Source organism: Ciconia boyciana, chromosome 2 (assembly GCF_034638445.1).
Source record: "Ciconia boyciana chromosome 2, ASM3463844v1, whole genome shotgun sequence".
In the NCBI taxonomy this organism is placed as follows: Eukaryota; Metazoa; Chordata; class Aves; order Ciconiiformes; family Ciconiidae; genus Ciconia; species Ciconia boyciana.
The window spans coordinates 70,380,289-70,452,377 of record NC_132935.1 but is presented as its reverse complement, the minus strand read 5'-3'; the positions used below and the strand labels follow the sequence as shown (position 1 = coordinate 70,452,377).

At 41.2% G+C, this 72,089-nt stretch overlaps 1 protein-coding gene across 1 annotated transcript; it reads right to left on the bottom strand.

Moving 5' to 3' along the window:
• Positions 1–50,293: 50,293 nt before the first annotated feature.
• IRX2 (iroquois homeobox 2) lies at positions 50,294–56,454 on the bottom strand. Its single transcript, XM_072852941.1, has 5 exons — positions 55,694–56,454; positions 53,486–53,891; positions 52,294–53,037; positions 51,531–51,598; positions 50,294–50,841 (listed from the first exon to the last, which is right to left on the bottom strand). The coding sequence occupies exons 1-4, from the start codon at positions 55,934–55,936 to the stop codon at positions 51,555–51,557; spliced, it is 1,437 nt and encodes a 478-aa protein (XP_072709042.1). The 5' UTR covers positions 55,937–56,454; the 3' UTR covers positions 50,294–50,841; positions 51,531–51,554.
• Between the last annotated feature and the right edge of the window lie 15,635 nt (positions 56,455–72,089).

The following is a 72,089-nucleotide window of genomic DNA, read 5'->3' as shown; positions in this document are numbered from 1 at the left end:
CCAATCAAAGAAGCCAAAGGTTGTTGCTGGATGGGACCTGCAGCACAGGAACACTGTGGGCAGGACCTCATTTTGCACCTGACAGACTGCATCTGCACCTTCAAAAAGTTAAGTTCTTCTAGGTAATTCTCTTCTGTTCTTGTAAAACTCCACTTGAGACACTGGATGCTTTCTCCTGCGCTCACTCCAAAGGAAAGGAGGCAAAGAACGAAGCACTGTGGTATTGAAGCACTTCTCAACAGCAGCTGTCTCATACCTGGAAAGCACAAATCTCACAATAGTGTAGAGAAAACAGTTATGATTACAGAATTTCTTTGGTTTTGTTTTACTGAAGATCATGACTTAAAACTTTCCTAGATCTTTGTAGGTGTCTTCTGTTACAAACACTTGATGATTCATACCAACATTAACCCAATGTTTACTATATATAATATATATCATATGTTTTTATTTATACATTTATAAAAATTATGCATTGTGTATAAACACGTATACATATATTTTATATAGATTTATATATTGAAATTAATATTCAGCAATAAAACATAGATTCAGTAGTTCCCAGATTTACCTTATGTTCAGTTTGTGATGTCTTTTGGCATTGAGAATTTGTCTATTTGATACAAAAGGATTAAAAACTTTACTGGAACAGAATCCTGTCTGATAAGTTTAAGAGGCTTCTAAGGCTGTGGTTTTGAAACCACTGAAATGAATACCATGAAGCAAGTCAGCCCAATTTAAAATAAAATGAAGAGCCTTGTCTATTTCATTCGCATTAGGTATCTTTGTTGGTTCCAGTTATAAAGAGTCTATGGGAAGAATTATTTTTTAACAAGAACCAGTGTTCACCATTCAGTTTTATCCGGATTTAAACTTTGGAAATATCCCTGTGGTTAAAGAAGAAAGTCAGAACCTCACATCCTTCAAGCAGAGCCCTCAAGATAAGATTTAGGCCTTTGGCAGTCAGGATTGTTAAGGTTAGTAAATTATATAAGTAGTTGAGCTTACTGCTTATTACTGATATAGAAGTTGTTCTCTAGTTAAGCAGAGCTATTATGGCTTCTTTTTTTGTTGTGCAAATATTTTAATCATGTATGCAAGTCTGACAGTTAGTTGTTTGTGCAGGACACCATCTCATACAAATACGTTTCAAATCTTTTTTTCCCCTTTTTGATTCCAGAAGCTTTGAATTCAGAACTGCCAAAGGGATTCTCTTTTTTCTGGAAAGGAGAATTCACAGCTCTTTATAATCATCCAGGCCCTCTTGACCTATGAGCCTACTCTGAAGAAAGTGGAACTTTGGTAAGTAATGTGTATGTGTATTTTTTTTACCGACCACTTACGTATCTCCCTATTGTTTTATGCGGGTTACCCATCACAGACCTGAGCAGATAGGATACTTTTGAAGCAAGCAGTCTAGCAGTAGGTCAATTCACTATTTCCAAAGAAACAGGGTATTCCTGTCCTTGTTAAAATATTTTGCCTTCACATTTATTACTGGACAAGAGCAAAGCCCAAGATTAAGTAATTTGTTCTGAAATGTCAATGCAAAACTGCAGAAATAAAATTTTTCATCAATAGACAACTAAAATTTTAGTAATGTTCACAGCTGTTATTTAGGGTTTTCTCTGAGGACATCACTAAGTGACTCAGGCTGAGGAGCTTCTAGCATGTGTTTCCCCCATTACTTTTTAGCCTTGGAGAACTGGCTATTGCCTTTGGTAATAGTCTGTTATTTCTACTGCTCCTTAAACCTTGGGAAGCAGGTGCAGCTCTTTGGATCTGATTGTTCATATTTCCTTGAAGTTTCCTGGAAGGAACTGAAGTTAGATGGGTGGCTTTCCTTCTTTTTGTGAGGTACAAGTTCCACAGGCTACACATATAAAAGGCATAGTAAATACTGCTCCTAATTAAAACAAACAAAGTATAAGAATGATCCTATTAATATATTAAGGAGCTACAGTGTCTACAGGAAATCATCTGGATTCAAAAGACACAGACAGAGAGACAAGATGACTTCAAGCAAGTGATTCAAGACTATATTTTCAAATAAAGATGAGAAAATTCAGTCTCATTAATCTGTGTTTAGAGATTAATAACCCTGTATTTGTTAAACCACATTTAAAGAGCTCACTAATCTAATCAGACTCAGTAGTTCTAATTAGCAGCTTCTCTCATTGCCATCCAGAATGGAAATAAATACAGATGCTGAACTTAAGCACCTCTTAAAATACTGGCATTGTTTTTTCCAATTCTGCAGAAAAGTGCTTTGACCTTTGCCTTTTTAGGTACTTCTTTATCTTCAGCAATATATAATTATCCACAACATTGTAGTATCTGAGCATAGATGCAAATGTTCTCCTACAGTAGAAATAGCTCAGGGGAGAGACAGTGAACTAAATATTTGTTGTGTGTAACTCTGTCGCATGTTCCACTCTGTCTCATTTCCACACTGTAGGTGACCATTCTGTGTCTGCAGAAAGAGTGGATCTGAACTCTGCAGCAGATCTGAACTATGCAGATCCACTGTCCACTATGCCAAAGAGAAGAAGCCAGAAAAATTTGGACAGGATGTTGATTAATGTTTACACTGATGCATGTAATTTCTGTGGCTCAGCCCATCTCACTTGTGCCATTGGCATGAGATGTCCAAGTGGCAACAAATGCATATGGACTTGGAAGCCATCCTCACACCTAAACTGTCAGACATTTAGATTAATCCTGCCTTCACTACGTTGGAGTATAAACAGCAGACAAGAAATCTATAACAAAGGCAGCTACAGTCTGCACCAGTAACTGGCCAGTATATACTCTGCTCTTCTGCAGATCCTGAGAGCTGGGCTAATGACAGTGTATGATTGATAATTACATCTGTTCTTTCTCTTCTGTCTGCCTGTTCAGCTGAAAGTGTCTTGGCTCTCTGGAAAGACAGGGAAGGCTTACTTTTTACATGCAGCCACACATGTTTTCAAAGGTATCATTTCTCCTACTGGAAGGGTATAACTTTCTGATGAAGTCATTGACATACAACTTGAAATATGATACCACATGGAATCTGTTCTTTAGATTTCACACACTTGTCACAAGAATGACTTGTGACTTTCTGTTAACTTCTGTTTTCAGACTTGTCAGTCTTAAAGTACCTTTTCTTATATATAACACAGTGGTTTCACTACTCTTAACTGATTTAAAATGTCTCTATATCGCATCATTTGAATTATCTATTAGAAACAAAACATGGTGTTGTTTGGTCAAGTATGTTCAGATCCTTCTGTTTTACAGTGTAACACTGCAGGCTGATAGGCATTTATCACTTCAGAAGAATGTCTTGTAAATCAGACTGAACACTGAGACTAGCCACCTAATTTATCATCAAGTACAATCAAAGATTACAGTTCATCAAATACCAAAAGCAAAGCTGTTTTTCTATAGGTTTTTTCATAGCTCTCTTAAATTAAAAGAGGCTTCCTTCACTTTGATAATATGTAAATAATAAATAAAAGTGTCTGCTCATACTTTTCTTAGTAGCTTCTGTAACAACCCTGTGGTGATGAAAACAACTATCATCTGCTAACTTGTATAACTGGCATGGTTTTAAGAACTCTGAAGCCCTGCTTCAAGGCATAACTAGATGTCAACAGAGAGGCATATTTCCCACCTACACAAGTAGGCTCGTAAGTTGTGATTGGAGGAATATTTGGAGTATATTTGACAAGAATTTCACAGCCTATTTCTATGAATAGATCAGGAAAAAACGTCTAAAATGTTTAGATACCTAAAGCAGGACTTAGGCAAGAGACTGTTACATCTTCACGTGTGGATTAATTTGTCGCCAGCTGAAGACTTCTTTTCAGGTGCCATTAAGACCGGTATTTATTGTAATGGATGACCTTAAAGGTTATTAGTTACCTGGTTACTCCGTACATGTATAAAAGTATGATACCACTATTATGAGGTTGGCCACTGTGAGGGCCCTTGAATAGGCTCAGCTGCCCTTGATACACCTGGTCTTGTTGGTTATTTGGAGCATGTGTTCTTGAAGCATTATATTCCCAGCAAAACACAGCAGCCACTGTTGCTGTCTCTGCAAACAGAAAGACATGAACTAGTGGTACTGCTGCTTTGTTTTCCACAGAGTTACGGTCACCTACAACATACAAAGCAGGCTTCACCACTCCTCTTCAGAGGAATTCAAACCTGTATCTTCCAGATTCCAGAGAAGCATACTAATACTTAAAGCTTACAGGCAGTCAGGCTGGAGAAGGGAAAATGGGACATGTTCTTTCTCCCTTGCCGTATGGAAGATACAGGATTGAGAGGAAAACCCTAGGCTACACAAAGACAGCACAAGAAGGAATACGAATCAGCAACTAAGACATCGACAGGCAAGAGACAGGTTTAATGTCTTACTGATGACCGTAAATTTTAAGCTACTAAAACCCACCTTCCTTTAGAAGAGACTTCTGAGCTCAAAACTCTAAAGGACAAAGGTTCTTTCCTCCATACTGATGTGGGTATTTCATACAGGTTCTGCACACTCACTGCAGCCTTTTCTTGTTGCCAAGCCTAGAAATCCAAATGTTCCATTTGACGTGTGGTTGTTTCAGCTCTTAAATTATCCTACATGCCATACAAAATACCCAAGAGCTAAAGAACTCCCTTCACTTAGGTATCCTAATTCTGCAGACTAACAGCCTAAAATATAGGTATCTAATCCTTATCACTTAACACTTTAATGAATTAGACCATAAATGACTTGCCCAAGATCACACAGGAAGCCTATGCCAGTAACTGAAACCCTGTCTCCTCATGCTTGGTCTAGTGCTTTACCTGACACTGAGTTTACTTACTAAAAACAACACCAGATAGATAGTTCACTTATACCACGTCTATGCAAAAACAGTGGTGTATCACATTAGATTTATATACACAAGGAAGACTGCAACCATCCTTGTACTGTATCACTAATATATGTGACCATGAAGGATGACCTCTTGAAGGGAAAAGAATATGCACTAAATTCCCCATGAACCCTGCTGAGAATCACAATTATTGTGTAGTTTTTGATGAGAATTCCTGACTACAGAAACTGTAATGAAATCACCAAGCTAGTTTCATGAGACAATTAATGTATTCTTCCTGCTCTCCACACCTGCCAGATTTCTCTATCCTGGATCTTCAAATTTACTACTGTTAGCCAGCAAAGGTCATTTTTTCTGAAGCTTGAGTTCTTGACTAATGATGTAAGAATAAGTGGCTGGCAAGACTGACACAATGACAACATTCCAGTAGCCAGAATAAACACAAATGAACGAAAGAGTCTCCACCTGAAACGCTCCATGTCGCCTGAGGGTAGCAGTGTGAGAAAATTCTGCTTTTTGTTTTAGCCAATTCCAAAAACCCATGGCTTCCTCGGATGATTCAACAAAAAACTACTAAAGAAGGCAAGGAGGAATATGAGATAAATGTTGTGAATCATGCCTAAAATTTCATCCTTTTCAACACATGGCACAGGCATATTTGAGGGAAACCTAAACTAAATGAATGGGGTTTGCCTGTACTGCTCTAAAAGCACGGTGAACTTGTCTCTATCTTCTCACTTAGTTTCTAAGAAATCTAGGTTTGGGTTCTGCCTTTGTCAGCAGGATTTCCCAAAAGAATGTTCTAAATAACAAGTTCAAAGCTCTTACACAGTGGCTGGGTGCAATGCACTTTTCTTTGCACTGCTTTTGGAGCTTTTGTACTTCTTGTTCACTTTTTATGTCACAATTAAATAGTGACTGAAACAGAAAAAGGCTCCCTCATTCAGGATTTGAACACTGAGTTCCATTTGCTGTTCCATCAAATACATAAAGCTAAAGCTGTTGTAACTCCCTCCTTACAGGGATGTTCTGAACACCACGCCTGATGCACGATGTCTCTTTCCCTCCTCTCATTCCCTGAACACTGTTCCATACATTCACGTGTTCATTCACGCAAAATGGAAGAATTGCAGGGGGAAAGCGATGAGGTCAGTGAATTTTCTGTGGCCTGACTGTTAGGGAACTTCCTGGCCACATACAGGTTTGAGTGTCACGTAAAAGGGAGCTTTGGGGACTTTTCTCAAAATGCCAGCTATCATTTAGCCTAATCAGAAATTCCTGACTCCTGCACAGCACTGGGATTCCAGGCCTCCCTTGAAGGCCCTAATGCTCAGCTACTGCAAAACTCCTTCTTGAGGTGCCTTGGTGAATCTAGCTCTGGATAAGTACTCTATCATGCATCAGTAATTGAAATTCACAAATATTGCTCATCACCAAATAAATGATGAACATTTTGACTAGCAAATGACTATTACATTTTAGCATAACACTATTTTGTCCTTTGGAGTATGAAAGCACCTGCTTCTCTTTTAATATCCATGTACTGAAAGCCTCAGATGGGCATATCTCTTACTAAAGAATTAAGTGTTATTGCACAGTGTGTCAGAGCAGCAAAGGATAAAGGAAAATTCTTAAGTAATTGCTCCAGTTGTTTTCCTTACCACTTGCCTAACTTCTTGCCTTTCCTACCACTTGCCTCTTCTACCAAAATAAGCGATAAAACCTTGTTCATTAATCTTCAGACCAAGTGTTTGGCACAGAAAAGTTGTACTAGAAATATTTGAGCTTAGAAGCCTTGTCCTTAGTCTTAGCTGGGAGTTGCTCTGTGTGTTATTACTCACATATACATGCCCAAGAACAGCATTTAATTTTAGCATGTAATAAGAAAATAAACCTCCTGTTTACCTTTGTTCACCACTAATTAGATATAATACTTTCCTCAACATTTTGCAAATCATAATTACATAAAATTAAGGAAATTGAGAGAATGTTCATAAGGAAGTCAAACACACAATTCAGTGAGAGTCTTTCCTCCATCAGGTAAATAAATTCCATCCATCTACACAGCCAAACCAAATTCTCTCAAAATCAATGGAAAGGCTCCCATTGGCCTCAGTAGCTTCTGGATCAGACTCAGCCTATTCCCATTAAAGTCAGCTCAGGATCTGAGCTAGGTCATGATGTAACTGAATTAATTAGCATTAAATTATGAGAAACTACTCTCCATTACTACAAATTACTTGTAAAATAGCCAAGCTTTACAAGTATTAATGATTTCAACAGCGTTTGTCGGGAGTTTCTTTCCATTAAGATTACTAATTACAACTTTAGGACCAAGTTCAGGCTTTCAGATTCCCATTGCCATTTTACAGTAACAGGCATACAAAAGCATAGGTGCCACCTCATTACGCTAGTTACCACCAGCTTGAGTTGGGCAGAATCAAATCCATCATCGTGACTCTTCTCCTGGACTATGCGCTTTATTGTGTTGGACCATTACATGGATCCTATTCCTTAGGAATTTTGCACAGCCTGAAAGTCCTCTGCTGTGAACTTTTAGGCTGTTTGGATTTGGTGCTCTGACTTAATGTATATAAGAGAACTTCAAACTGGGAATTTCATGTTAGGTCTGTACTTCTGGCTCAAGCCCAGCTGTCTACGTTTGGAAATGTATTTGATTTTGGAACACACTTTTCTGGAATGGAATGTCAAGAAAATACATAATCAAGAGGGCATCATAGATAACGAGCTACAAAAACCTGTTTGTCACCCTCCTCCCACAATGGCAAAGAGCCTTCTACAGCTGCTAATTAGAAAATTAGAACACCACAAATGGATTATATTTTACTGGCAGCATAGCGTCTTCCCCCCAGTGTTTTAAAGTACTTTTTGAATTGTTTGCTGTCAGCAAAACAAGTGCGCTACCTGCGATCCTATAGACAACAAAGCCCGGCAGCAGGATTTCAGTCAGGTGATGTCACCCAGGTAAAATTGTACTGACAAGCTTTTAATTAAAGTTTTCCCACACATCTTTCTGCTGGTCCCCAGGAGCTATTATTCATTATGTGCCGACTGTCAGCCAATTGTGAGTCGGGAGGGAAGTGTTTTATTTTCAAAGCCCTTGCTGACAGCTAGAGAACACTTTGTTATACAATCTGTTTACTTTTTTCACACACACAATCTTGCTAAAGGGGAAATGGTCATGCAGTAGTGTTTACAGTTTATGGCAATAATTAAATGCATCTGGCAGAGCAGTAGCTGAAAGGAGGTCGGTGTGGGTGTGGGTGAAAAGCCATAAAATTCCTCCTATAAACAGTTACTCTCACCTTGCAGAGCCCCTAGCGTTTTAAGACAAAGTTTCTTTGGGAAAGGGCATGTCCAAACAGGTGCATAGATTCTGAAATGGGAATATTTGGATCTAGCCATGTGGTACTTGATGCTAAGAAACACTGTCCAGGAATCAGGGTAACACTCTCTTCTCATCTGCGACTAGAACAGTTTGAAGTGGTTATAAAGCAGCTGCTTGTCCTTTGCATTGTTAAATCCCAAAGTACTTACCTCTATAAGAAGAAATATACAATGAGAAACAACTTGCCACCAGATGAAAGCAGAAGGTGGTGAGGTGTCCTGTTTCAGCAAAGGGCCAGTATTTGACACTTAATACTTACAGAGAAACAGCCCTCTCAAAATTTTTAATGGCTTGCAATAAAATCCTTTTTATCAGTTGACCGGTGATGATAAATATTTATTTAGAGTTATGAACAACTTTTAAATAATGGTAAAAAGTTGTAAGTAATAATCACTGCCTCACCTTAAGTATTTAATACTTCTGTTTATTAAGAATAATCAAAAGTCAACAAGTATTCTTAAAATGTTGTTAGATGAATTAAAACTAGTGCAATATTCACATACAGAGGTAAAAAAGCAATTGCATGCCACTTGCTGCCAGGCCATTGGTAATTCTGTGGAAATCACTTCCACTACAAAGCAAAGAGACTAGAAAATAAATTAATTGATGAATATTTAGATACCATCTTTTACTGATATTATTATAAATTACTATGGAAATTATGGAAGGGATACACAGTTCCATTGTTAATGAATGAAAATCTTTCACTGCTTTTAATTGCCTTTAAATAGCTACATTCTTAGGAAATAATTTTCTTAGATGGAAAAAAGTTAAGGAAATCAAGGAAGGGGTTCTTTAAAACGGGCTGTTTCTGCAGTTACTGAGCATTAAACAGTGGGCCTTAGTTGTATATGGACAGGGATGGGAGGAAGTTGCTATAGACAATGCAGTACACCTGCCTTAAAAAGCCTTTTCTGTTTGGATATCACAAAAAGTCTTTAGACCACCAGCATATGAACACATTAGTGCAGGTTTCATTAATGGAAAGGAGAACATTAAAAATTCTAATTATAAATTTCACTCATAGATGTCACTTTGTAGTTTGTGCTTTCTCACTATTACTATCTTTTTTTTCTTCTCTAATGAAAGATTTATTTTATTATTTTTTAATCTTACTGGATGATAGGAGCAAGATGGTATTTTTATATTTTTTTGTCTCAGTCACAGACAGAAAATAGATCCTAAGATACTACACAGTTATATTCATATTAACATATTTGTGATCATACCGTTTTCATCTTCCCAAGCTTAACAAAACCAACATACTATGAATAATGTAAGCAGTTTATGTTAATCTTGACTTTAAGATCAATGTTATAAAGGAGTATTATTACTTTAGCATCAGCATTATAAACACTAACAGCAAGATTTATCAGAGATTTCAGAAATCAAAGTATAGAGATTAGGTAACTTGCCTGAGATTTATGGAGTAGAAAAAGTGAGGAAGCTCTTGCTTCAAAGTTCAAAGCTGCCCATGCATTTTAGTCAATGACTATTGCATCCAAAATGCACGGGGCAATAAGCACATCCTAGGCTCGTTGCTAATAAGGGGAAAAGGACTCATCAGCCAGTCATGACCATGTCACTCTCTTCTCTCCCACATGCTTTCTACCCCAGAGAGTTTGGGGGAGCTGCAAGGCAAAAGACCCAAATATCTTCAGACAGAGCAGGTACTTGAATCCAGCAGGGATCATTCCTTCAGGCACAGTGCTGTGCTAATGTGATTGTACATCTTCCTGCTGGAGCTAGTCCACATCTAGCTGATCTGAAGTGATAGGAACCAACTGCCTGCAACTGGCTTCCCAGCTCCCTCCCTCGGAATGTTCTTTCCTTTGTGATCCTGGGGTTAGGACTCTCATCTGACACATGCAAGGGACAAGGAGTACCACTAGTTCAACTTCCATCAACTTTCACATGCAAAGAGAAACTGTCGGTCAAAAAAAACCTCTAAAAGTTGAGGTGGAGAGATGCTCACAAACTGATACATTTTGAAGTTACCAGGAAGTTGTAGAGAATACATTTTATGAAAAATAGGATTTTTCAAACAAATCTTATAAGGATTCTTTAGAAAAATTCAGGTCTGTCTGCTAAGGTTTAACTGTATTGTGTGTACACATGTGGCTGGACTTTTATCAGGCACTGGACAGTAGGTAAGGCAAAACAACACAAGACAACACCACCTGATACCCAGCACACATGTACTGGTGAACCAGTATTGAAGCATGTACCACAGCCTCTTCATTGCTACTGATATGTGCCTCAGTTAAAGCAGCGAGGATTGCTGGTGCTACAAAAATGCAATCATTCTGAATAGCGTATGAGAGAGAGAGATAATGAAGTACTAGCAACATAACATGTTAATGGAGAAAACATTATATTGTGTATAAACAAGTTCAAATGGGTGCTTGCCATCTAACTAACCTATTTTTAGCAGTGTGTTGAAAGGATCTATTTTTTGCCCAACGCAATTTGATATTATCATCAAGGGTCTGAAAGGAAGCTAAAATAGGAGGGCAGCACAAAAAGAGATGGACTTAAGTAAACAATAAAGACTGGTCAGTTATACAACCCATTGCGTTTCAGGTTAAGGAATGTAATAACCATTTGCTCTTGAAACAAAATGATTGGGGTTTAATAATAACCAGAGAAGCATGAACTGCCCTTCTTCTTCCAGGATATGTGATCATTTAAATATCCTTTTATGCCCTGACCTCCCAGTTGCCCACCATCACCCATTACTTCCCATATTTGCTGCTTCTTCCAGATCTTGGCCCCTATTTTCTAAACTGTGCTTAAGTTGGGGTAAGAAAGTAAAAAAAACCCAGACATATTTTATGGAGTATTTTTCACATATTACAAGTACTTACAAAAGGGTAACTCCTAGACTCCTGCCCAAAATGGTCTGTTTAGAGTACAAAACAGATCTGCATCTGAAAAAAAACCCAAAGAACCACCAAACAACTTTGACAGTTTTGCCTACCTTCCCCAGTCTCACCTCTCACCTTTCATTTCCAGATAAGATCTGAATAGCCACCAGAGAAACCAATCATGCTTCTTTTTCCAATGTGATATCCCCTCTGGCTATGTAACATATCTCTGGCCTAATAAAGGGAGAACTACTTCTGTCTTGAGTATACCCAATTCAGACTTGAAATTTTTTAATCTTTAGCTGCTCAAAAATAGTGGGTTTTATCAGTTTATGATATGATTACTGCTATATCAAATAAAGTTACTTAGCATGACAGAGATCATAGCCTGAAAATGGACTACAGCTTGGCTTTCTGCCATCCACTAGACCCCTATTTGTTGTCTAAGAAAGTAAATAGTAATACCTATTTTCTGCTCCTTGTGTCTTCCTTGACAAAAAAATTGCCTTTCAACACACTTCCCATTCAGTTCTTGCCATTGATCTGGACTGGCACGCCGTCTTCCTCCTGCAACATGTTTTAGCTGATTTGGAGTTACTGAGAAGCACTTTTTTAATTCTAAAATGAGATTTACTAAAAGGTCCCTCTGGAAACTGACTGTACCCTGCAGAGTTCTTGCCCCAGGCAGCTGAGAAAGCACATGAAGATACCATGAAGGCTTCTGTTTGAACAATTCTTCTTTCCTTACCTTCAGCCAGGTTATTTCCCCTAGTAAACTGCAGGTTAGACTGGCAGATATCTTGTCTGTGTTTCTCTCCCTTTTCTTTTTTTGTCTCTGTTTATATTTTCAGTGAACTGATCCATCTCCAGACAAGCCCATTATACTTCACACTAGTCAGTGCAGGAAATTTCTCTAGTTGTGGTCTCTCTCTCTCATTTCTCTATCAGGTGCTGCAAAATGAATTTGTCTTAATTTCCAAGTCGTTGCAGTGGTGTAACAGCCTGTTTTAGGGTGTTGTGTGTGTTGGGGTTTTTTTAAAGCAGGAAGAAGAAAAGATATAGCAGGTATCTTTCAGTAACACAGACCGTTCTTGTCCCTCTTCTTTCACTACTTTTACAATACTGTGAATGAAGTACGCATTAGGGATAGGAGGCAAACTGTGTGAGGAAACCCACGCAGAATTACATTGACAGCCTGAAGATGCGCACTGTGACCCACTGTTCATGACTGCACGCATTTGCTGGAGCTGAGTTCACTCATAGTTCGTGTCTCTACAATGCAATGCAAATGGGAGTTAGCTCCGGAGATAGTATTTCTCTGCTCGCACTCATCGGTGTGGGTCTCCCTCTCATCAGCTCCCCACAAAGCCGGCTCTGTGCTGATCTAATTGAGTCTTCAGTCTTCTGTACCTCCTCCTCTTCACGTTAACAGTGTGAAGAGCAAGCAAAATGAGCACAAATATTCAGGCTCACTCTACAAGCAGCTGACACATGCAAGTTTATGGCAAGCCAGCCTTCATGTGGCTCAACCTCTTCCTTAGAACACAGAATCAGAGCAAACCTCACACCTGAGCTACTGCACCCATTTGTCTAATATCAGTGAGTGATAGTGTCTTTCAGGGCATGGGCTTCCAAGCAGCCAGTGTCTGGAAGGAAATGAACAGATGAAAACACTAGGACGGCAACACCTTGTCAGACCAAAGATCCCTGTAATCCTTTCTCTGACAATACCCATCAGAAGATGCCTCTGGAACAGTTAGGAAACAGGACTAACTGGTGCTGATGTTTCTGCTGGATAATCTGTGACCCCTCAGTGGCAACTCAAACTTCCGAGCCAGAAATAGTGTTTTCATATTTATAATTTTTTCTTCCACTAGTTTGTCCAATCACTTTTTATCTCAGGTAAATTTCTAACATTCAAAACATCTTTTTGGCAGGGGATTCCACAACTAACCACACTTTATAAGAAAAACTGCCTTCCTTGTTTGGGACCTGCCAATGACTTGTTTCGTTTGATAGCTTTAAATTTATTGCAGCAGAAGAAACAGTGCTAACTATTCTTCTCACCTTCCCATCATGATTATATGGACCTGTGTCACAACTCTCCTATGATATCTCCTTTAAAAAAATCCCAGTCACATGAGATATTTACTTGCATGGGAAGCATTCCATACCTCTGATCATCCCTGCTGTCCTTTGACTTTCCCAGATCCTGTGCTCCTTTCAAAGTTGGGATACCAGTCCTATATCCAATATTCATGATGCAGATAGATAGGGGATTTATGCAGCACAACAGTAACATCTTCTATTTTGAGTTCTATTTGTCATCACACTTCATAATATTTTATTTTCTTTTTTAACTAGTGTTGAGCATAGTTTTCATGGAACTACGAAGTTAGGAGTTTCTGTTGATACATATCACTTCAAATTTACCTACCCCAAATTTCATTTTCCGTTTGTTCTGTTGCTTACTCATCATTATGATGTCCTTGTGCAGTACTTTGCAGGTGTCTTATTTTTATAACCTTGATTAACTTAGTAACACCTGTGAATTTTTTCACCTCACTGCTCACTTTCTTCTTAAATCATTCATTAGTATGGTGAGCAGCACATATATGACACAGACCCATGTAAGACTCCACTGGTGATCTCCTTCCACTGTGAAAATTTATTTCTACATTATTTTTCTGTTACCAATTTTTTATCCATGTGAGATTTTCTTTTATCTCACAGCAAGTCAGTTCAACGGCTTTTGGAGAAGAAACTCCAAATAGAAATGTTTTTGGAAAACCAAGTGGCTACATCAACTCATCTTCCTTGTCTACATACTTCTTGACTTCTTCAAAGAAGTCATAGCTCATTAATTGATTAGAATTCTTTTCACAACAACTTGATTATTCTTTCCTAATATATTATAGTCCTTATTATATTTATCCCTAATATATGATGTTTACCCATGTTTTATCCAATTCCATCCTTTACTGTAGTTTCTACCAATTTTCTGGGCACATACATACCTTACAGATTTATATAGTCCCTGAATGATCTCCTAAAAAACTGCATCTTGAGTCTGTGTTACAGGGGAAATTATATGCTACAGTTAATATTTCAGTTATCTCATCCAAGGGAACCTAGAGAATCTGAGAAACAGGTGAACATGAGCTGGTTTTGAGAATTTTTAGAGTTCAGTTTATTGATTTTTTGTGCCAGTTTTTGTGCCTCAGCTCCTTCTACTTATATCTTTATTTTGAGACAGAACCTGTGAGTTGCACCCAAAAATAGGAATTATTCTGTTTGAGCCTCCCAAAACTTTTGTTGTGAAAAAAACTTAAAAAAAATATTCCTTTTTTTTACCACACAATTATCATCTCTGAGCTCCCTTCAGATCTCCTGGCTGGCTTCTTACTCCTGATATATTCGAAAAATGGTTAGTACGTTTTATGCCTTTTGTAAATTGTTTCTCAGACTCTTTCTTGGCTTTTTTATATGTTCAAATCAATAGTTATCCTAATGTTCTTTTTTGTTTTCTTCCTTTGGACAAGATATCAAGCCTTGGCTCTGCTGCGCTAAGGAGGCACAGCAGCCTGTGCAAACACAGAGATATGTAAATTCTTGGATATTCATAGGGGATGCAAACTAAGAGATGAGAACTGGGTAACTTGACATGTCTTTTGAGAGCAGTGGCTTAAATGTGAAAAACACCAGTGAACATGTGTGTCATGAAATCTCACTGCACTTCATATGTCTGAAAAGTGGAAGCATATATGAGAAATACTGTCGTATATAAGAAATAATATAGTATGAACAGAGAAGAGCATTATTCAAACCTCCAAATCTAAGCCAACTGACATTTGTTGGCTCTACTTACACAGCCTCTATCTCACCAAATGTATAAGTTAAACTGTGCTGACAGGTATACAATCATACACCAACAGATTTCAGCCACTGACTGAAAATAAGCTGCACCTTGTGGTCATAGGTTTCTTGCTTTCCAGCCAACATTCATGCTTAAAACAAGTAGAGACTCCACAGTTTGCCCATAATACTTCAAAGCACCATTCCGCAGAGTCAAAAGGTAAATCCAGTTCCTTCTAAAACACCAGGTTCCTGGGATCGTTCACGGTGTCAGGCAGGAACCATGAACCTCAGTGGACACGAGTGACTTATTTTTAAAAACTATCCTAAGAACATTCTAAAAATAGATGTAGAAGTTGGTTATTTTAGAGATGGTTGTATCTTGGGAACTCCTTAGCTAAAGTAACTTGAGTCAGTCTAGCAAAGCAATTTTATAGAGCAAACTCATGAGGTATTTGAACTTTACTAAAAAAACCAAAACAACAACAACAAAACAACAGAAAAAAAAAAAAAACAACAGAAATTGAAATACAAAAAATATTTTTGTAGTCCCTAGATACACACACCAACAAACAAGGGAACATAGAATCTCCTCCAGCACAATTAGCAAAGGGAAAAATAATTTTTGTATTCCATACAAAGTGTGGTTTGCTTCCACCATCTGTCCAGACGAGCTATTGAGCAAAATCTGAAGTGAAAGAGAGTGTTTCGCATTAAAACATTCTTTTAGTTCTTGAGACTTGTCACTCTACAAGGAACACATTTTAAGTTCCCAGGAAAATTTTTTCTTCCAACTAACACTCAGATTTACTACACATAATTAAGTCCATATTCAAATGTGTAAAAATAATCAAAATAAATGCTCATATGGTCTTTAATTCTGAAAGAATCAGTGTGGTTAACTGTTCTGCTCCATGCAGAATAACACACTGAAATAACAAGTGCACCAGTCAGTGAAATGCTTTACAGAGAACAAAATATAGGTACTTTTTTTCATCGGAGAACTGCCATAATCATATGACAGTTATACTATAAGTTACGGGTAAGGAGACAGGACAGTGCATTAGATTAATACTTTGCCTTTTTAATCTATTAATCTTCCACCTTTGGGACATGATTTTAAATCCACTGCAGAGCAAAGTGACTGAAAATCATTCCATCCTGACAGCTTTAAAAGATCACAAGTGAAACGTGTTAAGAAGGTCTCAACCCAGTTGATACTGAACAGGAGCAGTGATCTCAGAAGATACCCAGCATTGGTCCTCTTTCAGCATTCTCACCAAAACAGATAGCTTTATTACAGCAAGGGGTATTTCATACTAGACTGATGATAAAATGATTGAAATACATGCTAAAGCAGCCCAGGATGAGTGCACTACAGGTTCACTGTCAAAGAATATTGTCAGCTAGTCATGTATAAAAAGTTAGGAAAACATTTTCCCTACTGATGCTGGTATGAAAAGGGCAGAAGGATACGGTGTAAAAGCAATGCATTTGATTTTTTTTTAACTTTTTACAATGGATAAGAGAATGACAAAATCATGTGAAAGGCAGAAAGAAGCTAGGTAAACTGTTCTGCAGCATTGACGCGCTACTTTAAATTATAACTGCAAATTCTCTAGCTGGTCTTTTCTAACTACAGTAAGTTTGTTTTAAAAGTGTTTTTTCAAAGATGCAAAATATTCCAGCAACTGCTGTGGTTTCTTTTCTCTCACTAATAAATGTGAGTAAAGACAAATAACAGCTTTAGTACTTTTCCTGCTGGCAAATTCCTAATTAAATAGTTTATTAGTAGATTATCTAACCTTCATTTAATGAGGCCCTCCAGATGTTGTGTCTTAAGTGAAGCAAAAAGGAAAACAGCTGAATGTTAAGCACAACATAATTGGTTATGGTCAGCTTGGAAAAGACTGCATTCTCATGTTACCATTACTGTAATAACATATGATTTTCTCTAGAAATTGTCAATGAGTGATGACCTACAGAAAATCGTTTAATTATCTCCAGTTATAATTTTAAATACACTCGGCTGTCTTTGCTTCACTTCTATTTAACATTAGTCTTCTCCCCACTACTTGTGTGCAGCTGTCTTTAACACTTAGAGATTCCAGCTTGCACTTTTCTGCTCTCTTTATGACACTTCTATTTTTATGATGAAGTTTCTTTTATTTGTTCCTCCTAAAGAACTGTGTCCAGTACAGATTCATATTTCCTTTCCTTAATAGTTTGACAGAAAAATCATCTCAAATCATTCTATTCAGGATTTTTCATGGCATAATAACTGATAAGAAATAAAGTATTTAAGATTTAAGTAGAACAAACAAAATTTTCATACAGGATAGGAAACAGCCTATTAGTATAACTGACTACCAAAAAGTCTAAATTTAAGCCACTGCCTACATAAGCATGATGAGAAACATTTAAAACACAATATAATAATTTTTTTCAGTAATCATATTGAATCTCATTGGAAAAGTATCAAGTTTTCTTCTGGAGAAACATGGAGACGATTAATTTACCTTTTCAGTGCTTATTAGCATTTTAAAATTAGTCATGTGACACTTCTTTGAAGAGTTCAACAATAGAATGTAGATATAAGAAGATAAAGACATTTTCTATGAACGTCCAAAAGATTTTCAAAGGAACTGTGTAGTCGTGGGATAAAAGGGATTATAACATGGATAAATACTGTACTACTGTGCTGGAAACAGAGGGCAGGAAGAGATGGTCAATTTGTATGACGGAAGAAGGTTTTTCAATGGAGTGATCTGGCCTAGGGTTCATGCTGTTCATGTCCCTGGAATAAGGATAACCAGATGACAAATTTTCTGATTACACTATTAAGGATAGTAAAACAAGGGCCAACTCTTAATAACATCAAAAGGATCTCATGTGATTCAGGGTCTGGGCAATAAAACAACAGATGAAATTTAAGTTTGATAAGCCTGGACTGATGCCTATGGTAAAATAAGTCCTACCTTTGCATGTAAAGGGATGGTCCCTGGGCTGTCAATGAAGTATGAGATCTTGGAGTTATGATGGAAAATTCCATTAAAATATCAACTTGATGCACTCTGCCAGTCAAAAAGGCAAATCAATCATTAGGAATTAGAAGGAAAAAAGTACATTATTATGCCACTCAGCAAACAGATGGCTGACCCACATCTTGAATGGCACAAGCTCTGATCCTCCCGTCTCGAGGAGATCATTGAATTGGGAAAGGTTCAGAGGAGGGCAAGAACAACCAAGAGTATGGATCACTAAGGAAACACTTCAGTTTCTTCAATCTGGAAAATAAACAACTATAGGGAGCTATGATAAAATCATCTATAGGATGGAAAGGGTGGGCAGGAGCGGCCAGTTCACTGTCACTTGCAGTATAATAACTAAGGGGTATTAAATGTTGCTAGAAAGAGGAAGGTTCAAACCAAAGAAAAGAAGGTGATCTTTCCTAAAGCAATGTAATTAGGGTGAGATGCCTTGCCATGAAATTATGTAAATGCTGAAAGCTTATATATGTTCAGCAGGAGCCTGGGCAAGCCCATGTTAGAGAAATACATTGAAGCTATTAAATACACAGGAATCACAGCTGCATGAGGAACTCTCAGATCACTGGATGGTGGTGAAGCGCTCTTTCCTTTTCTTTTAGAAAAGATTCCTTTCTTTTACAATAACACAAAATAATAAAACAAACTCCTTTGGGAGTATTTTTCCTCTTTCTTTTCTATAAGTCTGTATTTTTTTTTCCTCTTTTTCCTTCAAATTTCATGAAGATACAAATAAGACTGTGTATTTTCATTATTCCTTTGCCTATTAGCAATTGTTCTGATCTTGAAAAAGGTCTCAAAAGTTCCACAGTGAAAAAGGAAAAAAAAAATAGAAGTTTGAAAATAAATATTTCCAATCTTTTCATTTTTTTATGTTTGTTATCAAAAAAGGAAATAATGAAGGAGAAATTAAAATGTGGATCTTTGGCAATAAAATTTTGCAAAGAGACACAATAAAAATGGAAATTCTGAATAAAGTAAGAAAATGTTAATTTCAAATTTCCCATAAAAATGTTCAAGTGCAATAAAAGTAATGTTTTCTCATAAAAGGTATTTCTAAAGGAAGATTAATTTTCTAGCAGGATACGCTTGCATTTGATGTGTTAATAGTTGAATAAAAATCTCAGGAAAATTGAGCATTTTGTCATCTTTCTATACAGTTTTTACATACAGTTTATACATTTTTACCTATTTTTTTAACCTATTTTACCTATATTTTAAACACTGAGACTGTTGTATCCACTATTATTTTTAAGGTTTATATAGCTTTATATACATACATTCTATGAATAAACATATTTTGCAAATATCATAATAAATTGATAATGACATTTAAAATAATTCTGGTTTTGCTACATTATTTGTGAAACAAAAAAAAAAGGCAATCCTGCAGTCATTTAAAACTGACATCATGCACAAATGCTCGCAAGGGTCTTTTGGGCCATGGGGACATACAAGGGGAACAATGAGGGAAATAGTTTGATGCCTCCATTGTTTTCCAAGACCTGTGTTCAAAATGTAGGCAAGCAGACTACAAAAGCAAAACTTTAACTCTTTCTGACCTGTTGCATTATGGAGTTGCACTTGTCCCTTTGATCATTAGCCCAGCTGAACTCAGACTGAACTAAAACCTCCTGGTTTTCACCCAGGTATTTATTTCTTCTAAGAAAGCTAGTAAACAACATGTTTTATTCAAAATGAGGATGATATGTTTAGCTGAGTATTGTAAAACCTAGTGTTAATGTTTAAGACCTGACCATCTCAAGTTATCATCAGATATGTTTTATGTCATGCTAAATAAGACCAAGCAGAGAGTAAAGACCACATGGGAAACAATTCAGAACAGTTCTCCACAGCGAAGGGCACCTGCACCTTGCCACTTTCAGAGCATTCTCTAAGAGTGAACCATCTGCAAGGAGACCATGATGACTGACTGGTTTTCTATCTGGCACTTTTCAGTGAACAGTCGTATTGATGTATTTGATCTATGAGTTGTGCTGAGATTGACTATTTGATGGAATACTCATAGCAACCATTTTTCTGTTTGTTATTAAAGGTTAGTGGCAGGTCACCTGCACCACATGGTCTTATTTCTGTACCCTAATTGGATCATCTATTCTTGCCAGATTCTTTCTACCATCATCAAAATCAAATTGAGTTTTATTTCTTTAACAAATTAATCCTGACTGCACTTCTCTAATTATAGTGAACACTTACAGGAATAAAATATAGCTCAAACTGGTGTTTATGCAGCATGAATACATAAGATACAAGTGTATCAAATTCAAACTGCCATTTGAAATTTATGAAAAATATTTGTGAATAGTTTTCTTAAATTGTGAGTTAATACCAGCATGGATGATTGCTATCAATAAATAATAGACTAGTCTGAACAATGAGGATGGAGGACGTATTCGGGAGTTAGTATGCGGAAGGCATTTAACCAAGCTTTTACAAAACTGATCTTGCAACAATGAATATACTTAAGCTCCAGGAGTCTTGGGAAGCAGATCATACAGACTAGGTGGGACTCTGTTCTTAAAGGAAATGTGTGAACTAAGATGAAATTATTTATATTTCAGACTAACTATGGTCAAAGTCTGAATCCACAACAATCTTCAGTGTGTGTTTAAAAACTACAGAGTAAAACTCAATGGATATCAAGGTAGTTACTGAGTCTTGGCCAATGGCTTAGAAACTTGTTGTCCAGCTAAGTGTAAGTATTCCAGGACAAAGATTCTTTGCAAAACCAGTGCTCAGCTTGCGGCCAGTTACTTTTTCTCTAAGGATAATCACTTAGAGCTGTTAGGAGGTTCAGATACAGCTGTCTGGGCTTCTTTGAAATCAAATAGTCCTCGAACAACTTCCCCCTCTGTATCAGAGTTTGCAAAAATACATCTTGCTTCCCTTATTTGACATTGCTATGAGTTATTTGAGAGAAGAGCTTGGTGAAATATTAAAGGGTGACAGCAAATTCCCATGCTAGGTGTCAGCAGGATAAATTAGGTCTATTTGTACTTCCACAACTTACTTAGTTATGCCAATTTAAATGGCACACTTCTATTCTAAATTCTAAGTAAACGCTAATTAACTGCTCCAAGGAATATGCATATTAGAAATCCTCACTTGGTACAGAAACGTAGTGATGACCAACACTGAACTATACTCAATCTCGCACCACCTTGCAGAAAACCCTGTGGGGAAAGCTAAGCTCTTTGGCATGACTCAAAGACTAATACCTGCAGACAGGCAAAGCTAAAAAGCAAATCCAATGTAAAAAGCCATGGACAGAGACTGTTCTTCCACCTTGCATCCTTTAGACTAGGTAGGTCAAACCCTGAGCCTTACACTGCACCTTGCAGCTGGAGTGCGGCCAAGTTGGTGGTGGAACACCACTCTCTCAAACCAAGTTAAAGTACGTATTAAACGTATTAAACATATTAAAATACATGATTCAAAGCCATCTGCACAAAGCATCACACAAAATCCTGTGAAGATTGTATCTCAGTGTGACAAAGGGATGGATTATTTTAACAGGGTCCGTATCTGAGAGAGACAGTTGCAATCTTCCGAGAAAGTGCACAGGACCGAAAGAAATCTATGGAAATAAAATCAGCCCATTTATTTGACCTGTGGAGGCACAGAGCTTTTCTACATGACAAAACACACTCTAATTTAGTGGGAAATGTATTTATTTTAATTATGCTATTTGCAAATTTTCTGCAGGATATACCATAAAAGTAATGAGGTTATGTTATTACAAGATATCTACCATAACACTCTGCTATTAAATCATTTCACTACTTTTGTGTAGATTACAAAGCAGCAAGTAGTGGAACATAGTTAAAATATTACAGTTCTCCTGTAGATGAAATACTGTACAAAGGGTACAGTAGCCTTTATTCCAGAAGCCTAATTACCCACAAGTATGATGTGCAACAAATCACTGGCAGGAAAGATTACTTGGAACAGAACAAACTACTATTTTATCAATCATTTCTTTTAAAAACACAGAGCAGTGTATTAGAGCCACATTTTATGAATGTGTGCACTGACTAAATTCCTGTTTAAAATGTTGTATTTTTCTTTGACCTTAGTATTTGATGGGCATGTACAGTTCAGTTACTTGTAAAAACAAAATACCAGAAAATAATCCAAGAAGAAAATCTCTGTCAAGCTCACATTCATATGATTATTTTATCTTGTACCTATGAATGATGTTAGTTGACTTATACTTTAACTCATTTTAAAGAAAAATACCAAGAACTAAGACTAAAAGAAAACATGCAGATTAAGTTGAAAGTCATACATTAACTAGATCCTAACTGTGAAAGACTCTAAGCCTAATAGTGAAAATTAAAAATTTTACTCATGAACTAAATATTTTATGTGTGTTAATACAAAAAAACAAATGCAGAGGCCAGGAACTGGGAGGTTTCTTGCATTGGTTTATGAGCCACAGATTATACATAAAACCTAAGCAAGCATCAGAGGTTTTTAATGCCAAAGCTTAATATTTAAAATAATGGCAGCTAATGCTAAGCACATTTTCTCTTTGAAAATATACATTTGGATCTTCATTTATACTTTAGTATCATACCTTGAGCCTTCTATCAGTTTGTAAGCTCCTACCAGGACTCTAAAATAATCTTCACAACCAGAAGCTTTAGAAGCTTTGTGGTAAAACTGCAAGCACCTTTATAAAATCAAAAGGTCTTATAAATTCAGGATTTGTATTTACACATATTTTGTATTTGTTGTATTTAAACATAAATGACGGTTGCATTTAGACAAATGACAACCACCTTTTTAGAAGAGATAAAATTCAAAATACCAGGGTAAGAAAAGGCAGAATTAAAGATCCTTATAAACCTCTACCTACGTGCACATCAGTGCTGCCCTCCAGACTTGGCTCCAGTACGTTGCCTTTGTAAATCTGCAGAAATGCTGCTCTGACTCCTTCAGCAGCCTTTCTTCACACCTCCTGCAAGGCCCTGCTCTCTGTGTGCTCCCTGCTCTTCCCAGCAGTGGACAAACTCCTTGCTGTGCTCCAAACGCTTGGCCGGCGAGGTTGTCCCACTCGTGGCTCTTGAAGGAAAGGGCAGACCCAGCCCTGGTCAGTTACTTCTGAAGGAAACATGACACAATAGCATCAGCAAGTAAGTCAAATACCATCAGTCATAGCGAGCCAGAAAAACAAAAAAAAAAAAAGAAAAAAAAAAACCAACCCACACTTCTGGTAGGTTTCCCAAACGATAAGAAATACACATTACTTAATTTCCCAAATGGTAAGAAATACACATTACTTAATGTAGCTCCCAGTGTTTTGTCTGTATTTGACATCATCCTCTCGCTTTGCCAAAAAGAAAGCTACCCTGTCTGAAGTATAGCAAACCCGTTCTCAGCTAAAACAAAGCACTCAAGTAACTGTGATAAATATATACGTACATTTCCAAAAAAAGTGTAAGATACCATGCTTTCTCTGAAAAGAGGCCATTGAGCCATGCCAGTTGTTAAAGGCATAAACACCCATGTTTTTCTGCTGCTTAATTTTAAAAAGTATGTTTCCTCTTAATCAAACAGAATAACAACATCAGATTTTCATGTATAGGTCATTAAAGATTAAATATTAATCTAAATTTTCAATGCCATTTTAGAATTTAGAATAAACATTTTAAAAATAAAATAGATCTTAAAAAACCTCCTGACTGTGTATCTGTCAGGTCCATTCAAAATCAGAATTGGTATTAGCTTACACTAAAAGAAATCAAACTGAAATAACTAGAGGTGATGATAGCCTAGAATTATTCATTGCATTAAGCACAGGTGTCCTTAAATATACAGTTCACTTTATATTTTCAAAGGTATTAAGGAAATCTCGGAAATTGACTTGCATATAACAAATTATTTCTCTGCTATTCATACCTTGCTGCTGTACTACTCAGTTGCATCATTATAATTGAGCTTTTCATTACTTAATATATAGAAAATCAGAAGTGAAAAACTAATACTTTGGGGTCATTTGTTAGCTCCTTTGCATTAAAAAAGAGCTACAACTGAGACCCCAAGACTCTAATTCCAAAATAATCATACTCTGATATGTTGAAAATTCACTCAAGCCAACCTACCAACATCCCTAAGGTTTTCCCAATATTAAAATGAGTGTAGTAGCTGGTCTTATATCTCCATGACTAATTTAGAGTTTATGGCATTCTGACTGAGAATATTTTGACATGGTTACTAAGTCTTCTATTAATCGAAACACGAGTGCCACCCCTTCAGACATGTATCCTCACAGATATCTCTATAAGCACATACAACAGCTTCCTATCACAAGGTAGTAGCCCTTTGTAAACTTAGATGCCTAAAGTTAGGCTCCTAAATCCACAGTAAGGAGCCTACTGCTTTGTGGCTACGGCTGCAAATCACACTGCACTCAATGCAACCTCACATTCTTACTTACAAATTTTTTATCTTATCCTTGTGCCTGTGTATGGATTTAGAACTCTTTCTTTAGGAGACATGGTTTGATTGCCTTGGATTATTATTTTCGTTTGATCCTTCTTAATCATGAGAACATGATTTTTGCAATATGGAACAGTTTGGTCAACATACTTTAAACTTCCTCCCATAGATTCAGATTACAGTTTCAAATTATTCTTTGAGTACTTGAACATCTGCAAGGAATGCTTAAGAATAGTAAGAGAAAATGGAAAAGATGTCTTTTGATTTTTTCCTTTCTTCAATCATGAAAGACAAGACTATTGCAGAATTCAACAATTCTGAAATCAGACTGCTGTAGAAAGCAGTCATCTGCTTCCTCAGAGAAGGTTGTTAAATGGTGTTGCACACTACAACATCGTACTTGCATGCTGTTAGTATCTCTGCCTCCTGTGCAAATATTTTAAATGGGAAAAAATTCAATAGCATTGTTTCACATCTTTTAAATGGCCAAGTTGGCATTTTTAAATGAAAAAGACACAGAAGAAATGTCTCTTATTTGTAATTATCATTCTTAATTTGACATTTATTTTCTTCATGTGGCTTACAGTACTGAGACTTCTATCAGTGTTTTGTAAACCAAGAACATTGTTGCTTCAAAAAAGACCCTGGAACTCCTGTTGGGAAATTATAATTACTTATTCCAAATCTTCTGTTAAATCCTTCATAACATGGTGTTATCTTGTCAATCGTTTAAAATAAATGAGACTAAGCCAAATGCTTTGTGTTTATTTGTCATTAAGGCACTCTTGCATATTTTGCTGATAAGGTAATGCATGTGAAGAGTTATTATATCAGCTGTTCTTTGACATAGCTATAGTCCGAACTTCACAGAACTTCAAGTAGTTCTTGAACTGCAAAGCCCCTTTACAAACTTGTGCTAATGTGGAAATAAAAAACCAAAGACTTAAGCATACAAACCACAATCCACCGATCCATTTCTTCCTCCAGATTCATTGATCCAATTCTATTAGATACACAGATGTGAAGCTGAATTAACATAGTGATGAATCTGGCATTCAGTTAGTAAATATATCATTAAAAGTTGGTATCACAGAGATTATAAAACAGAGGCTTAGCACTGCAGAGTCTTTGGTGTTAAAGTGAATATATGGAACTGAGCTCCTAATTTTAGGAAAAAAAGTCAAACTGGTATCTGGCACTTATTGTTCCACGTTATACCAGGAAATTATCTAATTTACCCTTTTACAAAAATCTTTTATGCACACTACTTAAGCATTTCTTTTGGGAGAATATTTCTGAGAGGCTGTTACCACCAGTACCTCCAGAACTGAAGAAGCTCCCTTTAATTTCACTTAGGTGTATTTTGAGTGCAACTTCTTGCCTACACAGTGCTTTGGCTGTTGTGATGTAGTTTCATTTGCTCCTTTGATAAGGGCCACGATGACAAGCTTCTTTCTTTAGTTTTTAAAACATCCTCCCCCTTGTGTTCATTGTCCATTTATACCACCCACATCCACCTCTCTTTTACTTCATTCTCCCCTTCTTTCCTTCCTCTTCCTTCTGCCTTTATTTTTCTATTGAGACCACATGCCATTCAGACCCTCTCTGATTGTCTCACTTTGGTTTTGTAAATCACTGCTTATGGAGCATTGTTCTCTGTTGTCCTTGATGCATTTAATTGAGAAAATGTTATTTTATTCCAAGGTGTTGGGTAAAACGAATGCAACCTCAGCCTAAATATCGGCTCTCACTTTTGAGCTGGAGGAAGACTGCACACCAGGCCTAAGGTTACCAAACAGAATACACAGGAATGCTGGTATGCTCATCATTACACAACAGTGGCTCACATCAGCCAAGATCTTCAGATCTTCTTAACAAATATGCTACTTCCACAACCGACAAAAAAAAATCAGACTATTCATAAATTTGAGAAAAAGTGAGACGGTGTGTCAATCAACATAGAGAAGAACATGCCGTCCCGTCCACGAAACACAGTGAGACTGAGCTGTTTGTTGCACGTGAATTTGCTTACATTCAAATTATTTTGAACGACTGTGCCAGTGTCGATGGAGAGGTAGTTTCCTGCATTCATAGAATTAGGGGAGTTTTCTGCCAGGTTTACTAAGCAAATATGGAATCTGTGTCAGATCAGACTACAAGGCAGACTAAAATTGTACAAGGCTCTTGTGCTGAACAGACGCAAGATTTTGACATAGTATAGAAAGCACATCTGCCAGCTGGAGAAGTTCCACCAGAGGCACCTATGTATCTTGCTCTGAGTCAGATGTTGCACTAAGCTGACCAGTGATGAATTCCTGCAGCGTATCCACATGGAAGGCCCAGGTGTAATGGGCTGGACATATGGCTTGGATCAATGATGTACATATGTTCAAGTACCTCCTATGCAGGGAACTGGAGTGTGGAAAGAGGAAGCAATGGTGATCCAAGAAAGTGCTTCTAGGACACCCTAAAGGCAGGATTGATTGAGTGCAACCTTCCGGCCAAATCTTTTGAGTTCTTTGCCAGAAAGAGACTGCAATGGAGCATCAAGGTGAGGGAAGGCATAGGCCTCTTTGAACAAAAACAGATGCCGTTGGGCAGGAAAAGCATGTGGGGGAAAAAAAAGATTGTGTCAGCAACAGCAGCAGCAATAGATCATTCCATGCAGATAGTGAGTGGCACGGTGACAAGCATGGTAAAAAGTAGTTATCCTGCACAGGCCTGTACAAGCTTTCTGTGCACCCATTGAGTTTGACTCACCCATCAGCTGAACAGGACCGCCTTCTTTCACTTGGAGGGACAAACTGTGAGTGATTCAACAGTTTAGTACATACAAAAAATATCGGGAGTGGGTTGTTTGGGGAGTTTTTTTGCTTTCACTTTGTTATTGAAGCCAAATTCAAAGGAATATTAAAACAAAGTCAACTCAGAAAAGCAAAACTTTCTGTATTCTACTAAATTAATCATGAAAATGCAAGTGTTTTATCTTAATAATTCCTTTTTTTTCCTCTCATTTTGCTAATGTTGTCAAGAACTCTGATCTCTTTGTTATTCTGGTAGCCTTCTCATTGTAAAATCTGACATCTGCCAGCTTTTAAGAAGTCTGGGTATACCAACTAGTTGCTGATTTTAATGACATCCATATCTTCTATCTTTGTTCCAGGTGGGAGTCTTATCAGAAGTCATGGAGTGAATGAGAAGGGAAGCTGACCTACCTCAGAGACCCCTGCGGTTCAGGACAGAAGTAGCCTGGAGAGGGTTACGTAGCTTTGTCTGTGCTTGCAACTTCTGAGGACATGACTAGGACCCAGCTATATAAAACAATGTATGTTCCTTAAGTTCTTCCTCATGCGTCTAGGTAACTGCATGCACCTAAGTCCTCAGGCCTTTAGCTAAGGCTCTAGGGACGCAGTTTGTCCCACTACTGACTGTAAAAGGAGCTCAGGGTGATTATCTCAGACTTTGATGTCTGCCAATAAGATATCAAATGTAGGACAAAAAAATCCGTGGGGATCTGAACTTTTTAAAGTGGAGCTTCCTAGACTTCCACAGTCCCACTGTGCGTACCAAAAGCTGTCTCCTCCTTGGCAAGACACAATGCTTAGTCAGGGGTCATAAATTTAGCAAAGGGTTACTGGAAGTTGTGCAGGTACTGCTTACCTTCTCAGTCTGCATTTTAGAAAATAAGGAGTGGCGTCTCTCTCCATCTGTTTTTGGAAGGAATGGCTCAGTTGATAATGTCAATCTGTACCCTGTGTTGCAGTTCCTCATTTGCTGTTGACAATTACAGGTCTGACACAGTGCTCAGCAGAGCACTCACCTACGCAAGATAAAAGACTCTTTTCTCTCTAATATGTTCCAGGACAGCTTTTGGATCTGCTCACTGGCTGCGATGAGGACCAGTCTGAGGTGTCTAACCATCCCCCCATATTGTACAGAAAAATCCGACACCTGACTGAAGGCTGTTAAACCTTCTTCAATTCCTTCAGGGATCTAGCAGCAAAACTAGCTTTCTTCGCAATCATTAGCATTCATGTCAGATGAGAAGTTCCCTTCAGAGAAGCTGAAAGATCCAAAAAGGAAAGACATATTCAAAACTTCTGCATTTTTATCTTTCCTGTTGGGAAAGTAAGGCAGTGTTCAGTTCTGAGAATATCTAGTCTTTAGCACGCTGCAGGTGACAGTTTTGCAGTGTTCTGGCTCATCTATGAAGTCAGCAAGTCTCCTAGTTTTATATCCCTACACCATCTGATCCTTGTAAGCCCATATATCTCTTCAGGGCATGAAAGCCCATTGAGATGAAGTTACTGATTAAATGAACAGCAGCAATAGGAAAAACTACAGCGTTACAATGGGATTTGAAGGAGAAAAGAAACATTGAGCAAATACTATTTCAATTCCCCCTGATGCTCATCTTTACTGCAAACAGGTAAGTATAAGCTCAGTAACCACAATAGAGAAACATATATCTATGCAGTAGTGTCAGACTAACATGTAACTACTTTTCCTCTCTTTGTTATTCTTACTTACAAATTTATATAAAAACATTGTGCTACAATTTCTGTCTCTACCATATAACAGAGAAAAACAAACAGAATTTGAATATTATTTGAATAATAGAAAACCTTTCTCAAAAACTGTATAGGCAAAAACAAAGCAACTCCAAGTATTATATACAGAAAGCTAAAAAGTAGATGAGACCACATAGTTTACAAAGTGCATCAGAAGGAAATCAGTACATTACTTTCTAAGATCCTTACCTAGAGCTGTAACTGGTCACACTTACCAAGTTGAGTAAAGCATCCCTGTTCAAAGACAACATCTAAGCTTTATTCCTAACTTGCTTGAAGACCTCTTGAGGGCAAGTGTTTAGAGGAGCAAGCCAATCAGGAACACAGTACCTGACATGGAGTTTAGGCCAAATTTAAGTCCAAAATTAGTATCCAAATACTTTTCCTTGGCTGCTGCCTAGCCCTGAAAGCAATGTGAACCTTACAGTGCTCAGATTTGCTCTAGTTTGAGCTGGGCTGAGGAGCTGGGCACCTTGCTTACCAACCAAACTAGGCCTGACTCCCCTGAGAAACTCCGTCTAGTAAGTGATTGGTATTTCTCGCCCCTTGAATGAGTCCCTACTGGCTGAGCTGCCTGACTCAGATCATAACCCGCAGAGTATGCCCAAGAAGCACTAATAAAATCAAGCTGCCAACAGCATCATGAGAAGCTGTGCCTCAATTTTAAAACCCCAGGGCAAGGGAAAATGAATGCACTTTATGCCATTAATTAACTTATGTAGTGGAACTAGCATATACAGCTCTGTACATCCCACTGCCTTGGCTTAAGGGTTTAGGACACTGAACTGGGACAGGAGCTACACAGAGGACAGAACAAAATTTGTAAAAATTTGCTGGTTATGCAGCTGTTAGGCTGTTGGGCATGAGATTTCCTTTATTGAAAAGGGTGTGTCCAGCTCATTCTTCCAAAAAAATCAGCAGCAGCCTTATATTGGAGAGAGGACACAAATCTGTGGTGCACAAGTGGGTGCAGATACCCTGGCTGGGCTGCTTGTGCCCCAGGGAGGGGCAGGATCTCACACAGCCCTGCTCAGCATTTTCTGGGATGGTGGACAGAGTTTGATCCCATCCTGACATACCTAATCTTCCCCATAGGCTGTACAGAACGCTAAATTCTGTTTCCAGGGGCAAGCACATCTTCCTCCAAAAGTTCTCCTGAATTATGACCAAATTGGATAACTGCCATTTTTGCAGCACCCAATAGCCAGACCCAGCTGTATAAATAAGCACAGCTTAGCTGAAGTCCATATAACTTCACTGATTTACGTCTGCTTAGATTCTGGCCTTGGAATATTGATTTATGATTTGATATCTTAGCACTTACTTTCACGGGCAACAGGCCTGCTAGTTCATACAATCAAATAGATATTTTTTTAAGTCACTCTTCAGTTGTAATCAGTATTTCTTTTTAACTTCAGTGCATAAAAATTACTGCCAGCTTTAAAAACACCATACTGTAGTCACCTTGATCTTTGAGAAAGAGTTCTTAATTTTCCAGAGTTTTGTATTTGAACCAGAACAGGAAACAGTTTTCCAGGAACAGAGCAAGTAACCAATCCATCATTTGTATATACAACTAGTATGTTAATTATACCTCCCTCTTCAATCCATTCGACTACTGCAATTTAAAATGCTTTTAAAAAAAAAAAAAAGGAAGAGAAAGCACAGTTGACAAAACAAAGAATTAGTCTGATATGGTTACTAAAATCTCTGGAAATTTTCATGTGTACAACATGAATTTAAACATGTCAGAATTTAAGCCCATAAGTCACAGAAGCCACCTTGGATTCAGATTCTAGTTTAGGAATAAAATTATGAAAGTATAATTATGTGGCAGCATTATGTTGAACACAACTGAGAGCTACCGAGGATTGAATTGCTTGTCTTTCTCCACCCCGTCCTCAGCCAAGTGGCAGGAAACAGCTGGCCAGAATTTTTGAGTGCCTTTAATTAAGTGAATACTTAGTTGTTAGGATTTGGTGATTAAATGAAATAAGACTAATATCCCTGTGTGGATTTGCTGATTGTCCTGAAAGGAAGGCAACTCTCTAAGTAAGATTTAGCTAGGGAGTAAACTTATTCAAAAGTTCAATTTACAAAGAAAATTCTTAGGAGGTTCTATTTTTTATTGTTATTATTATTACAAGACTCCTTAAATGCACTAAATCATGGCACAAATTAACTGATTTATTTTCAATGTCTCACATCAACCAAATACATACAAATGGCTAAGCTAAATAAATAGGCTAAGTGAATTTATCCTGGTGTAAGGACCTTCTTCATGTTCTACTGTAATGAACATAAAGCTCAAAGGGTTATTCTAGAGTGGTCATAGGTTAAATAAAGTTCTGCAAAAAAAAAATCTTGAAGCTGCACAATGTAGAGTTCTCAGTATGTAGGAAACTCATCCTGATGTTGGAAGTTTAGGTATAACAACAAGCATCAACAAGACCAAAAATATTATGTTGGACATTTTGCATCTGTTTATGTTTTGCTAGAGGAGACATAAGAAATTCCAGATTCACTTTCATCATGTTTGGTACTTGCAGTTGATCTATATTCCATATTTGCTTAACAAGAAATGTTAACTTTCTGGGAATTCACCCTCCCTCTTTAACTACAGGTATAATCAATTCATAATGTAATCCATGAAGTAAATATCTTTGGCCAAATTATCAAACTAGACCTTCCATTCTTTTGCAGGAAAAAAAAAAGGGGGGGTGTGCGGGGGGGGCAAACAAACAAATGAGCAACAACAACAAAAAACTCAAGGTCAACTGAGTTCAACTAAAACACCAAAAGTGCTGTCAAGTCACTTTGATGTTCAGTCACATGGTTCTGATAAGAATTTAATTCTATCAAATGATATACTGAATACATTTGTGTTCAGGTTATTGTTTAAATGCACTCATAAAACTATTTAACAAGCAATCTCAAAAAATAATAGTATGCATAAATATCTTTACCTATCATTGACATTGATTGATATGCTCAGTCAATTAATTTGATTGAGCATATTGTCCATCCTGAATAGTCGAAATACTCAAGGCATTAGCCACTTCACCTTCTAAAGCCAAGAAAGGGTTTGAAAAGTCAAAGCATAAATTCTTATCATCAAACATTTTTAAACATGAAAAAATACCTCCACTCACAACTTCATCCACATCTCAATTAAATAAAAGGGGGATTTTTCTGACAATTTCAGTGAACTTTCGGTAGGGTCTGCAAACCAGCACAACCCACTTGATTTAATCAATTGACAGAAGTCTAAAGAAGTGTCATATTTAGCTACTGCACGTTATGCCCCTGGGTTTGGTAGGGGTTTATTGCTTAAACTGACATAATGAAGAACCCAGTTCCATCAGTAACAAAGCAGACTGTAAAAAATAGCTCAAAAATATGACTGTCAACAAATTCCAGGGGAAAAGCACAAAATACTGTATCTAATTGATCCTATTTTTTTTCCTTTTATATTTCTCAAGGCTCCCAGGATTTTGGTGATATTTAAGACACTTTCTAACAGTATTATGTTTGGGGTTTTTTATGCATTGCTTAGCTCCTGTTAATTTTCATTTTTGCTTATAAGGGGCTATTGTAACAATATAACCTAAATGTCCACAATACTCACTCTGAAAACCTGTTGTGTAAAACACTATTAATGTCTATAAAGAGAAACCTATAAAATCTAGAGATATTTAAGCAAAATATTATAGTGGACCCTTATGAGACATTATCTCTCATTTTAATAATTTTCTTCTTTTCTTTTCTTTTTTTTTTTAAGGCTGGCTTATAGACAAAGGCAAAATAAACAGCTGCCTGGGGCAGGGGATTGCTAGAGGAATGCACTTGGGAGGGTGAAAGTGAAACCGAGCACGACACTGCTGCAAACAGATGATGCAGCCACAACTGCCCCATCCCTCCGGATGGAGCAGGATCTGCACGCCTGGCTCCCCAGAGCTGGCCCCCAGTTCCCCATGTCAGGCACAAGCTCCTTAGTCTTGGGAAGACAAAACTGAATTCTCCCCGGACCTCTGTCAGCCCATATGGATGTCCTCAGGCATCCTGAAGAAATCCTCTGAATTTCTAGTGTGAAGTCCTACACAGTTTGGCTCTCTGTGCCTGTTTTCATTTGTTTTTAATACTACCAAAAAAAATACTGCCTGCTTAGAGCCAAACCTGAGCACAATTCTTTCATGAGCGTGAGATTTGCCCAGCCTAAGACTGCTCTTTCCCTGCGACTTCAGTGGAAAGAAAGATATCTCCAGCCAGCAGTAGCCAGCTTCCCCCTCAGATGCTACATCCCCTGACGTAACGTGGTGGCAAACAACAGGGTGTAACAGAACAGAGCTCCTTCAGCGTACTGCAGTGCCTTGGTCCCTGTCTGAGACAAAGTCGTAGAGGGGATAAGCAGTTGAGGTCACCATCCTGTGCAGCATGGTGAGTCAGTCGATAGGGCAGAGGAACTACCCCTAAATTTGTCTTGCTTATTGTCTCAATCTTTCCCATATCCAGACAACATTTTATCAATTTTTAAAACATGCGAAACCTTATTATACAGTGTCAAAGAAGCACAACACATGGCTACTGGCAAGGCAGGAGCACATTAAAGTGAGGACTTTTTAACTGTAAAGCCACAGAAAGTACCAGGGTCAGGCCTATTCAAGCAAGTTTGAATCGCCTTCATGAAAATTACATTATTTTTAGATAATGATGCTCCCCTAATCTGATACCTAAATTATCCTAGATTGACAGGTTTTATATGGCATAATACACTTTTTTTAGTGCTGTAGATTGACTATTGCAAAAATGTTTTGAAATAACTCTTTTGGCATCATAAATACTAATCAAAGATCACCAAACATTCTGAAATGAAGCATCTGAGGTGAAACTTTCCTACAGATATGCATAAGTAACAATCTCCATTATACAAGGGAGAAGTGTGTGTGTGCGCACATGTGTGTAAAATACCAGGAGAAACGGGGATATGTGTATACATACATGGAAACCAGAGATCTGAATTCTTGCTGGTGTGATTATTAATCTGCATAGCTGAGAACTGAGATCCTTAAAATTTTCCTTCATATGATTTCCTATTGTTCCATTTTGTTACTTCTTGGATGGCATCAAGGGTTAGGTGTTTGTTATTTTATATGCATTATGTCATGTTTTACTTCTCTGGAGTAGCTGAAAGAAAGCAAGAGAAAAGTAGATTCTTCTCTCTTACATACCCTTTCTGCTGCTAAATTCTTAGGTTTGTTTTCCTCCCTAGGAGTAATTTTTGGGGGGAGAATCACTGACTGACTGACCAACTGGCTCAAGGAAAGCATTAGATACACTACAAATGCTTTGGCAAGACTAACACATCTGGCAGTTTAGCCCTGACTTGTGCATATCCCTTTCCCATTTAGGAAGACAACAAAATAACCAAGGCTCAAATCCTGAAAATGTTAATGTAAACCAGTAACTTTAAACTTATAAATGGCTCGGTGCCTGCATTGACACTAGCTATCTGCATACATTTTTGGACAGATATGGGAGCTCTGTATATATAAATTTAGCATGGAGCCTTGCTGCAATCAGTTAGTTACAGCATATTGCAGCACTAACTGCTGGAAGAAACAGAAAGTCTCTAAATAGCTACAGCCAATAGCTGCAATCCTAGAAACTCTCACATCTGAATAACATCAATGTCACAAATTCTCATGCTAGATTTGGCAGTCCTCACTCAAATAAGGTAAATTACTTCACCAGAGTAACTATTTATAGGATTATGTAACTCTCTGCTACTCTTTATTCCATCTTCAGCTCACAAAAAGACATATGAAAACAGAGAACACATAACAACATATATATGCATATATAAAGCATGTATAGGTGTACGTTCACACACACACACACATATAAACAGTCATAATATGGATGATGAGTGACAAAAAGCCCAGTTGTGTCATTTTCTTCTATCGCTTGCTGCATTCAAGAATCAAGTTTAAGCAAAACATTGGGGGCTGCAAGGCCAAATATTGAAAAGTTAGGAAATCCACAAGTAAAGGCTAGTTTTTGAAACAGTGCCATGTTCTCAGAGATCTGTCTATCCAGCAGACAAACAAGTGGGAAGATGCAGGGCCTAGGGAAGAAAAAAGATAATCACTTCTTTGTTTCTTAGTCTGACAAAAATGTTAATCATATGAAATCTTTCCAGTTCTCACATTGTGGACAACGGCACTGGAATCTGAATTCCAACAGAAGTTTATCACCTGAGACAAGGGAATAATCAGCAGTGATTGTGGACCCACTGCTATGGGGAATAACAGTTTTATGCTGCCAGTGACATCCCAGTTAGTAAGTAGCAGAAGAACCCTGAAAAACAGAAATCCTGGGTCCTACCCCAGGTTCTGGAAGATGATGTGTTTTAGTGGCTATAGACCTTTTACAGTCTTTTCTAACCTGTCGTATTCTACCCCTATCTTTTCCTCTGCACAAGTTGTTGTCACCTCTCTTCCTAATTTCTTTTGTTTCTACTGCCTGACCTTGTCCATGACCTCTTCCAGAGCCTGTTGCCACCTCCTTCAGATCCTCAGTCCTGCAGATACCTGCCCCTGTCCCAGCTCTGCTCCCCACTCAGACTTTTATTCAAGGCTGTTTAATCTGTCCTTCTTCAGACTGCCCTGAAGTGAGATATGCGGCAATGAAGGAGGAATGAGAGCAGAAAAAAGACAGTCTTCTTGCCCTCGCTTCTAGGGTTACTGAGGCACATAAGAGGAACAATTATAGGGAATGACATGCTTAGCTCTGCTCCGAGATTGCCAGCCTTGAACATACACACTACAGATGAAATCTACAAAGATTTAAACTATAAGCTATTATATCAAGCATACCCAATGAAAACTCTGCCAAATGGGTGTGTGTTTTTACAGGGAAAGCAAAAACGTGCACCTCTTTCTGGCCTCAAGATACCCTCCTTCCTAAATTTACATCATTTACTGTAAAGCACTTTATTCAGTAAGGTCACAGATTTTTAACATTAGTAAACCAAATCATTTCTCCCTATCATTCCTGGAAACTGTTAAACTGTTTTGCTGAAGCTTTCTTTTTATGTAAAAGCAAGACATGCAGTGTGAGGCAGACATCAGTCATAAAAATTCTTGTCTGAATGATTACATCTAACAATAAGAAACACACCAGAATCTTATATAAGAAAATGCTATCCATCTTTAAATAGGGATCTCATTTCCAGCTCCATCTGTAGCATATATATACATATAAGTGTTCATTTTTGAGTATTATCTATTTTTAACCATCTGCTAGCATTGTTATTTCTCATGCATTTCAAAGTTTTTCTGTTTACCTACGTTTGTATGTAATCACATCAAACACATGATCTATTTCTCATGTTAAATTCCCATTAAACTCATTGGGCCAAATTCATCTTAGTAACATCTCTTTTGAGTAACATCAGTGACTATTTTCACCCAAAATATACTTAATACTCATGTAAAAATGTAAATGTACTTAGAGTTCTGAGATGAAAATGGCTTGAACACTTTATAGTGCTCCAGGTTCCTCTTCAAGTTAGTATCTTGAATGCACTTGTTGAAAACCCACTGCACATAGCTATTTACCACTGCAAAGCCTCATTTATTAACAACTTAGGCAAAAAAAATCCTTATTTAGAAGGACTTTTTCTCAAATTATTATGAAGTCTATCCCATTCTCTTTATACATGGCAATAAACTCTGAATAGTTGGATAAAGAATATATTTATTGTTTTATCTTAAGATTTTGGTTTCCTTTCCAGGGATTCATGTAGGAGAAGCTTACAGAGTATAACAGCAGTTGCATGCATAAATCTTAAATGAATTGATGGAAAGCCTAACCTCATCATGGTTTATCTATTATACCTCTAAATGTGTTTACATTCTTAGATAAAGGCAACCGTATTCCCTTAAAGTCAACTCATAGATCCTTATGTATTGATTCATGGATTATTAGCATATTTGGAGAGATTAATATGTTTAACATGTAATTCTGTAGAGCTACACTAATGTGATGTCACACTTTCAAGGTAAAATATATTTTACAAATATATAGTTTTCCTTTAACCTGGGCATTGCCAACATTATATTACAAGTTGATAGCTGCATCTCAGGATGTAGACAAATCCTGGCTGAACATTATAAAGCTCTGATTTTGGTAGAAATGTGGTTTCCTCCTCCTCTCTCCTGTATATAAACACACCACATTTCTCTTGAGAGTGTTCTAAATATTAGGTATTTACCTTCCCAGCTTCAGTCTAAGTCACAAGAGCTGCCCTTCTTTACTCTCTACATCAACTAATTGCTGTAATGGCTAAGTCTGTCTGACAAGTCTTTCTCTACCACCAGTAGATGCTGTTCCAGAAACATCTGATGGCTTCAGCAACTGAGGTGAAAAGAACGTGGTTAGGCTGGGCTCCCAGCAGCCAGCACAGTCCCAGCTCCTCTGCCTGACACTACCTAATACATTGATTGTTCAGTTCAGCTAATGAGGTGTATACAAAAAATGCTGGATTCTTACTGATGATGATAGATGGTAAGAGGTAGTTACAGCACAACTTATTTTTATCTTTTTTTAAAAATGTGGAAATAACATACATAAGGAGCTATCAGATCTCACACATTTCGTACCCTTTGATTCCCAACACATCTTCCTTTTACTGTGCTTGTGCCTCACACATTTGCAAGGCAGTGCTATTTTCTCTCTCTCTCCCCCCCACCTCCTTCTCTCTTACATATGGGTCTTACATATGACCCACACACATCAAATGCAATTGCCTGACCTGATCTGTGATCTACTAACCAGCTGCATCTGGAATCACAGACTGGGAGAGAAGCTATGGCACAGAACTGGAGATGGAGGAGTGCCTCACAGCAGATTTCTGCAAGAAAATCCCCGAACCCCCCCAGCTCCAGCTCAGGACAATAGCCTTCCTTGTCATATGCCCAGTGTGCCTTGGAGGCATGATCATCACAGTCTTGGGCTCCAGAGGCACCTGGAGTATGGTCCTCCAGTACATGACCTGATTCAGAGAATCCTATGTATTACAGCATAAAAAAATAGAGAGTTTAAAAAAGAAATGCATTTAACTTATTTAGCTTTTAAATGCAAGCAGTTGGAAGTGTGGATATCACACAAATAATGGCTGTGGGATCTTAATTTTGTCCTCTTATGCATATGTTTTACAATAAAGTAATTATTTATATGACCACACAGTTTTTTTCCACTGGACTTCATTCTGTACAAAGGTAGCAATTTTCCACTAAAAAGATGGCATTTCCCAAATAACAATTATTCTGTTTAATTAAATAGGCTTACATTCAATCTGTGCATTTTTGATTTTGGATTTTAGAACTGGCATACTCTTTTATTATCTTGAAATGCAAAAATAGCTAATTCACAATAGGAAAATGTTAGAAACTGTTTTCTCAGTATTGATGAGTGATTTGACATATTTTAAAAGAGGCTGTTTCTCACAACTGATTTTTTACTGCATATTCATTATAAACTTTTACATTATAATATTCTAATGACGATGTGATAATGGAAGCAAAGGGAAGAAGATGACTGAAGCCATATTTCCCACTGACTCACACAGGCACCTAATGCATTCATGCTTAATATTCTCAGGCATTATAGAAGGGATTAGAATAAAATAAAAGGAAAAAAAAACCAGAAACAAAATGTACAGATTTATCTGCTGTCCAATCCTTTCATTAGCTTGAAAACAAGTTTACTATGGATTTACACTGTGACTTATTATCTTCAGAATCACAAACCTACTCCATTAATAAAATAAGCTTATACGCACACTAATTTAAAATAACTTAAGGATGAATAGTTCAACTTTACCACTTTTTTTAGGACTGGATTCAATAACAGAAATTGGACTCAGCTGTATGGATTTTTCAAGGATATTAAGGACCATATTTCCATAGACATTTTTATTGTTTCTAGTCCTCTAAAACATCCAAAAAGTTGTGCTTTTAACTGAGTAGTTTCTCCTGTTTATTAGTTTGTGTAAACATTTTTTCCTGTTATGTCAATTGCAGGACTATAGTTTCATTCTTGCTATTACAGATAAAGAAAAGTTCATTTGAATGCTACTTTTTGAGTATTTAATTCCCACTGAAGTCAGCTGAAGTAGAATTATGTGTGTTTGTAATTCAGAAAGGCCTTTGCACGAAGGCGGTTTGGAGGATTCTGCAATATAGTTTTTTGTAACTATTGTAAAAAAATGTAAACAATTTATTTGTAATGGCCAACTTTCCAAATTCAGCATATGAAAGCTAAATGATGTGTTCTTAACATGTTCACCAATAATATTCCACAATTCAAATTATTTACTATGAAAAAATCCAAAGGAAGTAGATTTTTATTCCTCCATAACCACATTTTGCAGCTCTCATGAGAATTTAAAAAAATGTATGTAGGCCAATGAAGCAAGGTCTAGCTTACAGTCGTTTACACCAACTAAACATGGAGAAATAGAAAAGTAATTATGCAGTCACTTTGCCGACAATAATAATATTTTAAAGTCACTTTTTTAAGTGACTTTAGTCACTTAAAGACTTTAGTCACTTAAAAGTAGGCACTATTTTAAACTTACTAAACAATAAAAAGTGAGAGTTCAGTGTTTTACAGGAAATCTCATGCTTGTTTGGTTGAGGTTTTTTTACTTCAAAGCCCCGGATCCTGGAACTGAGTAATGAGGTAAGTATTCCACATTTCATTACTTTATTAATAAATCCCTCTCTCCCAGACTTAGAGTATAAAATTTGGCACAAAAGAAGTTCCAAAATCAGAAGACAAATGAAAACCCACCAAAAAAAAAAAAAGGGAAGAAGAAAATCTCATTATCTGTAGAAACAGGTAGAGCTGAGCACGGCACGGGAGGTTTTGGAGGTTTTTTTGTGGGTTTTTTTTTCCCAGAAGAAATACGTGCTGAGAATAAGATTCTTCCTACCCAGCAGAAGAGCAAGCAGGAAGAGCAAGAGAGGAGTTAAATCCTGTAGCTTCCCCCTCGTGCTCCCTCTCACCACCCCGTCGGTGGGACTGAGCCTCACCTGCGTTTCGGCAGCTGCCCCCCAGCTCCCTGTTGTGGGGGGCTGCGTCCAGAGCAGCCCTCTCCATGGGCATGAAGCCACCTCACCTGTGTGCAGCTATCTGATAGGTAATACAAAAAGTGGCAAAAAGTGTCTTAAATCTGCTCCCCCCACAGGCAGGCACGACTCAGAGCTCAGGGAAGATAATGACTGTATGCTGGAGCTCGCCTCTACCAAAAAGTCTCTGTGCCCCCTCTCTCACAGAGAGGTGAAGAGGAGAAAGGGAGGGGGTCTCACTCCCCCTTCTCTGATGGGGCTGTGCAGAAAAAGGAGGTGAGGAACACAGTGCCAGAGAGTGAGAGGCAGTGCAGGGACATGGCTGCATTGCCTAGAAGCTAAGTCGCTCTGCTGGGACTAGGTTTCTGTCCCTGCTCCAAAGGTTTTGTGTGGGGTTTGTGCTGTGCTGTCACCAGCAGGAACAACTCCATCTCAAGTGTGTTGGAGAAGGCAAGGATGACCACCTCCTGTGAGCAGTTGGGGTTTTAGGCCTTCCTGGGAAGGGTGTACCAGCCTGAGCCCTTCAAGGACATGGGGTGGAGGCATGCTGGGGTCAGCCTCCCAAACATGGGACATACATAATCTCCTTGCCTCTGGGAAGGCTGAAGCCTTTCTAGACATAGGAAAGACAGCACATGATTTCTTGGGTGCATTTAAGGTCAAAAAAGAGCACAATTCTGAAGCCAAGTGATCTCAAGGATAAGAAGCCGAATAAGACTTTTCTACTCCATTTACATCTTGTCCCCTTCTTGAATATAGCCCTAAGCTTCTTTACAAAGGGTGCAGGGAGTTCCTGATGGCTAGAGGCCTGTCCTTTCTGAAGACTTTTTTTTTCCCAAAGAGCAACACAAAAACAAGGTACCACACTGAAGCCCAGATGGTTTACAATGTGAATCTGGAACATATGGAAAGACCCCACTCAGGGACCAGGTCCTAAAATTCATCCAGACGTGTGGTAAACACCCACAATCCAGAGGCACGATAACAGCTTTGTATATCTCTTGGTACCCATTTTAAGGCTTCTCTCTCTTTAAGATACACTGCAAATGCTTTAACTACCAGGTACATCCCTACAGGGAGGGGGAAAAGTCACAGCAGAAATACGAAATATGCCCATCTTAAAGGGCATGAAAATCCCTTCCACTTCCTTAAAATGTGTAAGAGAGAGAAATGTTTCCAGATACTGCTCCCCCTTCTCTTGCAAAAGCAGACCTGACCGATTTCTGCCAGAACGGCAGCGGTGCCTGGCGTGCAGTTGGGATGGGTGCAGTGCTCCACGCTGAAATCAATGGGGAGCTCTGTGCCAGATCAATGCCCCGATGTGGCCGGCAGCAACCCATTTCCATGTGAGTCACCTCCAGCAGGTGCTGGAGGCCTATGGAAAGTTGAATCCTGGCCACTAACAGCTAATGTAATCATGTTGCTTGCTCAGATCTCCAGCTGATAAACGCACCCAGTTACTCCTAACTGTCTCCCTTACAAAATAACACCTCCCAGGACACCTACCTCTTCAATAGTTTTTAACCACGCTGCAGCTGCACAAGAAAATCCATTCATCAATTATAAATCAATAGAGGAAGAGAAATCTGCAGCTTGCTTGATTGCCCTTGTTGTCCCTGCAACTCACTGATGCAGCTACAGAAACTTTCCAGCTTGCCAGGTCTGTTTAGTTTTTCTTTTTTAATTATTATTATTATTAATTATTATTATTATTATTATTCTGAGCCTGAACGGATCATTCCTTCCTTTATAGAAAATAACTCTGCAGCAGTAATCCATTAGCAGAGCGATCTTCCCTCTGGTGGGAGAGAGGAAGAGAGAAAGAGAGAAAGAGAGAGAAAAAGAGACTGATTGTATTCCACAAAAGACGATACAAGTATGGTGGGCCAGATGCAACCGCAGCCTCTAGCTACAGCCCTCCCGCTCTGATTGCAGGGGACTTCTTTCAATAGGTAGCTATTCCCGAGAAAGAGCTCTGCTCCTCCTCTCCTGTTTACGCTGTCAATTCCCAGCCCTCTCCTTCCAAGCAAAGATTTGCATTATGCGAGGCTGCTTTTAACAAGTAAAGCGTTTGCAAAAGTTTACTTCAGAGAGAAGGATTAGGCGGGCTTGTTGCTCAACGGTGAAAAAACGCAAGTGCCTGGATAAGGAGGAGTGAAGGCAGGCTGGAAATGGTAGAAAGACTGGAAAGGACTTCGGGAAATTTTATCTGCTCTCCAAGAAACATAGCTGCATTTACGATCATTGGGAAGAGGGGGGGGAAGGAATAGCGATATCAAAATATAATAATAATAATAATAATAATAATAATAATAATAATAATAATAATAAACCAACTCTGTGGCGGAAGGGGATTTTTTTGCCCTCCCCTGCTGAAGCCGTCTTACAGAATTTTTTTTCCTTCATTAAACTAATGGCTGTAAATATCACAGTAAGCTAGTATTTCTGGAGCTAAATGAGTAACAGGACAACTGGATATTTTACTTTTTTTTGGTGTTGAGTGTTCCGAGGTGACTAAATTTGCCTTGTTGAGCCTTGTAAAATCCTGACTTAATCATGTAAACTTCTGTGTAAGCAAAATAGACGAAACTTCAAAGGGTCAAAAACCCTTTAGGGATTTGCGAGGAGACGCCAGCAATAGATCCTAATCTGCCTCCAGAATCCTGGCTGTATTTGTCCAAGGAACTGGTACCAGCAAACTCTCGAAGGTAGAGATAGTGGGTTGATTCAGCCTTTATCCCCTTAGAGAGTATTGGCTTTGTGAGGCTCTAGGCAGCGCTTCAACGCCAGGGGATCTTGCCCAAACCCTCTAAAAATGAAGTACAGGAGTAATTTGAGATAATGACTTTGTAACAGGCTTGGGCAGACCTTGGACAGAAGAAGTGAGAGATGTTATCACCCCAGCATTCCTCTTAAAATGCAGTTTTTCCCCCTGCTTATTCCCAGTTAGTCAAAGCTACATTAACATTCCATCCAGGGCTGCTAAACAGAATCTTAATTAGTCCTGATACTCTTGTGCAAGGGGTTTATTCATTGCACTCTTAACTAATGGTTGCTGTCAGAGTATTTTTTTTCTTCTTTGGGTTCTTTGGGGATATCGTGTTCTGCTGCAAAGCATGACAGAAATGTAATGTGTATGCAAAAAAAAAAAAAAAAAAAAGCTTGCAGATCTGAAATCTTGAGACTGAGGCTGACTCCAGCCCTGTCTAATGGTTAGACATTATTAGGACTAATGAGAATAACTTCACCAACAGAAACATCCCTGCATCTTGTTTATCTTAAATTTTAATGGTACACGCTCTCTCGCTCTTTTTTTTTCCCCCGTGACAGAAAACATTACAAACTTGTTAGTGTTTTGAAGCAGTTCATGCAACTCCCACTAAATTTGCAGCCCTCCGTATTTTGCATTAGCCACCCGTGGCTCGGTATTTAATGAGAGAGTCTGTAGGTGGAGAAGAATTAACAAGTTACTAAACGGCCGGTTGCTCCGGCAGGACCTTTCTCTCCGCATTATATCGCATTTATAACCCCGCTTTGCAGTCATTCCTCCCTCTGCCCCTCGCTCTGACAGACACACACCCACACACCCGTTTCTGGTTTACACGGACACACGGGTCTCTCTCCGCAACTCGCCGACTCGGACTGGCTCCGGAGTCAGCAAGGGGAAACTTAGGCGCCCGTAAGTGTTATGTACACACATGTAATTTGATGTGAGCATCCCTCAAGGTTCTTTGTGGCTCGAGGCTGAATCGTGACAATGAACAGCCACGACACACACCACGAAAAAAAAAGGGAGAAGCGTGGCAGGGGTGCCTCGCCACCCGCGCTGGGCTGAAGCGGCTCTTTCGTTCATCAGCCGCGGCAGAAGTCCGTATTTGCCTGTAAATCCACGTTCAGCTACACCGATCTCGGAAACAGATTTATAAGACTATAAATTACCGTTTCTTTCTTTCTTTCGGGTTGGGGGAAGGAAATGAATAGGAGAGGGGGAAGGGGAAAAAAAAGAGAGAGAGAGAGAGAAAGGTGTTTTTTGGAAATAGGAGGTCCGTGTTACTTAGCTGCTGCTCACCCCTATTAAAGACTCCTTCCCATAAGCTTGCGTAACATTGATTACTCACAAAGAGTTCACAATAACTATCATGTAGCTAAACTAATTGAGACAATCATGCTAAGTTATAGTCAGTCTAAAAGGTACCATTGATGTGGTAATGCCTATAGAAAGTCAGACATGCGACTCACTACCATTTAATTGCTCCTTTAAACCTGTTATTACAATGTTAACTGGCTTAAGTATATATTGCTGCCTTTTATTGCCTTGATGTGACAAATTAAAACATACACTCTGGAAGCGGCATTCATTTGCGGACGGAGTTGCAGGAAAAAGGGAGCCGGGCGATGTCAAACCTGTCAGGATGAATTAATTTTAAAACTTGCATTTTGCACTGCAATTCCCACTGCAGTTTTGTTGCACGGGGGAAACATTTTCTATATAAAACATATAACTGTTATATATAATATTATGCACACGTATTCCATCTCACGCAGATCTGCGCTAAAGCAGCCCCATCGCGCTAAAAACGAAAAGTCCTTTTGGCTCCGAGACCTGGCCTGACGCTGAGTGCAGTGGGGGTCTGGAGGAAAGCCGGGGGGAGGTGGGTAGGGGGCAACGACGGAGCTGCTACCTCGGCTCAGCGCCACACGCGTGTATGGCGGGGTGGAGAGGGGCTTTTCAGTGGTTACCTCACCTTCGGCTGCCCGGTCCCAGGCCCGCAGAGGAGGGGATTACCCACGCCCCAAGACCCGGGGGCAAGGCGGCAGCCACGGTCCCTGCGGGCTGCCCTTCTTGCTGCTCTTCTTCATGGTGAAGCTCTACCCAGCTCCCGCAAGGAGGAAAAACAGTGTAGTAATAATTTCTTGCTTCCCCATCCCCAGGGCTGAGCCGGGCTCGGGATGGTTTAAACGCGCTCTCCCGCTCCGAGGAGCGGAGCCCAACCCCGCATTGCGCTGCGCCGTTCCCCGCGCATCCTACGCGGGCTGGGCGGGGGGCTTCGCCCAGGTAAAGCACCCCCTCCCCTTCCCTGTGCGATAGTGAAGACATTGGGGACTCCCCCAAACAACAAATACTCAGCTCCTTCCTTCCCTTTTCCTCCTTTTTTTTTTTTTCTCCTTTTTCTCTGCTCGCGAAAAGACGTCAGGGGGTTAAAATGTCCTTCTCCCCCTCGCCCTTGATCTCGGGGAGAGAGGTAAGAGTTCCTGGCACCTTTATGGGGCTCATACCGGCTGCGGGAAGCGTCGGCCCCCGCTAACTTTGATCGGCCTTATTCATCCCAGCTGCGCTCTATTTGTTTGTCATTTCACCCTTTTCCTCCCAGAATCGTTATTTATGGTCTGAAAAGTGAGACGCGCCTCAATTTGCCTTTACACGGACTCTTCTGCAAACGGGGGGGAGACACCTCCCTCTTCCCCCCCCCCCTCCGCGAGAGGGGTTGCCAAAAGAGAGGGAAAAAAACTGTCTCAATCATTATCAAATCAGCTTTGAATTCATTACTCCAGAGTATTAACTAATTACCAGATCAGAGAGAAGAAAAAATAAATATTCCTTTAAATAACTGAAGGTAATTATAACCCTGTTGTTGACACTAACGATTAATAATTGATCAGAAGTTATACACAATAAATTGTCAATTTATCTCCCTATAAAAATGCACATACTTATTATTTTTTTTCCTGGGCGATTTTTAAGAGCCGGAGCACAGACAGTATCCACACTGCCGCCGTACGAGGAGCAGTACGACTATTTCTTTTTTTTTTTTTTTTTTTTTTCCCCTCCCAGATATTCGGGAGTATTTTGAAATCCCCCGTCACGGATGACACAAGCCCGGGTGGAGCAGAAGTGACTTTCGCTGCCAGCCTGCGATCCTGCCTGTCCGAGGAGGGCCGGGCGGGGGTGTCACCGTCCCCCCCCCCCCCCGCCTTTCCTTTCCTCTGAATCCCCAGGTCCCGAAAGGAGCAAAGTTACGGTGGCCGCCCCCGAGGCAGAGCGGCCGCGTCCCTCCGTCCCTTACTTTTGCTTAGGGAAAATGCAGCCGGCTCGGCCCGGATTGGACGTGAAATGGTGACATTCCCCCGTGAGTCACGGGTGGGGGGGTGGGGCACGGGGCCAGATTGCGGGAGCCCGGCTGTCACCTCGGCCGGGACGCTCACAGGTAAAAGGCTCCTCCAAGCCTGCCTGCCTCCAGATCGCTGCCTGCAGCTCCGAGCTGCCTCTCTGCCGGCATGTGCCCCGCCGATCGCGCTTTCCCTCTGTAGTTTTAATAAAGACTCTGCTTCGGAGCCGCCGAGTAATAATCAGGGATTAGATGCATGGGTGCTTTGAATATTCACCGTGGATCCCTTTGTTTCTTAACTTTTTTTTTTTTTTTTGCCTCGCTTTTATTTCTTTAGAAGCCGGAAACATACCTGAGTTGTTAGTTACTGGATTAAAAACAAAGGGGTGAACATCATATTACTTAATGTACAATATTACTGTTAATAACAATACTTTTTACCGTCATTATTGAATTCCTACAATGGAAAGGCTCTTTTCGACTAAATGGATCGTGAGAAGCTTGCCCAAGCACCCGAGAAATGTCTGAATGCAGAAGGCAACGAATCGACCTATATGTAAATTCCGCCTCTTGTTTTTGGTGGGTTTTGGTTTGGTTTATTTGGGGGTTTGTTTTGTTTTGTTTTTTTCCCCAAAAGTTAACAAGCAATAAAATCCTCCCGGTATTGATTACATCCCCTGCCACGGTTTCTCAGCGGCGCGGTGAGTCTGAACCGCCTTTAAGTGAGATGTAACATGTGACGAGGCAGAAACTTCCAGTGGCGAGAGGTGTGGGCGTTTTTCCCGTGAGCTTGGGCACGGAGGGACCGCGACGGAGCGGGCCGGGCCGGGCCGGGCCGGGCCGGGCCGATCCGCTCCGCTCCGGGCTGCCCGGCCCCGGCCCCGGCCCCGGCCCCGGCCCCGGGCCGCTCCCGCTCCTGGCAGCGGGGCTGCCGGCCCCCCGCGTCGGGAGGTAATTGATGGCCCATTAGGGAAGTGGGTGCCGCCAGCTAGGGCTAAATCAGGCGGTGCACCTTGCAGTTCGTTTCTTTACCTGAAAATCATCCTTCCTTCCCCCCAAAACTGGAGACCTCCTCCGCGTGTGGACGTTTGGGAGGGCAGTCCTCTTTTTCTGTTGTTGGTGGGTTTGTTACTATTTTTTTTTCCTGCCGTCTCCCCCTCTCTTACAGGGGCTAAGCACGCCGGTGGCTAAGATGCAAATGGCACGGGGAGGGAAACGCCGGCGCCCATTGCGCTTTATCTTAACTTTCCCCTTAGCCCGGCCCGTGCCCCTCCAGCAGCGAGCAATTCCCGCGTCTGCCTGTCTGTCTGTCCGCTGCTGGCCTGGGCTGCGTGTTACCTCCGTCCCCATCCCTTCCCCCAGTCTCCAGCCAAACAAAGGTGGGCGACGCTGCTTTGCGCTCTCAAAGGCAGTTGGTGAGCAGCTTTCCTGAAACAATAACTCCCTTATTGAGAACAAATGTTGACATTTGCAGGGAGCGAGGAAAAAAGCAGCCCAGGAAGTGCAAAGTGGAAAGCGACCCTCTTCCTATTTGACGACAGCGCCAATTCCTCCGGGATCCCACCTGAGATTAAAGCCTGAATTTCAATAAATCAGCTCTAATGAAACCTCTGGCCCCGAAGAGGGGAGGGTTTGTCTTTCCCGCTCCGAAACCAGCACAGAAAAGAGGGGAGGGGGTGGGGAAAGAGGGAGTAAATATAGAAAGGGGTGTGAGATTTTAATCCCAGCGGGCTGATTAGCATCGTTATGAAATAAACCGTACACAAAGTGATGTATTTTATCGTTCATGCCTCTTTCTTGTTATACTGAAATAATCACATTATTTGTGCCAACAATCTAGCAAGGCTACACTTTCCTCCTGCTTTCAATTTTGTGTATTGAATCTCCAACGACGTTGAATACGCAGTTCTTGCCCATTAATTCCTTGTTAAAAAATAAGTTTATTTGCCAAATCATTTAGGTGTCGCCCATCTGTATCCACGAACCGTTCACGAATTTCTCAGGGGATGAGAGAAGTCCATTGGGTTTTACATACATAGTGAATACTTAAAAGCGAGTTTTCCAAGTCTTTCTACTTTTCTTTCCAGAAAGAAATCCAGGTCTAAATACTAGCAAGGGTGGGTAAATTATGGAAATCTTTTATAAGTCTTTGGGCGTATAAACATCAAAGGAATGTCGTTAGCCTTTTTTAATCTCTGCCACAGCTTTTGGTTTTTACCAATTGAAATGTACACAGAGACCTGGAACATAAAACGTGGGTGGTGGGGGCGGATGGAGTAGGAGCAAGAGTGGGGAAAAGAAAGTTCAAGCGTCTCCCCCGACATAAAAAGTCCCTCCATAAAATCTTCCTAAAGTGCACAGTGAAGACGGTCAAGGATGATTACAGTAAATATTTGTATCTACATCATATGCTAAATTGGAGGGAAAAAACCGAATTACTTCTTAGCTGTTTGTCTAATTGTACTACACACTGCACGCAGATACAATTGCATTTTACCTCAGTGAAAAACAGGATGTTACAGGAGCAAAGAAGCAACATTCTACAAACAGCATAAGAAGATGAGTAGGCCTCCAGCTGCAAAGATCTTCAGCATTTTATATTCAGCTGGATGGATCCCAGAGTTTTCCAGAATTACAATATTAATTTCTGCCCTATCAGCTGAAAAACACATGCATTTTCTCAATCAGTTAGACATCTTTATAGGGGTAAAATATGGGGGGGGGGTGCAGGGGAAGATAGATCATGGGAATTGCTTGTATGTATTTAAGAAAAACAGCTTCATTTTCCCCTATTTAATATAATCACAACATATTTTCTGACTCCAGACTAGCACAGCTCTTTATCCAGTTAACATTCCCAAGGCTGATGCCTGAAGTATCTAAGATCACTTTCAAATGCCCTTTCTAACAAGACCTGAGCAAGAGGCCACTAATTTTCACTGAACAAAAAGCCACTGGAGAGAGATCCGTTTGTCAATATCAACTGGTCCAGCAATTTCCCATCTTCAGACACATCGGCCTATCTGAGCTGGCAGATGTTTAGACAAGATTTTATAAATTGTCCAATATCAGACCATAATGAACCCCAACTGACCATTCCAAAGCAGCTAAAAGCATTCAGGATCTCCCCTGCTGGGATCTAATAATGCTCTCACGCTGGAACATTATTAATCATGGAATAAAATAGATGAGCCTCTTGAAAAATAAGTGTATGATTGATTAAAGGGCAATCTAAGAAGCTATTATTCTTGTTTTATAACCGTAAGTTATATTCTCTCAATTTATCTTTTGGGGAAAATAAATGATTGTTCGTTTCTTTTCTGAAATTATATTATATGAGGATTCCCATTATTTTACTAAAAATTAAAATGATTAGTTAGCTGATTTTATGAGCCCAATCAAAGTGGATTTCCAATGTGACTGTAAAGATACGGTTTACTGATATGAAGAAAAAGAGAGGAAATAATAAAAAACAGGAATTGGACTTTTTTATCTTTTTTTTTTTTTTTTTTGCCTTTGCATATTTTAGCCAGAAGCAGAAACAAAGAAAGTAGAAATGAGCCGTAGCTGATTATGATTCTTTTTTTTTCCCCAGAAATGGTGGATTTAAAGAATGTTAACTCAAATAAAAAGCTACTTCACACCCAGCATAAATAGTTTATAAGAAACATTCATGTATTCATATCACTCTCTCTATGCTTATGCATGTATATATACAAATGCGTATTTGCACACATGTGTGTATTTAAAGCTTAAGTATAACGGAACAACCCAGAAGGAATTAATTTATGCAAAGCATATCTTTGCAACATATTTAAATTGCTTACTTATTTCATGGTCTAAGCTGTACTGGTGAAATGACAACTTTCATCATTTTCTAAATAATAGATTATTATTTGGGGGGAAATGAACGAAAAACACCATATTGTTGCAGACTAGTCTGTTTTTATTTACAATTAGAGATATAAATTAGTAAAGAATTCTCGTTAAACAACCAAAGATTGTATAACCATCAACTTTTCAAATAAAAACCAGGCAAAATTTATTTACAAAAAGTTCAGATTCCATTGCAATACAACTTGCATAAATTACTAGAAGCTTTATATCGTTACAAAAATAAATATCAAATTTGTTTCCACTTTGTAAGGACTCAAGTTCTCCAATCACATCTTTATTATCTCTACTGTATACATCTTTTACAAATAAATTTTACAATAAATCCTATCACACCTATCGAATATATACCGTGGCAATGAAGTGATCAATTCAAGATATCCTGAGAAAAACAGATCTGTTTTCAAAAGTCACACATACATTGGGGAAACTATACTATACCAGCAAACTCACATATGTCCAACAAAATTCTGGTTTAATAATTAGAGTCTGAAGATTTAATAGTGCTCTGTGGTCTTCTTTTATACAGTGGCACAAGATGTGATCCGGATTTAGAGATTTGTTATATATATTAGCTCGGGGAGAGATGATGGCTTGCTGACTTTTTTCAAAGCAATTGTGACACCTACCTGTGGACCAAGGGAAAAACCAGATCATCCAAAAATCCTTCAATTACATTCTAACTCCATTAAACTAAAAAAAAAAAGGAAGTAAGGCAAAATTCTTACTCGTCGAATTTCTTCTAGCAAAAGAATTAGTTGAAAAAATATCGGCAAGGCGATTTTGTTGTTGTTTGCTTAGCCCTCAGTAGTGGAAGTATTAAGAGTGCCACTGCTAGCTATGCGAGAGGCAATTCGCAGATAACACACCCTGCTTAAGATGCATGTCGATCTCTAATAATTGTCCCCTTTTCTTTTAAACACCCGGTCGCTGTGTGAAGCCTCACTCAGAATGTACAATTTTAGCACTGCCACGTGAGCACAAGCACTTTTTTTTAAAACAACAATACTTTCAAAAATATTTTTTTCTAAAGCCTTCTTTCCGTGACATTTAAATAGTCCTTACGGCTTTGCCTTACACAAGCGAAGAGTATGCAAGGTGAGGGAATTGTTTAGCCTGACTTTAAAATGAAGAGAAACCCGAGAGAGAAAAGCCGTAATGAGAGGTTTAAAAAAAACAGCAGAAAAGAGTGTCTTACTTCGTAATCAGACTCTTAAGTAATGAAGCAAGAAATTAACGTTAAGCAAGTCTAGAACTGTGCAGCGTGTCTTAGACCTGATGCCAAATGATCAGTGTAATAGAAAATGTTCTCACTTACTTGCATTGCTGTGTGATTGCACTTCTATAGGTATGGTTGTACTCCTACTGTGCAGACTTCGGTGGGATCTGTCAAAATATAACCGCCAGTTAGTCACAGGACACAGCCAGCTAACTAGATTATACAGTGTGTGTAGGTCCCAACCCTCACCCGCCCGGAATTGGTAGCTAGGTCGTTTAGAAGGCTGGCCAATATTTTATAATTGCCCGTATCTCGAGTGTTTTGTTAGAATAAGCTGACAATTATATTAGTGCAAAACTTTTTCAACAAAAAAAAACCAACAAAAACCCAGTTAAAAATATCACGCCCCACGTAAATTCACGTCCAAGGTCACCAATTATCAGAACCTCAAGCTGCAAAAAACCGTGAGAACACTGGAAACAAAGAGAGCAAAACCAGTTTGTCGGAAAAAAAAAAAATTACAAGCAATGACACCAGTGCTCTCTGGATATCTTTGTGTGTAGTTTTCCTTTTAAAAGTGACTTTTAAAAGCTGCGTCTGCAGCCTGTGAGACTGATGTAAAAGTCGTCTTTTACATTTCCTCTCTCGGTTCTTAGAGGCAGGTATCGACAGGACGGCGGCGTGCCGTTTTTAATCCCCAGATCATACTATTGCCCATCTTCGCTCGGCGGTGGCGGTGGCAGTGCGCTCACTGTTTTCTCCAGAGAAGGTTTCAGTATCTACAGCGTATAAAGGACTTGGACGGGTCGGGGAAGGAGGGCGAGGGAAAGGGGGAAGAAAGCGGCAAAAACAAGTCACCTACCTTTCTTAGAGTCATAACTAGAGGGCCTGTAATGTTGTTCTAGCTGGTTAGTGATCGTTTTCAAAGAGTCACTACTCTGCTTGTGGACAGAGCTGGCGTTTAGGACAGTCTGACTTAGTCCCTCGTTTGAAGCCACTGCTGCGGAGTTGTATCTCAGGATTCCCTGGCTCTGGAGAGCGTTAAAGTTCCCATAGTTTGTATAATTGCTATAAAAAGGTGAGGTGTAATAAATATGCCTCCCCAGGAGGGAGGAGGGCGAGTAGGCAGCGCTGTGCGGGGCGGACGCGGGGGTGGCCGAGGAGAGCGGCGCGGGCTGGCAGCCTTGGCCCAGGGTCTGGCTCTTGAGGTCCGAGGTGGCGATTTCGGCCAGCGACCAGAGCTTGGGCTTGCTGGCCGGCGTCGGGGGGCCGGGGGAGGCGCGGCCGCCCAGCGCCGCCTTGCTGGCGCTGCGGGCGGCGTCGGCGTGCGGGTGGCCGAGGAGCGGGGCCTCCACGGCGGCCAGCGGCGAGGAGGTGGCGGGCTTGGCCGGCGGGTCGCGCTCCCCGCCGCCGCCGTCGTCCTCCTCGATGTCCTCCTCCTCCTCCTCCTCCTCGTCCTCGTCCTCCTCCTCGATGTCCTCGTACTTGTCCTTGCACTCCGAGCCCGACTCGCAGAGGGGGTCGCCGGCTCGGCAGGGCAGCTTCTCGCCGTCCGACTCGGCGGAGCAGGAGTGGTCCGTCAGCGAGTCGACTTGCAAGCTGATCCCTGCAAGGGTCCGCCGGGCACAGAAAGGCAGAGTCAGGGGGGGCGGCAAAAGAGAGCGGGCGAGAAGCGAGCACGGCCACCGCCACCGCCACCGCGGCGGGCAGGGAGACGCCCGCCGTCCCGGCCTTTTCCCTGCAATCCCCTTTCGAGGAGCATCCATCCCCACGGGCTAGCTCCGCCGCGGCACCCCGCACCGCCCCGCCTGCCCCCTGCACGGCGCCGCCGCCCGCCGCGGCACCTCCGCCCGCCGCCCCCCGCCCGCCCCGGCCGCCGGCACTGCGCGGCGACAAGCTCCCGGAGCAGCCGGAGGAGACGGGACGGGACACGTTTTGGGGTCGCTTTTGTTAAACGCCGCCCCCCCCCCCCTTCCCCGCTGCCCCGCTCCCGGGGGGACGCGACAGGGCGGGATGGGGCCACCCCGCCGCGGCCGCGGTCACCCCGCGCCCACCTTCGTCCTCCGCGGAGGTTTCGTTGCTCTCGGGCATCTTCTCGGGACTCTCCTCTTTACTCCTCGCCCCGTCGCCTTCGTCGTCGTCCTCGTCCTCGCTCTTGTTCCGCGGGGCCCAGGTCATCTTGTTCTCCTTCTTGAGCCGCCGGCGGGCGTTGGCGAACCAGGTGGAGACCTGGGTGAGGGTCATCTTGGTGATGATGGCCAGCATGATCTTCTCGCCCTTGGTGGGGTAGGGGTTCTTGCGGTGCTCCTGCAGCCAGGCCTTCAGCGTGGCCGTGGCGTCGCGGGTGGCGTTTTTCCTGTACGCGGGGTCGTTGAGCTGGTAGGGGTAGGCAGGGCTGCCGTACGGGTGGTAGCTGATGGCTCCGGTCATCCCCGTCGTATGGGCGTCGTAAGGGGAGCCCTGGACAGAACAAAACGGTGGGGTTGGCAATTTGTTATTGCTGATAGCCATTAGTAAGTTGTCAAGGCGAGATCGGCGGTTATATTTGTATTTCCCCGGGATGGTGTCTTGTATCCATATTCTATGAGGGGGAGAAGCAGCACCCAAAGGCCATTAAGTTGCGATTCCCCCCCTCCTTCCTCCGCCCAGCACACAGGCACAGGCACACGCGCTTAAAATCGGCGATGTTTTAATCTTTCTGACCAATTTCAGCTCCTTGTAATTGAATATTTCCCAAATATAATTTCTGAACCGCGCAGACATTTTAAAGGCCCTACAGGTAGTGTCTTGATATCTACATTTCTCTCAAAGGTTCAAAAGATGTTTCCTTTTTTGCTATAGAAAATACAACAAAGCCGCCACTTAGCAATTCACTGCACTAATGCATTGCAAATCCAATTTGCAAATCAGAAGATATGCACCGTTTCGAATTGTTCAAATGCGATGTAATTAGCATTTTAATTCGCCCTTTAACGTTTAAATTGCGCTTATTTAAGTCTGCATAATGCAAGAAAAGTTAAAGATATCGCTAAGGAACTCGCCAACTTTCAGCACGTCCCTGAATCCCACAGATCGGCGAGTCACAGGCGCAACATCACCCAATATCCCGCACAGTTCACAACCTCGCTGCAACTTCCAGCCCCTCGCCTACTGCTTCTCAACAGGAAAAACAAGCAAGCGAGATCCTCAGATCTTTTATACCACCCCGAATAAAGACTGCACGACAATTTATGCACCGCGTTTTACAGACAGAAAGCAAGTAGTTTCCCTGTCACTTTGCGGGGAGAGCGAACTACCCCGCTGCCATCCCCTCCTAGGGTCTCGACAGCGGCTCCAGTCTTAAATTCCGGGCACAGGTCTTTGTGTGTACGGACTAGATACGTGTCTGACTCTGTGTGTGTGTGTTTATAAAACTACATAACCATCTAGACGTGCAGTTTATTTATATAGTTTATGGTTTTATTTATATAGTTTATGCACAGAATACACACACACGCAATTGCAAATGCTCCTTTTAACTAGTAAGAAGAAAGTGAAATCCGAAACTGCGGCCACCACAACCATCTTGGGCTTAAGCGAAGCTCACAGATCGCAAACAGATGCTCCTTTTCATTCCTAAAATCCAGTTAAACCATTAGCACAAAACACACTGAAAGTAAATAAAACCACACGGGGATAAAGCCCGCAGCGCCTCTAAACACCGACTTAAAAAGAGAGGGGAAAAAAGAGAAAAAAAAGAAGAAGAAAAAAAAGAAAAAATAAACCCTCCCCTATCCTACCACAGCGAAAAGAAAAAAAAAAGAGAAAGCGGGGGGGGGAGGGAGGCAGAATGAAAGCATCCAACCCAACTGACTGTGGCGATCCGTATTTCTTTAACCAGGGCTCCGCGAACCGCGGGGCGAGGCCGGGTCCCAGGCCCGCCGGCACGGCGCTCGGCTGGGGCGCGGAGCGAGGCGGCGCCCCGGCCCCGGCCCCAGCCCCGGCCCCGGCCCCGGCCCCGGCCCGCCGCTCCGCTCGGCTCCGCTCCGCTCCGCTCCGCTCCGCCCGGCTCCGCGCGTCTCCGCCGGCCCCGGCCGAGCTGCGAGGCGGCGCGCAGTGCGGTGCGCGGCTGGCGCCGGCAGCGCGGAGGCGGTGCGGGGCGCCCGGCTGTGCGGCGTGGTGTCGGGGGCTGATGGTGAGTGTGTGAGGAGAGAGGCTGAAGATGATGAGGATGAGAATGCGGATGCTAATGAAGAAGGAGAGGGTTTCTCTTCGGTAGTTACCATGTAGGAGGGGAATCCCGTGGCGGGGTCTGTGGAGTACTGGAGCGGGCTGGTGAAGCCTGTGGCCGCCGCCTGGGCGGTGAAAGCTGCCGATCCCGGGTAAGGGCTGAACGCCGATCCCGACGAAGACCTGGCCAGCTCCTCGCTCCTGGGGGCCGCCAGCGCCGACGCCCCGTACGCCGGGCAGGAGTACAGAGCCAGCGAGCCGGGGGGCTGGTAGAGGTAACCCTGAGGATAGGACATGGCTTGCACTGGCGTGCACAGGAGCAGGGAGGGGGCGAGGGTGACCGGCCCTGCTGCTGCCGCTGCTCCTGGCGCTGCTTTCGTGCTCTCCCTCTCCCTCTCTCCCGCCCGCCCTCTCTCTCTCTCTCTCTCTCTCTCTCTCCCCGGTTGGCTCTGTGCAGTTATGTAGAGAATCAGAATTGTTATATGCTCCCCCCCATGCGCACCCGGTCAGAATAAAAACAAACAGGAGGAAAAAAAAAAGAACACCCCCCAAAAAGGGAAAATAAATCGAGCGGTCAGAAATCTAACCGGGAGGGGAAGGACATCTGGGAGAGACGGAAGAGGAGAGGGTTAATAAAGAGAGAAAGAGAGAGAGAGAGAGAAGGGGAGAGGGGGAGAGAGAGGCAGAGAGAGAAGCGAGCCCCCGAAATCAGAAAAGTGGCTGCTGCATATGGAGTTCTCCCAGCCAGCTCCCCCAGCGCCTGCGAGCCTGTATTTTGGGGGAAGTATAGAGTCTGAAGTGAAGAGTTGAGGGAAGGAGCACTCGAGTTTCTGAGGGACATTGGAAAACAGAGCTGTCCGTCACCGCCGCTCATCTGCATAGCGCGGCGGGCCCGCCCCCTCCCGCTCCGGCCCCGTCTCCTCCCGCGGCCGGCAGGCAGGCAGGCAGGCAGGCAGGCAAGGAGGCAGCGAAGGCAGGCTTTGTAATGCAAGCCAGCCTCTTTGACTGCGAGCACACTGCTGAAGCCAAACGGTGATACTGCTCATCAGCTCCTCTCCGGACTCGCGGAGCCATAAATACTCTTTTGCACACTCTCGATTACACCCCCTCTCTCCCTCTTTCTACATCCACGCGGGAAACAGAAAAGAATATGTATCATAAATATATGCATCCCTTCACACACGCATTCGCCGAAGCGCTATATGCACGCACACGTATCTCAGATGTGTGCATTTGCACGCGTGGGGGTACGCAGGGCCAGGCTCGATGGGGCTGGGCAGTGTACAAGGGAAGAGCACTTTGTACAAGTACTGCCCTATATGGTAGGAAAGGAGAGCAACTGCTCAAATCAGCACATCCAGGATCGTGCTGTTCCTGGCAGCGAGAGCTTTATAGTTTTATAAGTTGCCACAAACAGTCAAGATCTAGTCATGGAGCGCGTTTGCACATGAAGGGGGAAAAAAAAATCCTCATCTTTCTTTCATTTCTATTCTTCCTGGTCTGGTGCGTGGGGAAGAGGCCTGGGTGACTCCTTCCGGGGGGCTAGCTGCCTCACCGCTCCCCTTCCCCCCTTTTGCAGTTCAGATAAATCTCCTGGAATACGACCACTGTGTCATTAATTTCCCAAATAACGTAATCTCTTCCTCTGCCCCCTCCCTTCGGCCCTGGCCACCGTCAGCTTCTAGCCAGTGCCAGCTCTGCTCCGGTCTGGATACGGGAGGACGAGGCGAAGGCACCGCTCTTTTCCTCTCAGGGCAAACACAAATAAATACCTATATGTGCGCGTGCATTTTTTTAATGATTAGTCTAGAGGGACCCTCCAGAAACCGGCGGGGAACTGCCCGCGCTCGGGCTCTGGCCTTTCCCTCCCGGGACGAGGCGCGGTGCCGGCGCGCCGTCCTGCAGCGGTCCCGTGTCCGCCCCCCCGGCGGCGGCACCGGGGCCGCCCCAACCGCACTCCCCCAGCCCCCCCCAGCCCCGGGGCACGGCGTTGGGCCCTGCCCGCCCCACCGAGCCGTGGCCGAGCGCTAGGCCGCTCCGCGCCGCCTGGCCCGCACCTGCGCCCCGCAACGCCTCCGCCGCCGCCGCCCGGGCGGGGCAGGATGAGGCCGGCAGGTAGGGACGGGGCCGCCGGGGCTGCAGGGCTGGAAGCCACCGCGCTTCCCGCAAGCCCTTCACCCGCAACCTGCGCCGGCTTACCAGCCCGGGACGAGCTGAGAAAAAAAAGTAGGCGCTCACCAGGAAAAAAAGAAAAAAGAAAAAAAATGTTCATCAAACCGTGTGTTTTATTTTCCCAACATCTGTGAGTGAGCACTTATCCCGTATTTAACCAAAGGAAGTCGCTTGACGTTTATGGCCGACTTCATGGAATACCTCAGGTAATCTCGGTTAGGGAGGATGGAGAAAAGGCATCTGACGAGGTACTCCGGGGAATCGGCTCGCCACCGACAGGAGGGGAGATGGCAACAGCTGAGGAATTGCGGGTTAGCAGGGCAGCCTATTGTTAATCAATTAAACATGCAGCTAATAAAAAACTACACTTGGAGAAGCCGTTTCGACAGCCTCGCGGCCACACCGGGGAAAACGCCGTATTGAAACTACGGTCAAGTATGGGGATGCGTGGACTGTCTGAAGCAATCCGAGCTTTCCATTTTCTTTTTCTGTCTGATTTTTTATTTATTTCCCTTCCTCTCCTCCTCTTCTTTGAAACCCACATACCAGTTTACCCCTGCACGCAGCGGTAGAGATCTGGCCACCAGACACACTGGATTAATTCCTATCCAGATCTATCAGCTGGCCTGTAGAAGAGGCAATCCTTAAAAAAGCAGGTGAGGGGGAGGAGGGTAACACCAACAGGTATTTCTTGTCATTAACTCCCGACTTCCTGATAAGAGAGTGATAAACAACTGGTAAACTCAGTGCAACAGATTACAGAAAAGACGTTTGCTTCCCTGCTTGGTGATTAATGCGCATATATTAAATAAAAATAGAAACTCTAAAAACAAGAGCTTTATATAAACCACATTCATATTTCAGTACTTCTATGGAATAATCGATATCATGCGATTACATCTGAATAGTCAATTCCTGTGTTCCGCAGACCGATTTCTAAGTATATGAGCTTTGCTTCTGAACGGAGCAGCAGCTGGAGAGCTGAGAATGCAAAATTAATTATAACATTATAAAGTCATACATGAATCTCTCTAAGTCAACCTGCATGCCTTGCAAAATGTGCTATACTCTCTGCATTTTTATTTGGGAAGCCAAGTCTGTTCTTTTCCAGCAGGAGTGGTGTAAGGAAGTATTTATCTACACGAATTGATTGCTTTTAGTTCCTCCTCTTTAATAATTAGTGGAACAATACAGATTGGGAATACAATGGCCGTTGTGTTTACATTATAACAAGGGATTAATGCTATTAAGTGAGTGTTACAGTTGTGACCTGGGAAGAGTACTTAAATAAATACCGTGATCCCAGGAGAATTGATATAATTCAGTTCAGAGTGTGTGTAGATACGCACAGACACACACGAGAGATACAAATCTCCATACATATCTACACGCATATACGTATGTTATACACACTAGGTATACGTGCCCGTCCGTGTAAAATGTAGGTGCTGTTTTTGCCTCCACCTGCATGTCTTTCCTCTATGAAAATATATTTTTGTGATTTCGGTGGGAGGAATGTTTAAATCAGGAACATTATTCCCCTTCCCCCAAACACAAAGAGCAACAGATTATATTTCTGACGCTTTAATTTGTGCAGCCCAAAAATATTGTTTTATATACAGAAACGGGGTTAATTTCGCAATCAGAGATTAATGGAGTAAAATATTATCATTTCAAAAGACAAGTTCTTGCGTTGATTTGATTTGCATAATTTTTGTATGGCTTCAGAAAGGAATGGATTTACCCACTGCAAGGAGACGGTATGCATTTTATTACAAGTACACCACTAATTTGACTCTGCACAGTGTGGAGAACGAATAGCTAGTGGGGTCATTTAAATATAGCTGGCGAAGTCTTTGCGATAAACAAACCAGAAAACCGTGTCAATAAGGTTTTTGAATATCGGTCAGTGTACGTGGCTGTATTTAACTTCTTCTCGGAGTTGTCTCTGTTTGATTTGAATGCCTTTCGCAGGGAAGACGTTTTTCATCTGCCTGGCTCCACCGCCGAAATCTAATTTTCCCATAGTACTACCCGTTACTAATAAAAAGCCGTCTAACTTGCGCTGTTAAACTGTAGAACAGTATTACATGCACTTTTTATTGGTAATATCTGTGGCAAATTAACATGCCTACACAGAGACGTTAAGACTTTACACACTGCGTTTTTGTTTGAATAATCTATTCATTAGTTCAGCGATTACCTTCCCAGATTTTAAGCGGTGCTCTCGCCTTGTCTTCTTTAATTCAGTTTGCTCCAGCACTGCTGAGAAGGTGGTCGAGAGCCCCCCCCGACACCCCCCGCCCCTCTTCAGCTATCGCTCATTGCCGTCCTGGGAGACAGGTTTTGCGGTTTGTCATTTATTAGCTACGTCTCCTCGCACTAGTGACAGAGGCTGAAGTTTTCGGGCGAGTGAAGTTGAAAGCCACGTCTGTGGGAATGGCACTCCGGCCACCGCTGCGGGAGCCCTGGCTGCGGGCAGCGGCTGCCTGCCCGCCTCTGCCCGGCGCTCGGGCGGCTGCCTGCTGGCCGTTCGCTCGGGACCCCGCTCCCTTCACTTTTACTCAGGTGAAAGAAAAAACCAATAAGTAACATAAAAACCTCGTTGGCATGAAGGAGAGGTTTCCCCGCCCCAGGAGGGCTCCCCGTGGCCCGAGCGGGCGCGCACGCCTGCTGCCCGGACGATGCCCATTGCGCAATTGTCGTGACACCGGTCACAGCAACTTTTTAAGCAGAGCGACGTGGAACTTGGTGGGGTTTGGAGATGTAACACAGTGCGCAGCAGAACCAGTTTCCTGTGACATAACCACACAATGGTCTGGGAATGCTTTCTCCTTTCTCTCATGAAATGGGGGACCGCCACCACCTCCCGGAGACAACGACGTGAAATAATAGACTATTGTATTTAAAAATAACAAATGACACACGCATGGCGTGAAGCGGAGTTGTCCAGTTTCCTACTAAAAGGAGCCCAGTTCACGAGGCTCTTCTTGAGCGAGGTGCTTTGCAGGAGCGACCTCTGCGAACAAGGGGAGACGGGGTGAGCTGGGCGAGCCGCTCCGCCGTAGATCTGCTTACAGGGTTAAAGCAAAGACCGGGGAAAACAGCTAGGGAGAAAGGGAAAGAAAGAACTTTTCTTTCCCCATCTTCAGGATGAAATCGCCAGTTCAAGCTCTGCGTGGGAGGGGGCGCTGTGGCAATGAGTTCTCCAGCGCTCCCGAGCACTGGCAGCGCAATTGTTTATGCAAGCTCCTTCCCGGGGGTTTCTTCTCGTATTTCAGTCATTACTTTTAGTAACAATATTATCTAACTGTCGCCCCGTCATACCTGCACTAAAAGGCGGACTGTTCGCATGAGTTATGGTCACTTCTTTTCCCCTTATCCTGCTTTTATTCTCCCCCCCCGCCGCCCTTTCAGTTCGGTGAGAGCGGAATAGTGTGCAAGAAGGGTCTGCCCAGGGCAGCGCTGAGAATCTAGACGACTCTCTATAACACGCAAACGCGCACAAATAGACACATATGAAACGTACCCCTTGTTTGTAGCTTCTTTTTTTTTCTTCCTTTCCCCCCCCCCCCCGGGGCGTCTGTGGCTTCGACATTTTGCACTAATAACGGGCCACGTCTTTACGAGGATTTAGCTCCCCCCTTTTGGGACATTATTGGGGGGAGTGTTTAAAAAAAAGAAAAGAAAACTAAAGCGGATCTCTAAAAAGCAGATCTGAGGCTTAGAAAAGTTGCTTCCCATATGTCACACTGTTATTAAGAGTCTTAGTCATTTTCTGCTTAGGGAAATATAAGCAAATACGTATCCGTAAGTATAAGATAAAAGACCTCCAAAGCTTTCCTGGAGCCTGCTATTTTCACCTGAAAGGCAGGCAGTGTTTCTCGGGGAGAGAACAAGTGTACGATCCACAGGTGGGATAGTTCCTCCTTCTTAAGGGGGAAAGAGAAAAAAAGAAAAAAAAAGAAATTAAATCAGGGTATCCGGTTTTTGAACGAGCCGCCGAGCCATCCCTGCGGTGGAGGCAGAGGCACGGAGGTCCCGCCGCTCGTTCCGAGGGCCCCGGAGCGGCCGCCGCCCCCCGCCGCGCCTCCCGCGCGGCCGCCCGGCGCAGCGCCCCGCGCTCCCCCGCGGAGCCGGGCGGAGCGGCCTGCGCGCTCGGCCGCCGCCTGCGCGGAGCCGCGGCCGCTTCTCGCAGCGCCTCGAGTCGGTGTCGGTGCGAGCGGCACCGAGCAGCCCGTATCGGGCTGCGCCGGGGCGAACCCCCTCCGTGGGCGGCGGGGAGGGAGGGCTGCCCTCCGCAGCCCCGGGCAGGGCCGTCGGGAGGGGAAGGGCTGGCTCGGGGGTCAGGCGGGGGCGAGCAGCCCCCCGGCCCGCATGCTGCCGGGGGAAGAAGCGCTCCCCATCCCCCATCTCCGGCTGCGCTGGAGCCAGGCAGTCAATACCACGTCTTTGCCTCTGGATTTTGTTCTCGGCCAGCGTGTCTTGGAAAGGCTGCTTCAGAGTTAGTGGGAGGCTGAATCCCTTCAGCGCCTGGTGCTCTTGCAAAGTGGGTGATGGACAGAGTAAAGGAAAAGCGGGACGATTTAACTGAGGGGTTGCTTTATTTTAAGGGCTCACGTTAAACTGGGTTCTTCCAATACGGGGATAGTCAACAAGTAGGTTGGGGCACTTTGGTGCCCAAGGAGCACTGGTAGGCAGGCTCCTGGGAGTGCTTCACCGGAGGAGATGTGTATAAATGGAGTTCTCCTACAGGTTCTTCCTCATACTTATGCTGGTGGTGTGGAAATCTGCTGTCGGGTTAAAATTGTTTCAGGCAATTTTGAAGCCACTCCGCCAGATCCTTTCCCCTTCTTGTAATTGCCATCTTCTGTTTGATCACCGCTTTTAACACTAGAGAGCACCTGCTCACCTGCTTTGTGCTTTTCTCTCATTCATTCATACATTCATTCACCTCTGTGTGTGTGTATATGTGTATGTGTATCCTTCATTTGTAGACCCAGAAACACACTTCTAGATCAAGCCTACCCCCCCCCGCCAAACCAGAAAGTCCTGATTCTCCAATAAATAACCTTCCTGAACGATGAGACCTCTTTGGACCCATTTAAAACCAGGTCGTTTCCTTTCTCATAACAACCAGCTATCCCCGTTGTATGTTAAAGATTAATTTGAGGTTGCTGGTACATTTCCAAAAAGTAGACAGAAAAAAGACAGAAAAACTGTAGTCATACTCAGGAAAAGTATTCATGTGTTTAGTGATACCATGAGGTATTTAAAAAAAAAAAAAATTAAAATGGATGCAGCCTAGTTCACAAACATTCAGGTAGCTTCATAATAATTTTGCATTTTTTTCCATTAATGGGCAGTCAAGGGTAATTGAAGTTCTTAGTTTCATATTTTCCTTTAAATTGATATTTCCTCTAAATCAATGTTGAACTTTCAGTGTTCCTTACATTTAGTTAAGGAATTCCTACAATTTTTTTTGTTTTGTTTTTTCTTTATTCTTTACCTTCAAGCTTTACTCCAAGTTAGAATCTGAGTTTGGGAGGGAAGATTTTTCCTAATACTAGTCCTTCATATGTAAATGGTAAACAAAAAACCCCCCAAGTATCACTCTGAATATTGTTACGAGCAAAAACCACATAACGCTCTTTCTAACTTGTTAAAAAATGCTACCTAGGTTTACTCATATGGTCTCACTGCTTTTGGTGGCTTTGTAGCAATGCTCGAGTAGACTGCCAGTTGAGCCAAGTTTACAGCCTTCCTTCACATCATGTAAAGGAAGGACAGACAGACCATCTGGCCCCTAGCTTTTCAACCTATAACCATACAGGTTTTAAGATGCTTTCATCTGGGAAAGGCTGGTCGCCAGTTTGCCAATTAGAAGTCTAAATACGTGCACATTTCTTCGCATACAACTGACTCATTTCTATCAGTAGGAGCACAGAATGGAAACTAGCTGAAAAGAAGAGTAGTGCTTTGATTCCTTCTGATATCAACATGGTTTTAAGAATGACACGAACTGTTGACTTTGTTGTGTGTTTGGCTATGCTCAGCACAAGAGTGGAATCCTGTCGTGGCTAACATACTGTGTATAGGCTGACTCTTCACTCTATGGAAGGTTTGGAGAGCTTGTATTGTTTTGCTAGTAGTAAGACATCTGGGGGAAAAAAAAGCTTCACAGAGGTCTTCTAAAAGATCTACGTTAAACTAATGCCAACACAAACTTATCAACAGATTTTCTTCAGTTTTCAGAATGACATTTTATGTTTAAAGTGTAGGTTCCAGGAGTTTAAAAGAACAAAACTCCTTGTTCTCATCAAGAGACAATGAATTCTGCTTTATGCAGCTCAGCCTTAAAACACATGACCTTTTAATGCATCTCTAAAAGGTAAGTAGTGAAATGATCCTTTTTTTCTTTTCTTGGATGTTCCCCAATTGCTAATTAGTGAAGTCCTAGAAGGTCATGACTCCTCTGCACTTTTGAACATGGATTTTTGAAACTGTTGTTGAGAATTATGTGATGTCATTATCTCAAACACCAGAGGTACACAATGTTTAAATTTTATTTCTCATGCAAATACACCGCCTGACTTTTTCATCTGGGACCAATTTGGTAGAGTCCTTGTACATGAAAGATAGGAAGTGATAAGGATGGGAAGAAAAAACAACTGATTAACCAGCAGCCTCCACTATGACATTTTGTCTCAAATAATTCTGTCCTGGGATCATCAAAATTTCTATAGTGTTCTGGTCTTTTATTTTTTTTTTTTATTCTCAAAACAAAAGTAAACCAAAAGTTCCTCTCTTTCTCTCACTCTTTTCCTCCCCTGCTGCTACTCCCTCACCTTCACTTAGCTGAGATTTTTCTAGAAGGTAATACTGTGCCAGTGTGTGCCAGTAATGTGCCAGTACTGTGCCATGACCTGGCAATGGTGGACTTGCCTTTGTGACCTTCAGAAGGGAATAATCTCACCAAAAGAACTTTATGAGCTGCTTCTTGTTGTTTGAACTTCAGGTCAATAGTCAGACACGTAAGATATCCTTCACTATAGGTTTAATGAGGTTTCTTTATAAACTAGCAAAACTTAATTCTGTAAATACACTGATTTAAGAAATTGTTCAGCACCACTCTTTTAAGAATGTATAATAGGTTTTTGGTTTTGCACAAACACAGTTAATACGACATATGCACTTGCACATAAATTTTTTTTTTTTTTTCAAGGACAGGTACTTAATTTCTAACACCTCTTGTGTTTCAGTTGAATTTATGCACCTTATCAAATTTGTGAACACTATCCACTAAAAATATTTCCATGAATTTGATTAAAAATCATGTATGAAGGGATAAAACATTAATTCTAACCCTTGTAAAAAATATGGGTTATAAAGGAATCTTTCCCCTGTAAATATGCTTGTTTAAAATATGCAATTGAAAGAAGAAACAGTACATTTAATATGCTTTTTTTTGTTTTAATTGTTTGTTCTGTTTTCACCTGATTAATGGAATTGTCTCTTTCAGCTCTTTTAATTGATTTTTGTTTAACAGAGTTTGCTTAAAAAAATTGTTGGTCCACTAACACTAGAAACTAATCTGTGACTTTTACTTGGGACTAGTCTTTTATTGTTCTTTTGCTTCCTCCCTTTTTCACTTCAGCTGGCCACATGCTGTCTACCAGATTTACTTTTCTTAAAGTCACCTCTTACTATTTTGTCAGTGGAACATGTAGGCCATGATTGCTGCTTCGTTTTCAGGCTCACAATATTGTTCATAGGAAAACTCAGTGAAGTTAAAAAAAAAAAAGGAAATAATTCTTTCATCAATGTTCAAGATTACTCTTTAATACTATGTAGGAGATCAAGACTCTGCAATACCAGGTGCAGCACAAATGCACAGCTAAAAGGACTGCTCCTAACCTACACAGTAAATAGGACACATATACAGGAATACTAGTGGGGAGGTAGTAATGCTAACAGACTTTTACAGATCTGTTAGTAAGTTTAGGAATATAAATTATGTTTTTCAAGTTAAGACTTTCAGCATAGGTTAGGTCATAAAAAAGATGACAAGCACAGAACAATCAAAGAAAATATTACTAGTTGAAGGGCTGTGGAAGCAATTGGCTTCTCCAGCCAAGAGGCAGGACCGAGTGCACAGCAGGACTGGACTGGTATAGGCAACCATAGACTGTACACACGAGGTGAAACTCTACGCAGAATGAGCCATGAGACAGGGAGCAAATTAGAGACATCCACCTGTCGTATTTGTAATAATGAAGCTTTATACTAGTGGCTAGATCATAAAGGAAGGATTCTGTGGTGTTCCTCCCTGTTTTAACAAACAAAATGAGACCCTTGAACTTTAGTGTCTGAGGTTGGGCAAGAATGAGCTCTTCATGGACTGACTATGTTTCTTCATATCTCAAAGCACATGAAAGCATCAGCAATAAGACTGTTCTCTCCGCTACTTTTATTAAAACTGTATCATGAATTATTTCCTTCATGCAGCATTTGCATTTCATTATTTTAATTCATTTGTTGTGTGCCATTATTGATATTTACAGCAAAGCTCTTTTAAATTAGTTCTTTAGAGTACTTTTGAGCTGCTCACTTGAATTTTCTTTGTTCTTTAAAACATGCCTGGGGGTCAACAAAAACACGAGAGGAAATTCAGCTGATGGACCAAAGGTTTCCACACCAAGAGAAGGTAGATTGTTACTTTGGCTACTATACCTGAATATTCTGTATTTTTACACATGATGTTTTTATTGAGCTTCTCAATTAAAAATTGCTTTTCTTTTGTACATGTTATTCTGTGTGATATATAACTCTAGATTTCAGTAGAATAATATAAAGAAGTTCTATCAAATAAGATATATATGACAACAATTAGTTTCAAGCATTACAGCACACCCTGTTTCATCCTAGGAGCTGTATATAAAATGTAAACATCACATTAACTTTTGGGATAAAGCTCAAGAACAATATACAAATTGAGTGCACTTCACGAATTGGCTGTGTGTGCTCTCTGGGTCAGCACAGGGGATTTGAGGTAAGCATGTCGGGACAAAACCTGTCTCAGCTCACACGCCCTTCATTTCCATTTGAGAAAAATAATTTCTTGTGCGGCTATGAAGGAAACTGTGATGATCACCAGTCAGCCTGGAAGACCAGGGGTTCAAGTCTGTAGGATGCACTGTGGAGAGCACTTCCTCCAGTGTGTAGACCCAACCATTGTGTAGCTTATAGGACACTTGGCTGGTGGGCATACCACCCACAGACATATATAGGAGATCACAGAACTGCCATTTGAATAAGCTGGCTGGGGAAGCTGGTTTGATGACAGGTCAGAATCAATATACCACAGAGGGGTAAATTCCTGTGGTTAAGATCTGTCTGAAGAAGCTGCACCAGCATCTTGGCCTTGATTTTAGGGAGTATTTTGGCATTGCTTCAAGAAGATTTCTGGGCCTAAAAGATATTTTCAAAGACAGTGACATACCTAGAAGCCTATACTTCATTGGTCTCAGTGTGATTTGGGCTAGTAAGTGCCTGAACCCCTGCCATAGTTGGTATTTGATAAAAGAAAACTCTTCTGAAATGTTTGACTATCTAATACTCTGATTAAGAATTTGGTTGCTAGGCTTGCGACTATAAACAGCACAGAGCCTGAAAGCCTACAAAAACCAGATCCTATGTCTTTGTCTGTGCTGAAACGGCTATTTTTTTGAGGAAATGGATGGCAAAAATTGATTTGTCCGGAACATGGCCAGACTGTGCTCAGTTTTTGTTCATTTTTAAAAAACGGCTTTGGTCAGATCATACGTCCTGCTGCACTCAGCTAGGCTGCTGAAGCACTGAGAGTCCTACATGTCCGTGACTAGTAGAGCTGAACCATAAACCAGGTACTTAAAACCTATCCATTGCCTACTGGAAATGTAAGACACCTGCTCTACCGTACTGTTACATTTCCATGCTGTAACTCAATTGCTGAGCTCTCTCTCAGCCTCTCCATTGATCCTCTTTTACTCCATATGTGATCCCCTCCTGTCTATGGACTCTTCTTGGGACAGTTTACAGTAAAACCCAATTTCTTCCATGTAGCACTACAGGGGAAGTAGATGCTAACTAAGCTCTGGGAGGTGAGGAATAATAGAAAAAAAAATAGCATGCTGACTTTTGAAAGCAAGAATTGAAAAATAAAATATTAGTCAAAAGGGTTCAAAAAGCAAGTAGAAGAAATCAGAATTAAATAGCTGCTCTCTCAGAGAACAGCTCTGTTGCAAATAGTGTTTTACTGTAAAGGTTATTCTGGGAAATTCAGGGCTGAGAATTCTTACTTTAGCACCAAGAAAGTTGGTTGAAATGCTAATTAAAAACAGAATTATAAAAGACCCAGCTGAAAATAATATGATGGAGACAGATCACCATGGCTTCTGTAAAAGAAATCTGTGCCTCTGTAAGCTATTCACATTCTTTTAATTGTTGGGTGTGATAACAAAAGAGTGAATACAAGAAGATTGGAAGACATAATTTATTTTGACTTTCGCAAAAGATGACAAAATTCATCCTGTAAATCTCATGAGTTAGCTAGGTTCAGCAAATAGACGTGGACTTTCTTATCAAAAGCTCCATCCACTCACGAGGTCTCGCTGTCCTCAGTGTGGCAAGAGCTAAGAAACTTAGAATAATTTTCAAAACGCACTTCACTTTTGTGATGGTACCTTAGCCAACAGAGCAAAGTATTTAACATAAAGATGCAACACTGATTTACACAATGACATAGTAATTGTGCTAATATTATTTTTACCTAATTTTTATTGCTTTAATAAGTCTGGTTGTTCTTCTGAACTAAAATGACCTACTTTTTTCCCTAAACAGTCCCTATCTCTTCAATCTGTCATCATACAAGCTTTTTAATGTCTAGAATAATTTTGTTCATCTGCCTCTACTTTTGTTAGCAACTTCAGCAACTAATTACAATTTTGGGCAAAGAAAGTCTTTGTTCAAGATCCCAATTCTTTATACAACAGTGCCAGAACACCCAGAACACAAGACTTCCCAGAGCTGCTCCAGGAAAAAATTAAAATGGCAAAGACCAAACTTGGTATTCCTATAATGTTAAAAAGCCTTCAAAAGAGCAAATCGAGAAAGAGAAGGAGAGAAAGAGGGAGAAAGAAGGAGAAGAAAGAAGAAGAGAAAGAAAGACATAAAGAAGAAAAGAAGGAAAGAGAGCGAGAGAGCTTTCCAGTGAATTCTGTTTTTGAGATTTAAAAAAAAAAAAGATAAAATTGATTTAACAAAAGGAAGATTTGTCCTCAAAAGAAACACTGAAAACAACAGAAATCCCCCATATGAAATCATCAGCACCAGAGGACTCAGTCGATGAGGAACAGAGCAGATACTTTTTATCTCAGGGACATCAAACTGATTCTACCTGATTTATTTTCCAGCATCCTGGTGCCTGCTGTGGTCCACATTCATCCAGCATTACTAAATAGGGACAGCATAAACCTAACCTGCATCGACTCATTTACACAGTAGTTTTCCCGTGACCTAGAATTGTGCATACCTGGTACTGTGGGAGCCTGCGTGGATTCAAAAGCAAAGTAACTTTGTTCCTGAGGTGTGATACTAAAACTAATAGACTCAGCTGACAGTTGGAGATGGGGCATCTGCATGGCGCAGCAGCAGGCCATATGGCTTAGCACTTCAGGTCAGCATTAGCTCAAGGCGCTCTTCTCCCAGCACAGTTTGATGTGCTTGTAGATTTCTGGGAGGTCTGGGAATGTGTGAAAATACTCTGTAGGCTCAGTTTGTCCTAAAGGCCGCAATTTTTTCTTTTCTGCCTAACCTCTCAGATCTTTTTCTTATTCAGGACAGTCCTTAGCGTTCAAAGGGAGTGTTGCATGTCCTTCACCTTGTCCTGAAAATAATTTAGTTTCTTAAATAATTGAAATCCACTAGTGATGCTGGCACTGGCTTTGTTTCTTCTCCAAATCCCAAAAGAGGAAACTTTTGTCGTGCCTATGAAAATCTGCGGAATAAAACCTGTCAGAATATGTTGAGCCTCTCTGTAAAGCAAGGTTTTGAAATCACCGTACCTGAAGTTATCAGGTGAGATTCCCAGCTAACATATTTCAGTTTATGAGTAGGGAGACAATTTCTGCTAGCAGAGACTTTGACCCACAGTTGTTCTGGGGGAGGATTTGTATGGAGATCACAAGATGTTCTGTCCTGGAATGTCTGGTACACAGGCATCTAAGAAGGACTGGGCAAAAGGAGCAGAGAAGGAATGTAAAAGAAAGCGGAAAATAATAAAGAGCAACAAAAACATTCATGGCATATCTGTTTTTAATTTTTCTTCTTAACAGATCTGGGTTTCTGGTAGGCTATTCTGGTTATGACTAAACTAGCTCTTCGGGGGCACTTCTGGTCTGTATGGCCAGAAAAAGTTCAGTGCTTACATGCTATTTAGCTCTTAATGTTTGCTTGTTTGTGAAGCTGAGTGAAATTTTTCAACCGTTTTTTTTTTTTCGGCGACGGAGACAGAGATATACCAAAAGGTTTTGCAAAATTGTGTTAATTTTGTTGAGTGCTTCACTTTGAAAGGAACCTTGTAATCTTCTGAAAGAATCAAATGCTTCCTTTTGACATTTTTGTAAGTGAAGCATTTCAATTATTTAATTTGAAATGACATTCCATTTTGAAATTTCCTTTCAATTTTTGGAGAAAAACAGTTTTAAAAGGTTTGAACCCACATAAAATATTTTGGGTTGCATCACTTTTGCAATGTTTCATGAAACTATAAAAAAATAAAATAATTTTCAATTTGATCCAAAACAAACCCTTTCTTTTTTTTCTGAACTACCGGTGAACCAAAATCCATTTTTTGCCCTGTTTGACCTACTGAAACTAAATGAAGAATGATTAAGGAGTTATTAACTAATATATTTTTCCCAAATTTTCATACACTTTTTGGAGGCAGTTTTATGCTGCAGATGAAATCTAATTAACTGCTTCACAGTATTTCCATCATTCACGTATCTCTAGTGCTGGGGAGCAAAACTGGGGGTCACTTCTAGTTCCGCACCTCGTGAGACGACAGACAGGGCTTTGGTGATGATCTAGACTTTTTCTTTACTGCGAGCTCCCTGAAGAGACCAAAGGGTCTTTTAAACTCAGCAAGACAATTTGTATGGAATAGAAACGAGAAAGTTTAACTTCAGAAATAAAGAAACATTTTATCTCCTTGTGAGGACAAAAAAAAAAAAAGCTTATAAGCAGCTTCACCCCTGTCCCCCTGTGTGGTGTTAGGTGGGTACTTGCTTCCAGGTTTGGTTTCAGTCAATTCAGTGACCTTCTGTGTTGCAGCAAGCTCTGCGAAGTCCTCTCTGATCCCTAGGAAGTTTTCTTCCTGTCGCCAAGGGAGCCTGGCTGTGCATATGTTCTCCGCTCCTTTCATGAGCCTCTCCATGAACAGCAGGCTCCCATCTTCTCACTAGGGCTCCCATTCTCTTCTCCTCTCTCTGCTACACCCCGAAGCCCGGGAGCTCCTCCTATCCTGCTTCTCCTCCCACCCAGTCTTCAAGCATGCTCATCTGCTCTCCAGGGAAAGGAGGAATCTGTGCTCCCTCCAGGGGCTCCATCTGACCTAGTCACTCCCTTTTTAAAGGAACATGACATACAACGGAGAACAAAAAAATAAAACAGATGCTGTCCAAAATAAACCTATTCGCATGCCAGAAGAGAAAATCAGCACATCTCCCAGACTTGGTTCTCTCAAACCCCCATCACGTGGATGCTTAGGCCCTCCAGCTGTTTGTTCTCTGTGTATGGAGCAATGAGACCGTGTTCTGGTAACTTCTGCACAAACTGGCCGAGATCCATTGGATTTTTTGATCCAAAGCTTTTACCCATTTCCAGATTGCAACTTGCTCATTGCATTTTACATGAGACACATGAAAACAGAGGGAGTAGATCCAAGATTGTTTGTTTCTCTCTCATGAAAACAGCAAGGGCTGCATGGCCAACAGTACCTAACATAGTGGGCCTATGTGCTGCCTAAAAATCCTTGTGCTACCATGCAGGGGCTTTGATAACCATACTGGACTTCTTTAGGTACAACGGTCTCTTCCTCATCCTCCCCCAAAACTGTGCTAATTGCTACTGCCTAGGTAGCAAGCCCAAATCTAACGCGTGACTTGGGCTGGTAATTTATGGCAGAATTAGAGAGAGAGCAGGGTGAAGTTGAGAAACATTTTCAACATTTTTACT

Excerpts from the sequence above, each read along its gene's own strand:
- IRX2 (XM_072852941.1), bottom strand. The coding sequence starts at position 55,936 with ATGTCCTATCCTCAGGGTTACCTCTACCAGCCCCCCGGCTCGCTGGCT. Across the intron at positions 53,038-53,485 it reads AACCTCCGCGGAGGACGAAG|GGATCAGCTTGCAAGTCGAC; the intron begins GTGGGCGCGGGG and ends GGACCCTTGCAG. Across the intron at positions 51,599-52,293 it reads TAGTTATGACTCTAAGAAAG|ATCCCACCGAAGTCTGCACA; the intron begins GTAGGTGACTTG and ends ATATTTTGACAG.